The sequence below is a fragment of the Mobula hypostoma genome, chromosome 18 (assembly GCF_963921235.1).
Source record: "Mobula hypostoma chromosome 18, sMobHyp1.1, whole genome shotgun sequence".
In the NCBI taxonomy this organism is placed as follows: Eukaryota; Metazoa; Chordata; class Chondrichthyes; order Myliobatiformes; family Myliobatidae; genus Mobula; species Mobula hypostoma.
In genome coordinates this window covers 53,156,573-53,228,235 of record NC_086114.1, presented here as the reverse complement: position 1 = coordinate 53,228,235, position 71,663 = coordinate 53,156,573, and the positions used below count along the sequence as shown (strand labels likewise).

Here is a 71,663-nt window from a genome sequence, read left to right as displayed (position 1 = left end):
AGCCAGAGTGGGTCGGCAGGCGGAGATCCCCGGGGGGTGTCTGAAGAATGTTTGAAGGCAGTTGCCCGGTAACGCTGACTGACCGTCTGAGAGCTGGCAGACTCCACAGACGCAGGTTCGATCCTGACCTCGGGCGCTGAAAGTGTAGGTTTTGTACGTTTCCGTCTGATCAGGTGGGTTATTGTTATTTGTATTGGCTTATTATTGTCACATGTACCGAGTTACAGTGAAAAGCTTGTCTTGCATACTGTTCATACAGATCAAATCAGCACACGGTTCATTGAGGTAGAACAAGGTAATACAAAAACGAAGTAGAATGAAGTGTAACAGTTACAGAGAAAGTGCGGTACGGACTTCCCGCCTGTGCTGCAGTTTCCTCCCACGTCTCTCAGACACGCGGGATGATGTTAATTGTGCGATTTAAATTGTCCCTAACGAGTTGGTGAGCGGTACAATCTGGGGGAGCTGGTGGGAATAAAATGATTGAGAATCAAATGGGAGGAAGATGTATGTTTGATGGTTATTGCGGACTCGGGGGAGCTGTCTCGCGTCTATTGGCTCTCCTAAAGGAAGTACCCAACATGTACACATCGATCGGGAAAATATATTGAATACAGGAGAACGTGCGGGTGGACTGGCACCGTTCATACCATCACCTTCGTCCGCACTGTCCGCTGTATCCTGAAATATATTTGCACTCGCGGCGTTACCTGGGCTCCGGAGCCGTATCTCACTCGCTTCCCCTTTGCTTCTTGGGCCAGGGCGATTTCCAGCATCCTCCGGCTCAGTAGGCTCCCGATAGTCTTAGTGTCTTCGGGAGAGGTGAGAGGGAGTAGCGCCGGAGTATCGTCATATCCATCTGGATAATCTGACAGGCTCTTCTTTCCCATAAAGTGTCCTGCGACCCAACAATAGAGATCGTCACAGCGGAGTCATCTGGGCTGTGCGCCCTCGTACATCTGGTGCGTTGTCAAATGCATCGTCTCAAAGCAGCCACCCAGTAGAGTCACAGAGACTGAAACAAGCCCTTCGGCCCGTCATCAACTCCCATCTTTATGCTAGTCGTACCTTAACCCTGCGTTCTCCGACATTGCATTTACAAAGGACGCCGTCGCAGCGTCCATCATCGAGGACCCCCACCACCCAGGCCAATGTCTCTTGTCGCCGCTCCCATCAAGAAGCAGGTACATGAGCCTCAGGTCCAACAACACCAGGTTCAGGAAAAGTTATTACCCTCAACCATAAGGCTCTTGGGCCGGGGGGAATAATATGTTCTCGATATCTATTATTTATTTATTATTATTTTTTCTGTTTTTGTATTTGCATAGTTCATTTGCCGTTTACACACTTGAATCACATTGCAGCCTTCAGTTAACCCAAGGAATTCCACGCGATCACAAGGCGAACGTGCGAACTCCACCCAGAGAGCACCGGAGGTCAGGATCGGACCCGGATCTCTGGAGGTGCGAGGCAATTGCTCTTTCCGCTGCACCTCCGTGGTGAGAGGTCAGTTTCCCTGGCGGAACCTTGTTCACCACATGCGGCCCATTTACAGGTTTGGAGGATGAGGTACCACAGGTTTGACTGCTTCCTCTCCTCATATCGACTACACTGCCATCTACTGGCCAGCAACATTCGTACACAGACTCCTTACACTCACCTGGGCTGTGGAAACGGATAACAGGTAGAGGAATGAAGAGAAGAGATGGTACAATTCCAGAGAACGAGGGCGGGACCAGGCCATTCCCTTAGCTGTGCGAAGTAGCATTGGTAGTAAAATTAAAAACTATTCTTGTATTATTTCACGGATAAAATGTTTAACTACTGGTATATTTAACTCAATATTTATCACCTGGTATACTTAAAGCATAGATTGAAAAGTTCTTCATTAGTAAGAGCGTCGAAGGATACGGGAATGGAGTTGAGAGGAATAATAAATCAGATACCATCGGATGGCGGAGAAGACTCGATAGGAGAAATGGCCTAATTCTGCCCCAGTGTCTTAATCTCTTACGGTTTTAAATCACGATTTACGAAAAGTTTGGATAAGTAGATGGATGGGAGGGGATGGAGGGCCATGCTCCAGCTCGGGTCAATGGAACTAGGCAGAATAACAGATTGGCATGGACTAGATGGGCCGAAGGGTCTGCTCCTTTGCTGTTGTGCTCTGTGACTCTATGGCACTTTAAGAAGCTCAAACTGATAACGTACAAACATGGTTAATTTTAAATGATCTACCTTCCCCTTCCCCAGTTTGGATAGGTACTGATTCCGAGTCTCTATTCCCGATTCCATCGAAAGTTTGGAGACCCAAAAGACCGCGGATGCTGGAATTTGGAGCAACACACAAGGTGCATGACACAACATTCATCAAAGCGTCTCGACCTCAAACGTTCACTGTCGATTTGTCGCCATAGATGCTGCCCGACCCGCTGAGTTCCTCCAGCATCTTGAGCATTGCTCCTAAACATCACCCAACCCTTCCTCCGAATGTAAATGTGAGCCCAACCGGAGATAAGACCGCTTCCCCGAGACCCACACTCACTGCACTGGACATGCCGTCCCCTTACCTGTGGCCCACAGATTTCCTCTGGGATTGAATTTAATCTTCGAAACATTGTTGGCTTCTGTAAGATCTAGACTGACCGCGGAGGACACGGACAAGTACGAAAACACAACCAGGTAAGCGAGGAAGCCGAGGTAACCCATCTCGCGGCTGCAGAGAGCTGTCATTCTTGCCTCACACTCTGTCTCTCTCGTTCCCTTTCCTTTTCTCTCCCTGTGGGCAAAGCGTCTCGTGGTTTCCCGGGTTCTGTCTCGCTGCTTCATTGCTCTGTTCTTTTTATACTTTCCCGGGGACGATGGGCGGCGCCCAATCGAATCCTCAGCACGGATGACTAATGCACTGAGGACCAGCTCTGGTCCGTGTTGGGACATCAGGGAGGGAACAAGTGAAATGTGTAGCGAGAGATGGTCGGGCTAATGAGGCAGGAGGGGAGTCTAGTGATCCCTAGGTGAAAATGTGAGCCTCGAGGCGCCAGTTAGACTAGAGACTCCTCTTCGTTTTATTTACTTTCAAATTCTCAACTCGGTTATCTGCGATCGCCCACTCTCGGAGAAGATGCGTTTGTGCCGGTGCGGGATGGAGCAAGAGCCGGCAACGTCTGCCTTCACGCCAGCTCAGAGACCCATTCGCCCCTCCAGCAGAGAGCTCAGGGCAGAAGAAAGTAATCCAGAATCACCTTGCGTTTGAGACCCTCTATCTCTCTACCACGTCTAAATATAGCGCGGCATCGTGCCAGAAGCGCTGCCCTGGGAGTAAATTATACACAATTACGTCCATTTTTCATCGAGAACAGAACTGTTTGTGTCAGTAGTTCCGATACAGCACTCACTATCCATACCTTCCGATCACGCTGACCTCTGCACATTATTTCAAAATGCGTCTGTGTGGGCAAGTGAATCCTTAATATCACTTAAAAAGCCTCCACGATGCCATATTTTATTTGTTTTATACACCAACCGAGGATGCAGTTGCCCAGATAATTTACATTCTCAATTTCCCGGTGACTCGCGTGAAATCCTCGTGAAACTGTCCCATTTATATTAACTGAGAAAGGAAACGCGGGGCGGGGTGGGGTGATGTTGTTCAGATTAACCATAGTTTACGCTAGATACAACTCACAGATCCCCGTGAAAGTTATATAGTTCGATTATATCTCTCTATCGTTTCCGTACCAGATCTGAGGTGTTTAACATTTCCTTAAAATGTTAAATAGGTTAAAAATAAACGTGACGTCCTTGATAATATTAACTTTTCAATTGTTCTATGATACGGCACAAGAGAGGTTGATAGGTTCATTGATTTGTGTTTGCAATCCTATTTCCCTCTCCGTTTTCAATTTTAACTTTCGAAGTGCTGTTTAAAATCTAATACCTTTGAAGTCTCAAATCGACCCAAAGCTACCTGCAGCCAATGAAATGGTTCCAACATTAGACACAGGTCGTCAATCAAAATGAGCTTTCGTTGCCCATTTCCTGTTTGCCTTTGAGAGGGGTCGGGGGAGAGCCTCCTCCTTTAACCGCAGACGTCCATCTGGTGAAGGTGTTCCCACTGTGCTGTTGGGACGGGAGTTAGTGTACTTAGATCCAGCGAAAATCGGGACGGGAAATATATTTACACATCATGGAATGACTTCGTTAAGCTAGAAAGGCTATGAGAGAAGATCCACGAGCATATTACCCGGAGAGACTGTTTAGACTGGGACAGTTTTCCCCGGAGCCACGGAGGCTGAGGAGTGACCTTATTGACCTTACAGAGGTTGCTGATGTGGGTCATGTGGGGTACTGCGGTCACTCGAGCAGAGTACGATATTCTCCAAAGGGCTTGTCTATCGGTGCGTCCTCACGTTTACAGTGGCATAGTATACTGGGGGCCTTCACTGCTGTAGCCTTCCTCTGCCGTTGTGATGTGTCATCATCTCACGCTGCTCTACAGTTGAGGTCTTGGTTGGATCACTATTTGTCCAGAACCTCTCTCTTGATTTTACCGCGATGGCTGACCCTACCAGGAGCTAAGCGCCAGATGGCTAAACTCCAGACGGTATCGCTCTCGGGATGTCAGGAACTCAGAAGCCTCTCCTCCACCGTCTCCTCTAAGCTGCGCGGGTGCGCGGCCGCGCAGTAACTGAAATGCTCCCGCGCACATAGCCTTCGTTGCTGTGCAGCTGGAATTTTTTTTACTGTAATGTACCACGACAGGTTGATAGCTTCTTGGTTAGAAAAGGTGTCAAAGGTTATGGGACGAAGGCAGGAGAATGGGGATAATAAACCAGCCATGGTGGAACCGAGGAACAGACTTATTTGGCCGAATGGCCTAATTCTTCCCCTATGATTTATGGTCTCATAAGATCATTCATTCATTCATTATGTGTCGTGTCATATGACGTGGGCGATCATGGTCCTGATCATGGTTGTTCTTGGCTAATATTTCTTCCGACATGGTTTGTCTTTGCCATCTTCTGGGCAGTGGTCTTTACAAGAGGGGTGACCCTAGCCATTATCAAAACACTTCAGAGATTGTCTGCTTGACTTGTGCTATGCACCAGCTGCTCATATCACCAACCACCAGCTCTCATGACTTCATGTGACCCTGATGAGTTGGGGTGCTAAGCAGGTGTTATAAGTTGCCCAATGGTGACCTGCAGGCTAGCGGAGGGAAGGAGCACCTTACTGTTAGTGAGTAAGAGAATGTCCTACCACCCGAAGTTTATTATCAGATGGAGGGACTTTCCACAAGGCAATGGCCATTGAATTAAGGATTGAGACTGAGGTGAGAATGACCAGGAAGAAGGCACAGAAGTTCACTTCACCAAGGAATGAGGAATAAATGTGTAAAGTCTGCATTCAGTCCCCATTGGAGAAAACCTGCTGATGGAATGTTAGTGAAAACATTTGTGATCTTTAGGCCTGGTTGGAGGACCTTTGCTTCATGGTGCCTTGTTGCTACTTGTTGCAGTAGTCTTTGTGGTATGGATTTGGCTTTTTCCTGGGCCAGCTGAGGTTGCTAGCTGAACTGAGACTCGGAGCTTCCCCGGAGCAGAGATGGAACTGTCTGTCGTTCTTTGGTGCTTGTCTCTTCTTGTTCTTGTCATAAGGTGGGGTGGCTGGAGCGGACCTAAGTGCAAGACACAGACACTGAAGTACTAGGGATAGGACTAGGATACAGGGCGATGGCAAGGGCATGGACAGGAAAACCAGGAACCTGAAACAGGACTGAACAAGAGAGCTAGGAGCCGGGGCTTGGACTCTGAGTCAGAGACTGGACAAGGACCCAGTACCTGGGTCTTGCCTCTGGCTTGGACCCCAGAACTAGGCAAGGACGAGCCTTGGCAGGCAGGCAGGACGAGGCTGGAGTCTTCAGGCTAGAAGCTAGAGGCTAGAGACTTGGTTTGGCTTGGCAAGAGGCTTGAGGCTAGAGATTTGACTTGGCTTGGCAAGAGGCTAGGCAGGAGGCTGGAGTCTTCAGGCTTGAGGTTAGGCAGGAGGCTGGAGCCTTCTGGCTTGAGGCTTAGGCAGGAGGCTGGAGCCTTCGGGCTTGAAGCTAGGCAGGAGGCTGGAGCCTTCGGGCTTGAGAATAGGCAGGAGGCTGGAGTCTTCGGGCTTGAGGCTAGGCAGGAGGCAGGAGACTTGAGGCGATGCGAGGCTGGAGGCTGAAGGCAGGAGACTTGAGGCGAGGCTTGGCAAGCTCCTCCTAGGCAGGGCCCTGTACACCTGGGCAGTGCGCGGATCTCCTGGCCAGGGCGCGGTACTCCTGGCCAGGGCGTGGATCACCACCTGACAGACGCAAGGGACAGGAAGGGACAGAACCAACCCCAGGTAACGGCAAGACGGCCTGGCTTACCTGGGCGGAGGGAAGGGACAGGGTGGCTCCAGGACAAGACTTCAGGCGAGACGAGGCGAGAGTTACTGGCAAGACAAGGCAAGGCTTCTGGCAAAGCAAGGCGAGACGAGAACTTGAGGCAAGGTGAGAGTTACCGGCAAGACAAGGCAGGGCTTCAGGCAAGGAAACAGAAGGCAGAGCAAGGGATACAAGGAGTAAGGACAAGAACAATTCAGCAGCCATACCCGGGTCTCTGAAGGTATTTATGCAGCCAGCCCCAACGAGCATCAGCTGTCTCAATTAGAGCTAAACAAGAACAGAAACAGGGTGGACAGGAAAACCTGGAGCAAGGGTCGATGGACCAGTCCATGAACTGGAATATGGACTTCACGGACCAGACCGTGGCAGTTCTCTCCTCTGTGGGGTAAGCCAGGCTGTTTTGCCGTTGCCCTGCGGGGATCTGTCTTGTCCTGGCCTCCGTAGGGTAAATCAGGCTGTTTTTGCCATTGCCCTGCGGGGGGTATCTGTCTTCTCTTGTCCTTGCCTCTGTTGAGTAAGTCCGGCTGTTCAGCTGTTACCTGACAGAGAGACCTGTCCCAGCTTGGTATGAAGATGAAGTTGAGTCCCGGCTTGTCTTTGGATAAGTCCTTGCTCTATGTCTATGCTCTGTCCTGTCTCATGTTAGTGTCATGTTAAAGATAAGTCCCAGCTTGTCGAAGGATAAGTCTCAGCACTATGTTGATGTTCGGTTCCCAGTCTGTGTCTGATTTCCAAGAACCCAAGCCTCGACAATCCCACAGCCAAGCTCCAAGGTCCCTAGCCCCAATGATCCCGCAGCCAAGCTCCAAGAACCCTAGTCCCGACGATCCCGCAGCCAAGCTCCAAGAATCCAAGCCTGGAGGGTCCCAAGCCAAGCTCCAAGAACCCAAGCCTCGAGGGTCCCAAGCCAAGCTCCAAGAACCCAAGCCTCGAGGGTCCCAAACCAAGCTCCAAGAACCCAAGACTCGAGGGTCCCTAGGCAAGCTCCAAGAACCCAAGCCAAACTCCAAGAACCCAAGCCTTGAGGGTCCCAAGCCAAGCTCCAAGAACCCAAGCCTCGAGGGTCCCAAACCAAGTTCCAAGAACCCAAGCCTCGAGGATCCCAAGCCAAGCTCAAGACCGAAGACCCCAGCCTGCAGCCAAGCTCAAGACCCAAGACCCCAGCCTTCAGCCAAGCTCAAGACCCCAGCCTGCAGCCACGTTCAAGACCCAAGACCCCAGCCTGCAGCCAAGTTCAAGACCCAAGACCCCAGCCTTCAGCCAAGCCCAAGACCCCAGCCTTCAGCCAAGCTCAAGACCCCAGACTGCAGCCAAGTTCAAGACCCCAACACTCCCACTGAGACAAAACAGGACTTTTCAGAAGGAATAAGCAGGGTGGAATACCAGAAATAAATTGAAAAACACAGCAAGTTGAGGTTAGGATGAACTGTACGATTGTTTCAACAAGGTAAAAGGGTGACGTGTAGATCAACCCCTGAAATATAAAGTTCCCAGGGGTACTGACAAAATTGATGGTGAAGAGGATATTTCTCCTGGTGGGGTTATTTTAAGCTTGATGTGAGGGCACAATTACAGAATAATGGGTTGCCCAATGGAAATAGAGATCAACTTGTCTCAGAAGGTCACAATTCTCTTGAATTCTTTACCCCAAAGAGCTGTGAAGGCAAAGTCATTAAATAAACTCAAAAACCAGATATGAACAGATATATCAGCTTCAAAGCCAAGAAGAGATACAGGGGCCAAGCAGGATGATGGTGTCGAGGACAGGATGAGATCAGTCATCATCTTACTGAGTGTGTGGCAGAATGAAGGGGGTAGTGGCCTTCTTCTGTTTCTGATATCAGTTCTGGAAGTGGTGAGGGAAGGGCTGGAGCTGGGTGACTCTGCAGGGAATTAACTTTTGAACTTCTATAGACACAGAGTGGAGAGTATTCTGACTGGTTGCATCATGGCCTGGTATGGAAACACCATTGCCCATAAGCAGAAAAGCAGTGGATGCAGCCCAATCCATCACAGGAAATGCCCTCCCAACCACTGAGCACAGTTGCAGCTGGCAATTCCACAGGAAAGCAGCATCCATCGTCCCAGACCCTCATGATCCACACTGTGCTCTCTTCCTGTTGCTGCCATTGGGAAGGAGCCTTAGGACCCACACCACCAGGTTCAGGGACAGTTACTACTGTTCAACCATCGGGCTCCTGAACCAGCATAGACAACTTCGCTCACCTCAACTCTGAACTGATTTCACAAACTATGGACTTATTTTCAATGACTCTACAACTCATGTTCTCAATATTATTTATTTATGTGTTTGTTCGTTTATTTGTTTGTCTTGTATTTGCACAGTTTGTTATCTTCTGCACTTTGGTTATTTGTCTGTCTTTCTTTGCGCATAGTTTTTCAATGATTAACACTATTGTTTTTCTTTGTATCCAATGTGAATGCCTGCAACAAAATGAATCTTGGTTGTGGGGTAGTACGTTGTGGCATGTACGTACTTCGATAATAAATTTACTTTAAACTTTGCTATCTGAAAGACTGAAGTGATTGATGATGCCAGTCAGCACTGGGTAATACAATAGATGGGTGATGTCCCAACAGGGGACGGCTTGTGGAAGGATGTAGGTTGGAGGCTGGTGGGAACATGAAAGAAAGAATTAGGTATGGAATTAAGAGACAGCAGAGCTGGTGTCAGGTGTTATAGATAAGAATGAACTACAAGTGAGTGGAGAGATATTTTCTTTGGTGCACAAGAGGATGATTAGATTAGATTACTAGATTAGATGGGATTGTTTGTACCCTTAGCATGAGACTAAACTCTGGATGACAGAGAGAAATACCACATACTACTGTAACCCTCTCACCAGGGCCCATACACACTTGGCTCGTTAGCCAACTCTGCTAAAAGCTCTGTGGCTCAGCAGTGAGAAGGCCACCTCTGACAAACTATGTACGGGTCGGGGTTTGGTACGATTTGGGGTTCAACCAAGGAGGAATGTCATGGTGGTTCAATAAATGGAACCACGTTTTGAGAAAATGCTGTGTAAAAAAAAAAAAAAGAAATTAAGATGGTCCATTATAGTTACAACAGTGCAATGTGCACACAAACATTGGAGATCATACTGGAGTAGTCAGGGTGTATTTCTTACTAAAGCCCTCGAAGACCTTCTCGAAAGAACTGGCTCTCACAAGAGGATTGGCCTTTTTTGCTTGGAGCCATTCACCTGCACAAAGCACTTCCTGCAACAGGGACTCTCCTTCCAATGGCATTCAGTGGCATCTTCCCCTGTGCCCCTCCTGCAGCTCACGCCAAAGACCCCGAACCAGACTATTGTCCTTCAGAAAACTCTTCCCCACGGCTCTCTAGAACCAGGATCCTGAATGGCTGACACACATTCCGAAGTTAGGCAACATGGTTTGTTTTCTTTAGCCAAAGCCATAACACTCTTTCCAGCATGGCACACTGCTTTTAAATGGCTAATATAAAGTACCTCACTGCATTGCAGTAGAAATCTTTACTGGGGCATTACAATTCTGTAATCAAATATGTAGTTTATTGTGAGATCCTTTCCTGTCACACCTGTATTCTGTTGTCGAAGTTCTTGTAACATTTTTCTTACCTAGAGATTATGCTAAGAGTATAATAGCAATGTCTACTTGTATGACATTCGAAATGTAATGTTGGAAATTTGTTATTCAGCGTTTCCACCACTTAGAGGTAAATTGCCTCTACTGTCTGCTGCAAAAAAATGTGACTAAATGTGAGAACAGAGATTGCAGATATTCCCTATTGATTCCCTATTGATCTTGGGAGTGACAAATGCAATTCACTTTTAATTCAGAAAGTCTGTGCTTATGCAATTCCAAAGGTATAATGACAAAAATCTACTTTGACACCCTAGTGCTATGCTGAGGCACCGTGACACTGTCAGAGGTGCTGCCTTTCAGCTAAAATGCTTATCAATGGTAACTGAACGTGGAAGAACCCACAACACTATTTGAAAATGAGCAGGAAGATTTTCCTCTGTGTCCACTCTCCATTGGATGCTGGGAAATTCAGGTGTTCTGTGATTATGAACATCAAGCCACAGATGCAAATTCTTTGTTTTAATCTTCCAGTTTATGAATGAATTATGTGGAACACAAATGAGTTGCAACTTAATTCCAGTTGCTCATAACTAATATAACTTATTTACATTGTTATCCTGTTCCCAGTAAATATGATCTTGGTAAGGTATGTACTCAATTGTTGGGGTCTTATATGGAACAGGTGCAGGCGGACAATCTCCGATAATGGCTAGGGTCACCCATCTTGTAAAGACACTGCCCAGAAGAAGGCAATGGCGAACCACTTCTGGAGAAAAGTTTGCCAAGAACAGTCATGATCATGGGGCAATGATCGCCCTTGTCATCTGACATGGTGCATAATGAATGTAAGATGATGATGCAGGCTATTAAAACCCTTGAACCTGGTCGACTGCTCAATTAGATCCGAACCTCAGTTCCATTCACTAGCTTCTTCCTGCACCAGGGGACATTTGACGTTGTTCAATTAACCAAAAACCTACATGCCTTTGAGATGCCAGATGATATTGGGGCACAGGGTCTCAACCCAACCAGTGACAGGGAGAATGTGGAAGCCAACAGCCCTGGAGGTCAGGATTGAACCCGTCATCTCTGGTGCTGTGCAATAGCACCTCTGCACCGCTGTGTCATTCATTCAGTAAGTGCCGTGTCGTACGACGGAGATAATCATGCTCTTGACCATGACTGTTCTTGGAAATGTTTTCTGTCGAAGTGATTTGCCATTACCTTCTTCTGGAGAGTGTGTTTACAAAATGGCTGACCCCAACCATCAGCAATACTCTTCAGCGATTGTCTGCCTGGCATCAGTGGTCACATAACCAGGATTTGTAACATACAGCTGCTGCTCATACAACCATCCAGCACCTGCTTCTGTGGCTTCACCTGACCCTGATCGAGAGTGTAAGCAGGTGCTACCCCTTGCCCAAGGGTGACCCGCAGGCTGGCAGAGGGAAGGAGCAGCTTATCACCAGTCCTTTGGTAGAGACAGATCTCCACCCCAGCACCCAGTCTCTGTGTCACCTTCTCATTATTTTGAACCTTCAATCTGTGACTTCTTTGTCTTCTGAATTATGGAGACTACAAGCTTATCTGTCCTCATGTTTATAATCTTAGCGTCAATTTGAAATCTGTCTTGCGCTTTTTTCAAGAATAAAACTTTATTTTCAGAATGTGGTGCCCAGAACCAATCTCAATTCAAACTGCATTTTGCACCAAATCTTAACATATCATCCTCTTGTGGTTTAGGAGATTTTTCCAAACAAAATAAAAACAGTATATGCGTGCCAACTCCTCTGTAAATATCAGATGAGAAGGAAAAGACACGAGAGACTGCTGAACAAGGAACAGAATCCTGGAATAACTCCTGATCCAGGGTCTCGAATCGAATCATGGACATACTCCACCTTCTCCACAGACGCTGCTTAACCTACTGAGTGTTTCCAACGTTCAGCTTATGTTTGTATCAAACTCAAAGGAATCTCTCTGGAATTGAGATTTATTCTGAAAACACATGGAGGACAAACACGAGAATATCTGTAGATGCTGGAAATCCAAAGCAAAACACATATAAAAGGCTAGAGGAACACACACAAAAGGCTATAGGTAATCCAAAATTTATCAATGCTCATTTTTAATAAATCCAATGACTTGGCCTCCACAGCCACCTGTGGCAATGAATTCCACACATTCACTAGCCTCTAACTGAAGAAATTCCTCTTTACCTCTGTTCTAAAGGGACATCCTTGTATTCTGAGGCTGCGCCCTCTGGTTCTAGACTCTCCCACTATTGGAAACACGCTCTTTATGTCCACTATCTAGGCCTTTCAATATTCAGTAGGTGGGTAGGTTTTGGTGGAAAGAGAAACCAGTTCAGATGAAGAGTCATGATCCAAAATGTTACCGGTCCTCTTCCTTCCACAGATGCTGCCTAACCCATTGAATTCCTCCAGTATTTTATATTGAATTTGATTTACAGGGTTCCTTAACATTTTTGTAGCCGGGGTTTGTAGTGGGGATAAACTCCCACTTCCTAGTAAATGCTCCCAATGGCGGGCATCTCAAGTAGCCTCTGACAACCAAGTCCAGCTCCTGGCCTTCACGTGTGCTTAGTTACTGAACCTGGCAGAACCGTTTCTACTGACAGGAGAAGGGACAAAGCGGGGTTACTGTTGCCTTAAACCAGTCGCTTTGAGCAGATGGGGCTGATCAGCCAAGGTTGGCAACTCACACATGAGAAAGGAAACTCTGATGTTAAACCTCTGCTGCCTTGCGGCTGAACCCACTCATGGGGACGGCTTTGGGAGTAATCCTGAGGAACAATCTGGGGCTGGATTCCCTAAGTTAGTCCTACATTGAGTTCAACGCTGACTGGCAACTCCTGCAATGCTGCTGGTGCCAAACTCTATCGGTCTCTGCTGTACCTGTGGTCTCATCAGATGCATGGAGATAGGGAGCCTGTTTCAGGGCAGCAACTTGCTGTCCTTGTAGTACTTCCCTGGGCTTACGTATCATGTAGATAGCTGGGATGCAACATCCATGGTCGACCTTGACCAACGGAGACCAAGATTGGGTTGTAGGTATTGCTGTGTTATTCCTGACAATTGATTAGACAAGGAGCATTCATTGGAGTCATGTATCTACCAGTAGTACATAGATTGGCTTGAGATCTTCAGCCCACAATGTCTGTTACAACCGTGATACCAATCAAAACCAATCCCCCTTACCTGCACATTGTCTATATCTCCCACCCTCTGCCTGTTCATACATCCTGTACTTGATCTGGTATTGGGAAATGAACCTGGTCAGGTGTCAGATCTCTCAGTGGGAGAGCATTTTGGAGATGGTGATCACAATTCTATCTCCTTTACCATAGCATTGGAGAGGGATAGGAACAGGCAAGTTTGGAAAGTGTTTAATTGGAGTAAGGGGAAATATGAGTCTATCAGGCAGGAACTTGGAAGCATAAATTGGGAACTGATGTTCTCAAGGAAATGTACCGCAGAAATGTGGCAAATCTTCAGGGGATGTTTGCGTGGAGTTCTGTATAGGTGCGTTCCAATGAGACAGGGAAAGGATGGTAGGGTACAGGAAGCGTGGTGTACAAAGGCTGTTGTAAATCTAGTCAAGAAGAAAAGAAGAGCTTAAAAAAGTTTCAAAAAAATAGGTAATGATAGAGATCTAGAAGATCATAAGGCTAGCAGGAAGGAACTTAAGAATGAAATTGGGAGAGTCAGAAGGGGCCATGAAAAGGCTTTGGCAGAGAGGATTAAGGAAAACCCCAAGGCATTCTACAAGTATGTGAAGAGCAAGAAGATATAACGTGAGAGAATAGGACCAATCAAGTGTGACAGTGGAGACGTGTGTATGGAACTGGAGGAGATAGCAGAGGTACTTAATGAATACTTTGCTTCAGTATTCACTACCGAAAAGGATCTTGGCGATTGTAGGGATGACTTACAGTGGACTGAAAAGCTTGAGCATATAGATATTAAGAAAGAGGATGTGCTGGAACTTTTGGAAAGCATCAAATTGGAGAAATCATCGGGACCAGACGAGATGTAACCCAGGCTACTGTGGGAGGTGGGTGAAGAGATTGCTGAGCCTCTGGCAATGACCTTTGCATCATCAATGAAGACGGGAGAGGTTCTGGAGGATTGGAGGGTTGCAGATGTTGTTACCTTATTCAAGAAAGGGAGTAGTGGTAGCCCAGGAAATTATAGACCAGTGATTCTTACTTCAGTGGTTGGTAAGTTGAAGGAAAAGATCCTGAGAGGCAGGATTTATGAACATTTGGACAGAGATAATATGATTAGGAACAGTCAGCATGGCTTTGTCAAACGCAGGTTGTGCCTTATGAACCTGATTGAATTTTTTGAGAATGTGACTAAACATATTGATGAAGTTAGAGCAGTAGATGTAGTGTATATGGATTTCAGCAAGGCATTTGATAAAATACCCCATGCCAGGCTTATTGAGAAAGTAACAAGGCATAGGATCCCAGGGCACATTACTTCATGGATTCAGAATTGGCTTGCCTACAGAAAACAAAGAGTAGATGGGTCATATTCTGCATGGAGATTGGTGACCAGTCGTGTGCCTCAGTGATCTGTTCTGGGACCCCTCATTTCGTGATTCTTATAAGTGTCCTGGATGAGGAAGTGGAGGGATAGGTTAGCAAATCTGCTGATGACACAAAAGGTGGGGGTGTTGTGGATAGTGTGGAGGGCTGTCAGAGATTACAGCGGGACATCGATAGGATGCAAAACTGGGCTGAGAAGTGGCAGATGGAGCTCAACCCATATAAGTGTGAGGTGGTTCATTTTGGTAGGTCAAATATGATGGAAGAATATAGTATTAATGATAAACCTCCTTGGCAGTGTGTAGGATCAGAGGGATCTTGGGGTCTGAGTCCATAGGACAGTCAAAGCTGCTATGCAGTTTGACTCTGTGTTTAAGAAGGCGTATGGTGTGTTGGCTTCATCAAATGTGGGATTGAGTTTAGGAGCCAAGAGGTAATGTTGCAGCTATATAGGACCCTGGTCAGACCCCACTTGGAGTACTGTACTCAGTTCTAGTAGCCTCACTACAGGAAGGATGTGGAAACCATAGAAAGGGTGCAGAGGAGATTTACAAGGATACAATAGGGTCGTTTTAGAGACTCCTGGATAGGTACATGGAGCTTAGAAAAATAGAGAGCTATCGGTCACACGAGGTAATTTCTAAAGTAATGGCCAGTTCAGCAGAGCATTCTGGGACAAACGACCTGTATTGTGCAGTAGGTTTACTATGTTTCTATCTGTCTAAATGCCTCTTGAACAATGCTATTTATTTGCAAACTACCACTCTCTGTGCAAAGAATGCGCCTTGCAAATCTCCTATAAAATTTCCCCTTTTGTACATTTGACTGTTGATGCACATTTGGTGGCCACTTTATTAGTTACACCTGTACACCTGCTCATTAATGCAAATATCTATTTAGCCAATCCCGTGGCAGCAACTCGATGCATGATAGCATGCAGACATGGTCAAGAAGTTCAGTTGTTGTTCAGACCAAATGTCAGAATGGAGATGAAATGTGATCTCAGTGACTTTGACTGTGAAATATTTTGTTGGTGCCAGACGGGAAGGTTTGAGTATCCGAAAAACTGCAGATATCCTAGGATTTTCATACACAACAGTCTGGAGAGTCTACAGAGGATTGCGCAAAAAGGAAAACAGAAAGATTCCAGTGATAGTCAGTTCTATGGGTGAAAATGCCTTGTTAATGAGAGAGGTCAGTGGAGAATGGCCAGATTGCTTCAAGCTGACAGGAAGGCGACAGTATCTCAAATAACCACAGATTGCAACAGGGACGTGCTGAAGAATATCTCGGAATGCAAAATGTGCCGAGCCTGAAATTGATGAACGACAGCATCAGACCACACACATACACTATTTGGCCACTCTTTTAGATACAGGAGGCACTGTGTGTATAGAATGGCTTGCCGTACGACTCCCATGAGGCAGGTGGTTGTAATGGGCGCTGCAGTAGGTTGTTCTGTGGGATATTCTGGCTGTGCTGATATTCTTCAATCACGCATACACAAAACGAGACGCTGGGAAGAAGTCAAAGCTTATGTGAGCAATACTTCTGCAAATCTGTTGCACTAATTTGATAGTGTTACTGCGATCCACAAACCTGCCTGTCCTGGCCGACCTATTGTCTCAGCTTGCTCCTGCCCCACCGAACTCGTTTCTGCATACCTCGACACTGTTTTATCACCCCTTGTTCAATCCCTTCCGACCTATGTTCGTGACACTTCTCACGCTCTTAAACTTTTCGATGATTTTAAGTTCCCTGGCCCCCACCGCTTTATTTTCACCATGGATGTCCAGTCCTTATATACTTCCATCCCCCATCAGGAAGGTCTCAAAGCTCTACGCTTCTTTTTGGATTCCAGACCTAATCAGTTCCCCTCTACCACCACTCTGCTCCGTCTAGCGGAATTAGTCCTTACTCTTAATAACTTCTCCTTTTGCTCCTCCCATTTCCTCCAAACTAAAGGTGTAGCTATGGGCACCCGTATGGGTCCTAGCTATGCCTGCCTTTTTGTTGGGTTTGTGGAACAATCTATGTTCCGTGCCTATTCTGGTATCTGTCCCCCACTTTTCCTTCGCTACATCGACTGGTTGACTTTATTAACTTTGCCTCCAACTTTCACCCTGCCCTCAAGTTTACCTGGTCAATTTCCGACACCTCCCTCCCCTTTCTAGATCTTTCTGTCTCTGTCTCTGGAGACAGCTTATCCACTGATGTCTACTATAAGCCTTCTGACTCTCACGGCTATCTGGACTATTCCTCTTCTCACCCTGTCTCTTGCAAAAACGCCATCCCCTTCTCGCAATTCCTCCGTCTCCGCCGCATCTGCTCTCAGGATGAGGCTTTTCATTCTAGGACGAGGGAGATGTCTTCATTTTTTAAAGAAAGGGGCTTCCCTTCCTCCACTATCAACTCTGCTCTTAAACGCATCTCCCCCATTTCACGTACATCTGCTCTCACTCCATCCTCCCACCACCCCACTAGGAATAGGGTTCCCCTGGTCCTCACCTACCACCCCACCAGCCTCCGGGTCCAACATATTATTCTCCGTAACTTCCGCCACCTCCAACGGGATCCCACCACTAAGCACATCTTTCCCTCCCCCCCCTCTGCATTCCGCAGGGATCGCTCCCTACACAACTCCCTTGTCCATTCGTCCCCCCCATCCCTCCCCACTGATCTCCCTCCTGGCACTTATCCGTGTAAGCGGAACAAGTGCTACACATGCCCTTACACATCCTCCCTTACCACCATTCAGGGCCCCAAACAGTCCTTCCAGGTGAGGCATTACTTCACCTGTGAGTCGACTGGGGTGATATACTGCGTCCGGTGCTCCCGATGTGGCCTTTTATATATTGGTGAGACCCGACGCAGACTGGGAGACCGCTTTGCTGAACATCTACGCTCTGTCCGCCAGAGAAAGCAGGATCTCCCAGTGGCCACACATTTTAATTCCACATCCCATTCCCATTCTGACATGTCTATCCACGGCCTCCTCTACTGTAAAGATGAAGCCACACTCAGGTTGGAGGAACAACACCTTATATTCCGTCTGGGTAGCCTCCAACCTGATGGCATGAACATCGACTTCTCTAACTTCCGCTAGACCCCACCTCCCCCTCGTACCCCATCTGTTACTCATTTTTATGCACACATTCTTTCTCTCACTCTCCTTTTTCTCCCTCTGTCCCTCTGAATATACCTCTTGCCTATCCTCTGGGTCACCCCCCCCGCCGTCTTTCTTCCCGGACCTCCTGTCCCATGATCCTCTCGTATCCCCTTTTGCCTATCACCTGTCCAGCTCTCGGCTCTATCCCTCCCCCTCCTGTCTTCTCCTATCATTTTGCATCTCCCCCTCCCCCTCCAACTTTCAAATCCCTTACTCACTCTTCCTTCAGTTATTCCTGATGAAGGGTCTCGGCCTGATACGTCGACTGCGCCTCTTCCTATAGATGCTGCTTGGCCTGCTGCGTTCACCAGCAACTTTGATGTGTGTTGCTTGAATTTCCAGCAGCTGCAGAATTCCTGTTGTTAGTGTTACTGCTGTTTGTTTTGTTGTGTAAATTACGTATAATTTATATTCATTTAATTATTTTGGAAGTGATGTTCAATAATTCTGTACTGTACTGTGCTACTGCTGCTGCAAAGAGCTAATTGTCATGGCAATTATATCCTGGGTATGTATGCCCATGAAAATATATTTGAACTTGAACTTTAGTCTATGTACGTATCATGTATAGAAATCACACTGTAATTGGACCAGCACATTATTGAATATTACCGCTAGTGGCGTAGTGGCATCAGCGCTGGACTTCGGGGCGAGAGGTTCCGAGTTCGAATCCAGCCAGCTCCCTTGCACGCTCTCCATCCGTGCTGGGTTGACTGTCAATCTAACAACTCGACCTCGTAAAAAAAAACCTGGAGAGGTATGGGCTCCTCCAGGATTCAGATGCCCAAGACGATGAGCATACCAAAAAAGATCCGTGCAAAAAGCTTGTCATCACGGCTCCCCGACGACTCCACAAGGAGTTAAGGGCCCACGCTCTCGCACACAGACCCACACACACACACACACACACACACACACACACACACACACATTATTGAATATGTACACGTGTACTGTAAGCATCACATTTCATTTTAAAGAAAGCACATCGGGATATAATGTTGCCTTATTTATGAAAAGTTTCACTGTAACCAGAAAGGCAGTGACCCTGTGCTGGAGATAAAGCTGGAAGAAGATATGAATCTGCACTGAGAATTCAGATCTGCGATTTGGTGTTAAGCAGATTCTGTTGGCAAATGCTGAGTCTGCAAAGCAATATAAGGATGGGGCAACAAACAATCAGCCTGAGGAAAGCAGTGGGTCGAGTAGAATTTGTGGTGGGGTGGGAGGGGTGTGATGGATCGGAGCCTTAAATGGGTGTGAGAGTGGAGGGGGAATTGCCAGAGTAAGGAGGAGAGGAGGCAGGGTTCTGAGGTGATTAGTGGACTGATGAGGGGTTGGTGAAGCAGGATGGGTGGATTGAACAATGGAGGGGAAGGGAGGGGGATTTGGGAGTTAGAGGTAGGTGGATGTCAGGGGGGTGAAGTTGGAGAGGGAATGGCAAATCTCACAGCTCGTCCAGAAATGGCCTCCAAATCAACAGCTGTCAAGAGCTAGTTGGCCTGTTTTGTGTGTGTGTGTGTGTGTGTGTGTGTGTGTGTCCATCTGTGTATATGTGAGTGTGCCTCTGTGAAATACATTCTGTGTGTATCTATCTGTAATTTTGTGCATGTGTGCCCCTTTTTGATTTATTAAGTTTGGAGAAAATAGTGCAATATAGAATTATAATGAACATCCAGAACAAAGGCAGATGGTCCATGCAGCTGATCACGGACCACAGAGTGGATGGGAAAGGTAAAAAGGAAAATCTACTTCATCTATTGAGGCTGGAGCAGTGTTTCACAACTGGCATACTTCACGTGGAAGGATCTGGAGTCACCGCAATGAAATTCACAACAACACTGTAATTTTACATTATCAGGACAAAGGACACCATTTCATGGGTGAGGCTATATCAGCAATTCCATTCTCCCAATCTGCAGCTGTGATCTTGTTTCTCAATCCATTTTCATGGGATTAAATTCCAAGTACTAGTTGCTTAAACAATATATTCTTTATTCGCCAAGCATAAACTTGTGGTGACATTAAATGTGCTTTAACAATGCAAAAAAGTCAGAAAAATACAGAATAATCCTTGCTCCCTCTTTAATAGATATGGATAAGTGTACAGAAGCAAAACATAAAATATGTGATGGAAATACACTATTGTTACAACAAAATGTCCACATTCACCATTCGGGTCATCTTGCTCACAACTTCACCAACCATTTTCCTGGATGTTCATCTTTTCTTTGTACTTCTGCCATACCTCTCAATAATCTTCGTTATTAGTCCTGTTTCCTGGAATGAAAAATGGAGTGAACGTGTCATTCTACATACAGACATGGTGCACCCACTGCGGGTGTGGGCAATGTGCAGTGTAACTGCCTTTAGCGTTTTATACAAGTGGCATACAATATTCCCCGAATATACAATAGACCTGTTGCATTGCACCCTTTATATTTCTCACATAAAATAGTTATTTTAATGCAATATATCCAAAACTTTTAAAGGATGCTGCCTGAATTGGAGAGCATGTCTTTTGAAGACAGGTTGAGTGAGTGAGGGATTTTCTGTTTGGAGTCTGACGGGGTCCTGAATTACCCCAATGAACTGTGCTTGATTACCCCTATGAACTGTGCTCGATTACCCCTATGAACTGTGCTCGATTACCCCTATGAACTGTGCTCGATTACCCCTATGAACTGTGCTCGATTACCCCTAAGAATTGTGCTTATAAAAAGAGAGAGAGAGAGTTATTTAACACCAACATGTCGTTTTGAAAAGAGAGAGAGAAAGAAAGAGAGAGAGAGAAGAAGACTAACTATTGGACTGTCACTTTAAGGCATGAGAAAGAACTGGCTAACTTTTGGATTTCTGCTGAGTTAGAGATGGCACTGAGCAGCTCGAAAGTTGCTATGGTGACCGAAGGCAGCGTTATTTAATGGACAATCGACATTATGATTTTTCGGCAGTGTGTTGATACTTCTCAAGGACCTTTGCCTGCTTGCATTTCTTACACAGAGAAAGGAAGGAGGAGTTATTTGAGAGACAGTTGGTGCTCAGCACGGGAAGATAAAATAGAAGGTCAGATGATATAGACCTCGGACACATGTTCGGACACTGAATGAGCTTTGTTGTGCCCGCAGAAAAAGTGGGTTTTTACAGGATCGATCAGGCAGATCGATCAGTGGCTCTTGCAGTGAAAAGAAAAGGCAGTGACCGGTGGGGAGTTGTCCATGTGTCCAACCTTGCCTGGGTGATAGCTGTACCACAGAAGACTGGTCCTCTTTGTTCAAGTCACAGTCGGTGACTTTTAAAGGATTTTGGAGGACAATTTTGGAGGACAACGAGAAGATCGATGGGGTCAGCTCACCTGAAGACTCAAATCTCTCCCTCTCTCTCTCTCTCTCTCTCCATCACGACTCAACTCAATACCACGAACTGAACTGAACTTTACTCACCATTTTAAGACTGTATCTTTTTACCTCTAGACTTGAAGGAGCTTAATTTTCATATACATTCCATACTTACTTTGATATAATCATTGCTAACCTGTTTGATTTATCTACATTTGTATTACTGTATTGAGTAGTTACTGATAAATATTATTAGTTAATAGCAATACTGGACTCCAAAGTGTTTTTTATTTCTGCTGGTTCTTCATTCCCATCACGGGGTACATGACAAAATTGGGGGCTAGTCCGGGATATGAACAAATTGTCGAGAGGCTTGTTTGAATTGATTGGGGGAAAGTTCCCTTTTGATTTGGTTGTGTGGAAAAACAGCAGAAATTGATGTTGCGGAATTTCTGGGATCACCAAACCCCATGGCCTTGACGAAAGCTAGAAAGTATGAGTTGCGTGACATTGTTAAGAAATTAAAGCTTACAATGGTAAAGAAGGGTATGACGAAGATAGAAACTCAAAGGAAGATAGTTGAATATTATGTTTCGACAAAACAATTTACTGAGAATGTATTGAAAATATTCGCAGAAGGTAACCTTACTGAGGCTGAGATTCAGCTTCAGCTGGAGAAATACAGGCTGGAGACTGAGGATAGGAAAAGACAGCATGAGTTGCAACTGAAACGGCTTGAGGCCGAAGAGGCAGAAAAACAGAGAGAAGAGACACAAAGACAGAGACAGTTGATAAGGGAGATGTGGCAGCTGAGAGGTTGAATGTCGGACCCTGATGATTTTTACAGCTCGGAAGGGCTTGTTTTGTGTGATGAATTTAAAAGTTGTGTTCCTGATGATATAAGGGCATACCTAGGTGCAGAGGATGCCGCTATCTTGTGGGGGTCTGCTAAGAAAGCAGACAAAGAGATTTTGACCCACGAGCTTGAGTTTACTCCAGATGAGAGTTTGCCAGAGAATAGCTGGGAGGTTCGGGGTGACCTATGAATTTGAAACTGGGATAACTGATGACAGTCCAGAAGAGGCAGCTGTCCTGATTGCCTGTGTTCAGGTTGTTGAAGTACCTTTGAATTCACGGAGTTCTGAACCTTGTGTGAAGCTCAGTTAAAGTCTGAGGTGTCTGACTTGGTTGAAAAGGAATGCAGTTTTTTTTGTGTCAGATGATCTTGGTCAGTGAATAAGGGGTTAACCTTGGTACCAGTGGAATGTGAGGATTCTCAGTCTCCTGTATTAGACAGTGTTTTAAAAGTTAGTGATGAGGTGAAAATTGGCAAGGTAAGTTTTGCTGAAAGTAATGGGAAAAGTGCTGTTCCTGGACTTTTGGATAAAGTACTGGAACAGGTTGGATTGGTTGCATTACCTTTGACCCTACTTGCAGGACAAAGGCCTGCTGAGGAAAGATGTGCTACTCTGTTGAATTTTGTTTGGACATTTGGACACCTGCAAGGTCATCATCATGTAATTCAGTGTGATGTTATGGAAGCAAGTCGAAATGAAGGTCGTAATCAGATGGAGGGTTGTTTGGTCTCTTCCATAATTTATACAAGGTTCTTATAAGCCTGGTGATGGTGCTAAGTCTAGTAAACAATGGAGGAATGTTGACACCTCTCTAAGATAAGGTTGATACAGCTGTTCAACTGATGAGCAAAGCTGTTGTTAGGGAACCACACAGAAAGACAGATGTTCATTTCATATGCGCAGATAATCAAGGTATGTTTAAGCAGCCTGTGGAGGCCTATGATAGCAAGACCAGAGGTTTAAATTATGATGATGTACCACAGACTTTTCTACCTTCCAGATTTCAGCAGGAATTAGAGGGTAGTAAAGCTGAGGAGAGCAAGGAGAAAAGGAAAGGTTTGTCCTTATTGAGGAAGGAATTTATAGAGGAACAGAAGTGAGATTCTGAAATGATGGCTTTAAAGGAGCTAGCTCTCACAGGAGAGGAGGTTCAGAGAGAGTCAGTGGGACATTACCTTAAAGACGTGATGTTAATGAGGAAGTGGAGACCAGCCACTGTGCTTGCAAGTCACGTGGTGTTTCCGAAAGTGTACCGGGCTGAAATGTTAAACATGGCTCACAGTATGCCTTTAGGTGGACGTCGAGGAAGACAGCGAACAGGATTATGAAGGAAATTTACTGGCCTAGTTTAAGGAATGATGTTGTGAATTTTAATAGGACATGCCATACCTGTCAAGTTGAGGGGAAATCTAATCAGGTTATTCAAATAACACCACTTAAACCGATACCTGCTTTTGGTGAATCTTTTTCTAGGGTCATAGTGCATTGTGTAGGCCCATTGCCAAAGACTGCAGCTGATTGTCAGTATGCGTTAACAATTGTGTGTGCTGTGTCTCGGTTCCCTGAAGCTGTGCCTCTCAGAAACATCCAGGCCAAGTCTGTGGTGAAGTTATTCAGTAAGTTTTTCACACTGGTAGGTCTGCCCAAAGAAATTCAATTTGACCAGGGCAGTAACTTTATTTCAAGAACATTCCAGGGGATAGTTAGAGAATTGGAAGCTAGGCACATGGTGTCAACTGCATATCACACGGTGTCCAAGGGAGCCTTGGAATGGGTCAACTCAACTCTTAAGAGTATGATTGAAGCATATTGTGTGAAAAATGGGAAAAATTGGGATGAGGGGGTTCCTCTCCTCTTATTTATTGTTGGAGATTCGATTCAGAAGCCATTGGAGGGTAGTTTGTTGGAACCTGTGTTCAGTTACAGGTCAAAGGGACCTTTGACATAACTCAGAGAACTATGGTCTGATTTGAAAACATGTGTCAGTGTGCTTAATTATGTTTTGAAAGTCTGGAAGGGATTTAATAAGATTTGTGTCCTTGCAAAGGGAAGTTTACAGAATGGTCGAATTAAGATAAAACACTTGTTTGCCAGAATTGCAGCGGGGAGAATTGTTATGGAACAAAAGGGAGTCGTGGAATCTGATAATGGTGTGGAAAAACATGATTACCCACTGCATCTAGTCTTACCAAGATATCAGAATTCCAGTGTTTTGAAAAATATTACTGTTAAGGTCCATCAGTTGGACCCGAACATACAATAGACCTGTTGCATTGCACACCTTACTTTTCTCACATAAAATAGTTATTTTAATGCAATATATCCAAAACTTTTAAAGGATGCATGAATTGGAGAGCATGTCTTTTGAAGATAGGTTGAGTGAGGGAGGGATTTTCTGTTTGGAGCAAAGGAGAATGAGAAGTGACTTGACAGAGGTGTGAAAGATTAGAAGAGGTATAAATAAAGTGGATAGACAGAAACTTTTCCCAACGCAGACATGGCTAATACGATGGGGTGTCATTTTAAGGTGATTGGAGTGAGGCATAGCTGGGATGACAGAGATACGTTCTTTACACAAACAGTGGTGAGTGCGTGGAATGCCCTGCCAGGGGCGGTGGTAAAGACAGATACACGAGGGCATTTAAGAAGTTCTTAGACGGCCATGTGGATAACAGAAAAGTGGAGGGTTATGTAGGAGGGAAGGGTTAGATTGATCTTGGAGTAGGTTAAAAGGTTGGCCAAAGGGCCTGTACTGTGATGTAATGTTCTATGTTTGACTCCAATTTTAAATGCACTTCACCTATCATTTAGGCCAGGCAGCATCTCTAGGAAGAGGTACCATCGACGTTTCAGGCTGAGACCCTTCGTCAGGACTAACTGAAAGAAGAGTCAGTAAGAGATTTCTTACTCTCTTACCAGCTCTTCTTTCAGTTAGTCCTGATGAAGGGTCTTGGCCCGAAATGTCGACGGTACCTCTTCCTAGAGATGCTGCCTGGCCTGCTGCATTCACCAGCAACTTTGATGTGCATTGCTTGAATTTCCAGCATCTGCAGAATTCCTCGTGTTCACCTATCATTTAACTTTCTTTTGTGCCCGTGACACGGATTGACTAAGTTTCTCATTGCACCTGTGCATACATGTATCACGCCAAAGGAGGAGGGTTGAGAATGTGGCCAGTAACTCCATCCATAAAAAAACCCATAGCTAAAGAAAAAACCAACAGAAGCACCAAAGACCTCATTCAGGGAAGAGGAAGGATCTTGGAAGATGGGCTACACATGGGGACAGCTTGAGGGACTGGCCAGGATAGTGCACTCTGGTGGGCTGCCGTCAGCAGTCTGTGTACCAGTAGGGGAGATGTACTGGACATGAACTTGAGCCTGTGACAATTAACCGGACTTTGGACATTGACTTTGACCTCAAGCGCTGAAACAGACCGGCCCCTGACAGGAAATACATGTGGTCTATTTAATGGATATTTCTAACACATGGCACAAAATCAGAATTAAATGTATTATCACTGATTCAGATGACGAGAAATTTAGTTGGTCTTTTCAGCAACCCATTTGGTTGTCTGTTGTTTCCACACACAATCACTAAGGGCCTCTGTAATGTGGAATCCAGTGAAAGGGCAGGTTCGTCCACGTCTGGGCTTTTTCGCTCTGGGCTGGAAGGCTTCGAGCTTGCGAATCGGGCGGATGCCAATCGCCGAGTACCTCTGAGGTAGCCGGAGTGGGTCGGCAGGCCGAGATCCCCGTCGAGGGACGTCTGAAGAATGTTTGAAGGCAGGTGCTCGGTAAAACTGACTGACCATCTGAGAGCTGGCAGATTCGACAGACGCAGGGTCAATCCTGACCTCGGGCGCTGAAAGTGTAGGTTTTGTACGTTTCCGTCTGATCAGGTGGGTTATTGTTATTTGTATTGGCTTATTATTGTCACATGTACCGAGTTACAGTGAAAAGCTTGTCTTGCATACTGTTCATACAGATCAAATCAGCACACGGTTCATTGAGGTAGAACAAGGTAATACAAAAACGAAGTAGAATGAAGTGTAACAGTTACAGAGAAAGTGCGGTACGGACTTCCCGCCTGTGCTGCAGTTTCCTCCCACGTCTCTCAGACACGCGGGATGATGTTAATTGTGCGATTTAAATTGACCCTAACGAGTTGGTGAGCGGTACAATCTGGGGGAGCTGGTGGGAATAAAATGATTGAGAATCAAACGGGAGGAAGATGTATGTTTGATGGTTATTGCGGACTCGAGGGAGCTGTCTCGCGTCTATTGTCTCTCCTAAAGGAAGTACCCAACATGTACACATCGATCGGGAAAATATATTGAATACAGGAGAACGTGCGGGTGGATTGGCACCGTTCATACCACCACCTTCGTCCGCACTGTCCGCTGTATCCTGAAATATATTTGCACTCGCGGCGTTACCTGGGCTCCGGAGCCGTATCTCACTCGCTTCCCCTTTGCTTCTTGGGCCAGGGCGATTTCCAGCATCCTCCGGCTCAGCAGGCTCCCGATAGTCTTAGTGTCTTCGGGAGAGGTGAGAGGGAGTAGCGCCGGAGTATCGTCATATCCATCTGGATAATCTGACAGGCTCTTCTTTCCCATAAAGTGTCCTGCGACCCAACAATAGAGATCGTCACAGCGGAGTCATCTGGGCTGTGCCCCCGCGAACATCTGGTGTGTTGTCAAATGCATCGTCTCAAAGCAGCCACCCAGTAGAGTCACAGAGACTGAAACAAGCCCTTCGGCCCATCATCAACTCCCATCTTTATGCTAGTCGTACCTTAACCCTGCGTTCTCCGACATTGCATTTACAAAGGACGCCGTCGCAGCGTCCATCATCGAGGACCCCCACCACCCAGGCCAATGTCTCTTGTCGCTGCTCCCATCAAGAAGCAGGTACATGAGCCTCAGGTCCAACAACACCAGGTTCAGGAAAAGTTATTACCCTCAACCATAAGGCTCTTGGGCCGGGGGGAATAATATGTTCTCGATATCTATTATTTATTTATTATTATTTTTTCTGTTTTTGTATTTGCATAGTTCATTTGTCGTTTACACACTTGAATCACATTGCAGCCTTCAGTTAACCCAAGGAATTCCACGCGATCACAAGGCGAACGTGCGAACTCCACCCAGAGAGCACCGGAGGTCAGGATCGGACCCGGATCTCTGGAGGTGCGAGGCAATTGCTCTTTCCGCTGCACCTCCGTGGTGAGAGGTCAGTTTCCCTGGCGGAACCTTGTTCACCACATGCGGCCCATTTACAGGTTTGGAGGATGAGGTACCACAGGTTTGACTGCTTCCTCTCCTCATAACACCTACACTGCCATCTACTGGCCAGCAACATTCGTACACAGACTCCTTACACTCACCTGGGCGGTGGAAACGGATAACAGGTAGAGGAATGAAGAGAAGAGATGGTACAATTCCAGAGAACGAGGGCGGGACCAGGCCATTCCCTTAGCTGTGCGAAGTAGCAATGATAGTAAAATTAAAAGAGCTTCCAAACTATTCTTGTTTTATTTCACGGATAAAATGTTTGACTACTGGTATATTTAACTCAATATTTATCATCTGGTATACTTAAAGCAGAGATTGGAAAGCTCCTCATTAGTAAGAGCGTCGAAGGATACGGGAATGGGGTTGAGAGGAATAATAAATCAGATACCACCTGATGGTGGAGAAGACTCCACAGGGGAAATGGCCTAATTCTGCCCCCGTGTCTTACTGTCTTACGGTTTTAAATCATAATTTGGGAGACGTTTGGATAAGTAGATGGATGGGAGGGGATGGAGGGCCATGCTCCAGCTCGGGTCAATGGAACTAGGCAGAATAACAGATTGGCATGGACTAGATGGGCCGAAGGGTCTGCTCCTTTGCTGTTGTGCTCTGTGACTCTATGGCACTTTAAGGAGCTCAAACAGCTAACGTACAAACATGGTTAATTGTAAATGCTCTACCTTCCCCTTCCCCAGTTTGGATAGGCACTGATTCCCGACACCATCGAAGGTGTGGAGATCCAAAAGACCGCGGATGCTGGAATTTGGAGCAACACACAAGGTGCATGACACAACATTCATCAAGGCGTCGCGACCTCAAACGTTCACTGTCGATTTCTCGCTATAGATGCTGCCCGACTCGCTGAGTTCCTCCAGCATCTTGAGCATTGCCTAATCCTTCCTCCGACTGTAAATGTGAGCCCAACCGGAGATAAGACCCCCTTCCCCGAGACCCACACTCACTGCCCTGGACACGCCGTTACCTTACCTGTGGCCCACAGATTTCCTCTCGGATTGACTTTGATCTTGGAAACATTGTTGGCTTCTGTAAGATCTAGACTGACCGCGGAGGACACGGACAAGTACGAAAACACAACCAGGTAAGCGAGGAAGCCGAGGTAACCCATCTCGCGGCTGCAGAGAGCTGTCATTCTTGCCTCACACTCTGTCTCTCTCGTTTTCTTTCCTTTTCTCTCCCTGTGGGCAAAGCGTCTCGCGGTTTCCCGGGTTCTGTCTCGTTGCTTCATTGCTCTGTTCTTTTTATACTTTCCCGGGGACGATGGGCGGCGCCCAGTCGAATCCTCAGCACGGATGACTAATGCACTGAGGACCAGCTCTGGTCGGTGTTGGGACATCAGAGAGGGAACAAGTGAAATATGTAGCGAGAGATGGTCGGGCTAATGAGGCAGGAGGGGAGTCTAGTGATCCCTAGGTGAAAATGTGAGTCTCGAGGCGCGGTTAGACTAGAGACTCCTCTTCGCTTTATTTACTTTCAAATTCTCAACTTCTCGGTTATCTGCGATCGCCCAACTCTCGGAGGAGATGCGTTTGTGCCGGTGCGGGATGGAGCAAGAGCCGGCAACGTCTGCCTTCACGCCAGCTCAGAGACCCATTCGCCCCTCCAGCAGAGAGCTCAGGGCAGAAGAAAGTAATCCAGAATCACCTTGCGTTTGAGACCCTCTATCTCTCTACCACGTCTAAATATAGCGCGGCATCGTGCCAGAAGCGCTGCCCTGGGAGTAAATTATACACAATTACGTCCATTTTTCATCGAGAACAGAACTGTTTGTGTCAGTAGTTCCGATACAGCACTTAGTATCCATACCTTCCGATCACGCTGACCTCTGCACATTATTTCAAAATGCGACTGTGTGGGCAAGTGAATCCTTAATATCACTTTAAAAGCCTCCACGATGCCTATTTTATTTGTTTTATATATCAACCGAGGATGTAGTTCCCCAGATAATTTACATTCTCAATTTCCCGGTGACTCGGGTGAAATCCTTGTGAAACTGTTCCATTTATATCAACTGAGAAAGTAAACGCGGGTCGGGGTGGGGTGATGTTGTTCAGATTAACCATAGTTTACGCTAGATACAACTCACAGATCCCAGTGAAAGTTATATGGTTCGATTATATCTTTCTATCGTTTCCGTACCGGATCTGAGGTGTTTAACATTTCCTTAAACTGTTAAATAGGTTAAAAATAAACGTGACGTCCTTGATAATATTAACTTTTCAATTGTTCTATGATACGGCACAAGAGAGGTTGATAGGTTCATTGATTTGTGTTTGCAATCCTATTTCCCTCTCCGTTTTCAATTTTAACTTTCGTAGTGCTGTTTAAAATCTAATACCTTTGAAGTCTCAAATCGACCCAAAGCTACCTGCAGCCAATGAAATGGTTCCAACATTAGACACAGGTCGTCAATCAAAATGAGCTTTCGTTGCCCATTTCCTGTTTGCCTTTGAGAGGGGTCGGGGGGAGAGCCTCCTCCTTGAACCGCAAACGTCCATCTGGTGAACTTGTTCCCACAGTGCTGTTGGGACGGGAGTTAGAGTACTTAGATCCTGCGAAAATCGGGACGGGAAATATATTTACACATCATGGAAGGGCATCGTTAAGCCAGAAAGGCTATGAGAGAAGATCCACGAGCACGTTACCCGGAGACACAGTTTTGGCTGAGACAGTTTTCCCCGGAGCCACGGAGGCGGAGGAGTGACCTTATTGACCTTACAGAGGTTGCTGATGTGGGTCATGTAGGGTACTGCGATCACTCGAGCCGAGTACGATATTCTCCAAAGGGCTTGTCTATCGGTGCGTCCTCACGTTTACAGTGGCATAGTATACTGGGGGCCTTCACTGCTGTAGCCTTCCTCTGCCGTTGTGACGTGTCATCATCTCACGCTGCTCTACCACTGAGGTCTTGGTTGGATCACTATTTGTCCAGAACCTCTCTCTTGATTTTACCGCGATGGGTGACCCTACCAGGAGCTAAGCGCCAGATGGCTAAACTCCAGACGGTATCGCTCTCGGGATGTCAGGAACTCAGAAGCCTCTCCTCCACCGTCTCCTCTAAGCTGCGCGGGTGCGCGGCCGCGCAGTAACTGAAATGCTCCCGCGCACATAGCCTTCGTTGCTGTGCAGCTGGAATTTTTTTTACTGGAATGTGCCACGACAGGTTGATAGCTTCTTGGTTAGAAAAGATGTCAAACGTTATGGGACGAAGGCAGCAGAATGGGGATAATAAACCAGCCATGGTTTAACCGAGGAACAGACTCATTTGGCCGAATGGCCTAATTCTTCCCCTATGATTTATGGTCTCATAAGATCATTCATTCATTATGTGTCGTGTCATATGACGTGGGCGATCATGGTCCTGATCATGGTTGTTCTTGGCTAATTTTTCTTCCGACGTTGTTTGTCTTTGCCATCTTCTGGGCGGTGGTCTTTACAAGAGGGGTGACCCCGGCCATTATCAAAACACTTCAGAGATTGTCTGCTTGACTTGTGCTATGCACCAGCTACTCATATCACCAACCACCAGCTCTCATGACTTCATGTGACCCTGATGAGTGGGGGTGCTAAGCAGGTGTTATACGTTGCCCAAGGGTGACCTGCAGGCTAGCGGAGGGAAGGAACGCCTTACTGTTAGTGAGTAAGAGAATGTCCTACCACCTGAAGTTTATTATCAGATGGAGGGACTTTCCACAAGGCAATGGCCATTGAATTAAGGATTGAGACTGAGGTGAGAATGACCAGGAAGAAGGCACAGAAGCTCACTTCACCAAGGAATGAGGAATAAATGTGTAAAGTCTGCATTCAGTCCCCATTGGAGAAAACCTGCTGATGGAATGTTAGTGAAAACATTTGTGATCCTTAGGCCTGGTTGGAGGACCTCTGCTTCATGGAACCTTGTTGCTACTTGTTGCAGTAGTCTTTGTGGTATGGATTTGGCTGTTTCCTGGGCCAGCTGAGGTTGCTAGCTGAACTGAGACTCGGAGCTTCCCTGGAGCAGAGATGGAACTGTCTGTCGTTCTTTGGTGTTTGTCTCTTCTTGTTCTTGTCATATGGTGGGGTGGTTGGAGCGGACCCAAGTGCAAGACACAGACACTGAAGTAGGATACAGGGTGATGGCAAGGGCATGGACAGGAAAACCAGGAACCTGAAACAGGACTGAACAGGAGAGCTAGGAGCTGGGGCTTGGACTCCAAGCCAGAGACTGGACAAGGACCCAGTACCTGGGTCTTACCTCTGGCTCGGACCCCAGAACTAGGCAAGGACGAGGCTTGGCAGGCAGGCAGGACGTGGCTGGAGTCTTCAGGCTAGAAGCTAGAGGCTAGAGACTTGGCTTGGCTTGGCTTGGCAAGAGGCTCGAGGCTAGAGACTTGACTTGGTTTGGCAAGAGGCTAGGCACGAGGCTGGAGTCTTCGGACTTGAGGCTAGGCAGGAGGCTGGAGTCTTCGGGCTTGAGGCTAAGCAAGAGGCCAGAGCCTTCGGGCTTGAGGCTAGGCAGGAGGCTGGAGTCTTCGGGCTTGAGGCTAGGCAGGAGGCTGGAGCCTTCGGGCTTGAGGCCGGGCAGGAGGCTGGAGCCTTTGGGCTTGAGGCCGGGCAGGAGGCTGGAGCCTTCAGGCTTGACGCTTGAGGCTGGAGGCAGGAGCCTTCAGGCTTGAAGCTTGAGGCTGGAGGCTGGAGCCTTCAGGCTTGAAGCTTGAGGCTGGAGTCTTCGGGCTTGAGGCTAGGCAGGAGGCTGGAGCATTTGGGCTTGGGGCTTAGGCAGGAGGCTGGAGCCTTCGGGCATGAGGCTGTGCAAGAGGATGGCGCCTTCAGGATTGAGGCTTGAGGCTTGAGGATGGAGCCTTATGGCTTGAGGCTTGAGACTTGAGACGAGGCGAGGCTGGAGGCAGGAGGCAGGAGACTTGAGGCAAGGCTTGGAATCTCCTCCTAGGCAGGGTGCGGTTCACCTGGGCAGGGCGCGGATCACCTGGGCAGGGTGCAGTACTCCTGGGGGGGAGTGGATCACCACCTGACAGAGGCAAGGGACAGGAAGGGACAGAACCAACCCCAGGTAACGGCAAGTCGGCCTGGCTTACCTGGGTGGAGGGAAGGGACAGGAAGGGAGCTAGGTACAGGGTGGCTCCAGGACAAGACTGCAGGCGAGACGAGGCGAGAGTTACCGGCAAGACAAGGCAAGGCTTCTGGCAAAGCAAGGTGAGACGAGAACTTCAGGTGAGGCGAGAGTTACCGGCAAGACAAGGCAGGGCTTCAGGCGAGGAAACAGAAGGCAGAGCAAGGGATACAAGGAGTAAGGACAAGAACAATCCAGCAGCCACACCCGGGTCTCTGAAGGTATTTATGCAGCCAGCCCCAACGAGCATCGGCTGCCTCAATTAGAGCTAAACAAGAACAGAAACAGGGTAGACAGGAAAACCTGGAGCAAGGGTCGATAGACCGGTCCATGAACTGGAATATGGACTTCATGGACCAGACCGTGGCAGTTCTCTCCTCTGTGGGGTAAGCCAGGCTGTTTTGCTGTTGCCCTGCGGGGATCTGTCTTGTCTTGTCCTGGCCTCTGTAGGGTAAATCAGGCCGTTTTGCCATTGCCCTGCGGGGGGGGGGGTATCTGTCTTCTCTTGTCCTTGCCTCTGTTGGGTAAGTCCGGCTGTTCTGCCATTACCTGACAGAGAGACCTGTCCCAGCTTGGTGTGGAGATGAAGTTGAGTCCTGGCTTGTCTTTGGATAAGTCCTTGCTCTATGTCTATGCTCTGTCCTGTCTCATGTTAGTGTCATGTTAAAGATGAGTCCCAGCTTGTCGAAGGATAAGTCTCGGCACTATGTTGATGTTCGGTTCCCAGTCTGTGTCTTGAGATCCAAGAACCCAAGCCTCGACAATCCCGCAGTCAAGCTCCAAGAACCCTAGCCCCGATGATCCCACAGCCAAGCTCCAAGAATCCAAGCCTGGAGGGTCCCAAGCCAAGCTCCAAGAACCCAAGCCTCAAGGATCCCAAGCCAAGCTCAAGAATCAAGACCCCTGCCTGCAGCCACGTTCAAGACCCAAGACCCCAGCCTGCAGCCAAGTTCAAGACCCAAGACCCCAGCCTGCAGCCAAGCTCAAGACCCAAGACCCCAGCCTGCAGCCAAGCTTAGGCCTCTAGTCCCCAGCCATGTCCTGTCCTGAAGCTATGTCATGCCCTTGCCTGGTTCTGGGGTCCGAGCCTGAGGCAAGACCCAGGTTCTGGGTCCTTGTCCAGTCTCGGGCTCGGAGTCCAAGCCTTGTCTCCTAGTCCATGGTTTCTAGTCCTGGTCCCGCTTTCCCCAGCCCAAGTCTGCATTCTTGTCCCCGCTCTTTGCCTGATTCCTGTCACGTCCCTACTCTAGTCAAGTCCTGTTCCTTATACTTCAGTGTTTGTGTCTCGCAATTAGGTCCGTTCCCAGCACTCCCACTGTGACAAAACAGGACCTTTCAGAAGGAATAAGCTGGGTGGAATACTAGAAATAAATTGAAAAACGCAGCAAGTTGAGGTTAGGATGAACTGTACGATTGTTTCAACAAGGAAAAATGGTGAAGTGTAGATCAACCCCTGAAACATATAAAGTTCCCAGGAGTACTGACAAAATTGATGGTGAAGGGGATATTTCTCCTGGTGGGTCTATTTTAAACTTGATGTGAGGGCACAATTTCAGAATAATGGGTTGCCCAATGAAAATAGAGATCAACTTGTTTCAGAAGGTCACAATTCTCTTGAATTCTTTACCCGAAAGAGCCGTGAAGGCAAAGTCATTAAATAAACTCAAAAACCGGATATGAACAGATATATCAGCTTCAAAGCCAAGAAGAGATACAGGGGCCAAGCAGGATGATGGTGTCGAGGACAGGATGAGATCAGTCATCATCTTACTGAGTGTGTGGCAGGATGAAGGGGGTGGTGGCCTTCTTCTGTTTCTGACATCAGTTCTGGAAGTGGTGAGGGAGGGGCTGGAACTGGGTGACTCTGCAGGGAATTAACTTCTGACCTTCTACAGAAGCGGACAGGAGAGTATTCTGACTGGTTGCACCATGGCCTGGTATGGAAACACCATTGCCCATAAGCAGAAAAGCAGTGGATGCAGCCCAATCCATCACAGGAAATGCCCTCCCAACCACTGAGCACAGTTGCAGCTGGCAATTCCACAGGAAAGCAGCATCCATCATCCAAGACCCCCATGATCCACGCTGTGCTCTCTTCCTCTTGCTGCCATTGGGAAGGAGCCTTAGGACCCACACCACCAGGTTCAGGGACAGTTACTACTGTTCAACCATCGGGCTCCTGAACCAGCATAGACAACTTCGCTCACCTCAACTCTGAACTGATTTCACAAACTATGGACTTATTTTCAATGACTCTACAACTCATGTTCTCAATATTATTTATTTATGTGTTTGTTCGTTTATTTGTTTGTCTTGTATTTGCACAGTTTGTTTTCTTCTGCACTTTGGTTATTTGTCTGTCTTTCTTTGTGCATAGTTTTTCATTAATTAACCCTATTGTTTTTCTTTGTATCCAGTGTGAATGCCTGCAACAAAATGAATCTTGGTTGTGGGGTAGTATGTTGTGGCACGTACATACTTCGATAATAAATTTACTTTAAACTTTGCTATCTGAAAGACTGAAGTGATTGATGATGCCAGTCAGCACTGGGTAATACAATAGATGGGTGATGTCCCAACAGGGGACGGCTTGTGGAAGGATGTAGGTTGGAGGCGGGAGGGAACATGAAAGCAGGAATTAGGTATGGAATTAAGAGACAGCAGAGCTGGTGTCAGGTGTTATAGATAAGAATGAACTACAACTGAGTGGAGAGATATTTTCTTTGGTGCACAAGAGGATGATTAGATCAGATTACTAGATTAGATGGGATTGTTTGTACCCTTAGCATGAGACTAAACTCTGGATGACAAAGAGAAATATCACATAATCCTGTAACCCTCTCACCAGGGCCCATACACACTTGGCTTGTTAGCCAACTCTGCTAAAAGCTCTGTGGCTCAGCAGTGAGAAGGCCACCTTTGACAAACTATGTACGGGTCTGGGTTTGGTGTGATTTGGGTTTCAATCAAGGAGGAACGTCATGATGGTTCAATAAATGGAACCACGTTTTGAGAAAATGCTGTGTAAAAAAAGAAATTAAGATGGTCCATTATAGTTACAACAGTGCAATGTGCACACAAACATTGGAGATCATACTGGAGTAGTCAGGGTGTATTTCTTACTCAAGTGCTGGACCCACAGTCTGCCTGAAGGAACCTGCCACATTCTGAACTCCCCTCGAAGACCTTCTCGAAAGAACTGGCTCTCACAAGATGATTGGCCTTTTTTGCTTGGAGCCATTCACCTGCACAAAGCACTTCTTGCAACAGGGACTCTCCTTCCAATGGCATTCAGTGGCATCTTCCCCTGTGCCCCTCCCGCAGCTCACGCCAAAGACCCCGAACCAGACTATTGTCCTTCAGAAAACTCTTCCCCACGGCTCTCTAGAACCAGGATCCTGAATGGCTGACACACATTCCGAAGTTAGACAACATGGTTTGTTTTCTTTAGCCAAAGCCATAACACTCTTTCCAGCATGGCACACTGCTTTTAAACGGCTAATATAAAGTACCTCACTGCATTACAGCAGAAATCTTTACTGGGGCATTACAATTCTGTAATCAAATATGTAGTTTATTGTGAGATCCTTTCCTGTCACACCTGTATTCTGTTGTTGAAGTTCTTGTAACATTTGTCATACCTAGAGATTATGCTAAGAGTATAATAGCAATGTCTACTTGTATGACATTTGAAATGTAATGTTGGAAATTTGTGATTCAGCCTTTCCACCACTTAGAGGTAAATTGCCTCTACTGTCTGCTGCAAAAAAAAGTGACTAAATGTGAGAACAAAGATTGCAGATATTCCCTATTGATTCCCTATTGATATTGGGAGTGACAAATGCAATTCACTTTTAATTCAGAAAGTCTGTGCTTATGCAATTCCAAAGGTATAATGACAAAAATCTACTTTGACACCCTAGTGCTATGCTGAGGCACCGTGACACTGTCAGAGGTGCTGCCTTTCAGCTAAAATGCTTATCAATGGTAACTGAACGTGGAAGAACCCACAACAGTATTTGAAAATGAGCAGGAAGATTTTCCTCAGTGTCCACTCTCCATTGGATGCTGGGAAATTCAGGTGTTCTGTGATTATGAACATCAAACCACAGATGCAAATTCTTTGTTTTAATCTTCCAGTTTATGAATGAATTATGTGGAACACAAATGAGTTGCAACCTAAATCCAGTTGCTCATAACTAATATAACTTATTTACATTGTTATCCTGTGCCCAGTGAATATAATCCTGGTAAGGTATGTACTCAATTGTTGGGGTCTTATATGGAACAGGTGCAGGCGGACAATCTCCGATAATGGCTAGGGTCACCCGTCTTGTAAAGACACTGCCCAGAAGAAGGCAATGGCGAACCACTTCTGGAGAAAAGTTTGCCAAGAACAATCATGATCATGGGGCAATGATCGCCCTTGTCATCTGACACGGAGCATGATGAATGTAAGATGATGATGCAGGCTATTAAAACCCTTGAACCTGGTCGACTGCTCAATTAGATCCGAACCTCAGTTCCATTCACTAGCTTCTTCCTGCACCAGGGGACATTTGACATTGTTCAATTAACCAAAAACCTACATGCCCTTGAGATGCCGGATGATATTGGGGCACAGGGTCTCAACGCACACTGTGACAGGGAGAATGTGGAAGCTAACAGCCCTGGAGGTCAGGATTGAACACGTCATCTCTGGTGCTGTGCTAAAGGAACATCCTTGTATTCTGAGGCTGCGCTCTCTGGTTCTAGACTCCCCCACTATTGGAAACACGCTCTTTATGTCCACTATCTAGGCCTTTCAATATTCAGTAGGTGGGTAGGTTTTGGTAGAAAGAGAAACCAGTTCAGATGAAGAGTCATGATCCAAAATGTTACCGGTCCTCTTCCTTCCACAGATGCTGCCTAACCTATTGAATTCCTCCAGCATCTTGTTGGTTCCTCCATATTCCAGCATCTGCAGTCTCTTGTGCCTTTATCCAATAAATACTTTGGGATTTGTATTGACATTTGAATTTTCAGACTTTGGTTCCACATAAAAGACTGGGCACTTCACATGTTTCTATAACAGATGTCCACGTCTTTGAATACTACCACCTGCATCTTTCTTCAAGTGTTCAAGGAGGTAGAAAGTTGCATGAGTCAGATTTGTTCCTTCAACTCATATTTCAAGAACCAACTGATGCAGCTCAGCTCTTTCCCTTCATTCCCATTCACTGCATTCAGCAGTCCCAATATCCCATAACGTACAAGCACTCAAGGAAGAGAGAAATATCTACTGCTCTTTAATGTTGTATTTTATATTGAGTTTGATTTACAGGGTTCCTTAACATTTTTGTAGCCGGAGTTTGTAGTAGGGATAAACTCCCACTTCCTAGTAAATGCTCCCAATGGCGGACATCTCAAGTAACCTCTGACAACCAAGTCCAGCTCCTGGCCTTCACGTGTGCTTAGTTACTGAGCCTGGCAGAACCGTTTCTACTGACAGGAGAAGGGGCAAAGCAGGGTTACTGGTGCCTTAAACCAGTCGCTTTGAGCAGATGGGGCTTATCAGCCAAGACTGGCAACTCACACATGAGAAAGGAAACTCTGATGTTAAACCTCTGCTGCCTTGCGGCTGTACCCACTCATGGGGACGGCTTTGGGACTAATCCCTGAGGAGCAATCTGGGGCTGGATTCCCTAAGGCAGTCCTACATTGAGTTCAATGCTGACTGGCAACTCCTGCAATGCTGCTGGTGCCAAACTGTATCGGTCTCTGCTGTACCTGTGGTCTCATCAGATGCATGGAGATGGGGAGCCTGTTTCAGGGCAGCAGCTTGCTGTCCTTGTAGTACTTCCCTGGGCTTACGTATCATGTAGATAGCTGGGATGCAACATCCATGGTTGACCTTGACCAACGGAGACCAAGATTGGGTTGTAGGTATTGCTGTGTTATTCCTGACAATTGATTAGACAAGGAGCATTCATTGGAGTCACGTATCTACCAGTAGTACATAGATTGGCTTGAGATCTTCAGCCCACAATGTCTGTTACAACCGTGATACCAATCAAAACCAATCCCCCTTACCTGCACATTGTCTATATCTCCCACCCTCTGCCTGTTCATACATCCTGTACTTGATCTGGTATTGGGAAATGAACCTGGTCAGGTGTCAGATCTCTCAGTGGGAGAGCATTTTGGAGATGGTGATCACAATTCTATCTCCTTTACCATAGCATTAGAGAGGAATAGGAACAGGCAAGTTTGGAAAGTGTTTAATTGGAGTAAGGGGAAATATGAGCCTATCAGGCAGGAACTTGGAAGCATAAATTGGGAACTGATGTTCTCAAGGAAATGTACCGCAGAAATGTGGCAAATCTTCAGGGGATGTTTGCGTGGAGTTCTGTATAGGTGCATTCCAATGAGACAGGGAAAGGATGGTAGGGTACAGGAAGCGTGGTGTACAAAGGCTGTTGTAAATCTAGTCAAGAAGAAAAGAAGAGCTTAAAAAAGGTTCAAAAAATAGGTAATGATAGAGATCTAGAAGATCATAAGGCTAGCAGGAAGGAACTTAAGAATGAAATTGGGAGAGTCAGAAGGGGCCATGAAAAGGCTTTGGCAGAGAGGATTAAGGAAAACCCCAAGGTATTCTACAAGTATGTGAAGAGCAAGAAGATATGACGTGAGAGAATAGGACCAATCAAGTGTGACAGTGGAGACGTGTGTATGGAACTGGAGGAGATAGCAGAGGTACTTAATGAATACTTTGCTTCAGTATTCACTACCGAAAAGGATCTTGGCGATTTTAGGGATGACTTACAGTGGACTGAAAAGCTTGAGCATATAGATATTAAGAAAGAGGATGTGCTGGAACTTTTGGAAAGCATCAAATTGGAGAAATCATCGGGACCAGATGAGATATAACCCAGGCTACTGTGGGAGGTGGGTGAGGAGATTGCTGAGCCTCTGGCAATGACCTTTGCATCATCAATGAAGACGGGAGAGGTTCTGGAGGATTGAAGGGTTGCAGATGTTGTTCCCTTAATCAAGAAAGGGAGTAGTGGTAGCCCAGGAAATTATAGACCAGTGATTCTTACTTCAGTGGTTGGTAAGTTGAAGAAAAAGATCCTGAGAGGCAGGATTTATGAACATTTGGACAGAGATAATATGATTAGGAACAGTCAGCATGGCTTTGTCAAACACAGGTTATGCCTTATGAACCTGATTGAATTTTTTGAGAATGTGACTAAACATATTGATGAAGTTAGAGCAGTAGATGTAGTGTATATGAATTTCAGCAAGGCATTTGATAAAGTACCCCATGCCAGGCTTATTGAGAAAGTAACAAGGCATAGGATCCCAGGGGACATTACTTCATGGATTCAGAATTGGCTTGCCCACTGAAAACAAAGAGTAGATGGGTCATATTCTGCATGGAGATTGGTGACCAGTGGTGTGCCTCAGTGATCTGTTCTGGGACCCCTCATTTCATGATTCTTATAAGTGACCTGGATGAGGAAGTGGAGGGATAGGTTAGCAAATCTGCTGATGCCACGAAGGGTGGGGGTGTTGTGGATAGTGTGGAGGGCTGTCAGAGATTACAGCGGGACATCAATAGGATGCAAAACTGGGCTGAGAAGTGGCAGATGGAGCTCAACCCATATAAGTGTGAGGTGGTTCATTTTGGTAGGTCAAATATGATGGAAGAATATAGTATTAATGATAAACCTCCTTGGCAGTGTGGAGGATCAGCGGGATCTTGGGGTCTGAGTCCATAGGGCACTCAAAGCTGCTATGCAGGTTGACTCTGTGTTTAAGAAGGCGTATGGTTTATTGGCCTTCATCAAATGTGGGATTGAGTTTAGGAGCCAAGAGGTAATGTTGCAGCTATATAGGACCCTGGTCAGACCCCACATGGAGTACTGTACTCAGTTCTAGTAGCCTCACTACAGGAAGGATGTGGAAACCATAGAAAGGGTGCAGGGGAGATTTACAAGGATACAATAGGGTCGTTTTAGAGACTCCTGGATAGGTACATGGAGCTTAGAAAAATAGAGAGCTATAGGTAACACGAGGTAATTTCTAAAGTAATGCCCAGTTCAGCAGAGCATTCTGGGACAAACGACTTGTATTGTGCAGTAGGTTTACTATGTTTCTATCTGTCTAAATGCCTCTTGAACAATGCTATTTATCTGCAAACTACCACTCTCTGTGCAAAGAATGCATCTTGCAAATCTCCTATAAAATTTCCCCTTTTGTACATTTGACTGTTGATGCACATTTGGTGGCCACTTTATTAGTTACACCTGTACACCTGCTCATTAATGCAAATATCTATTTAGCCAATCCCGTGGCAGCAACTCGATGCATGAAAGCATGCAGACATGGTCAAGAAGTTCAGTTGTTGTTCAGACCAAATGTCAGAATGGAGATGAAATGTGATCTCAGTGACTTGGACTGTGAAATATTTTGTTGGTGCCAGACGGGAAGGTTTGAGTATCCGAAAAACTGCAGATATCCTCGGATTTTCATACACAACAGTCTGGAGAGTCTACAGAGGATTGCGCAAAAAGGAAAACAGAAAGATTCCAGTGATAGTCAGTTCTATGGGTGAAAATGCCTTGTTAATGAGAGAGGTCAGTGGAGAATGGCCAGATTGCTTCAAGCTGACAGGAAGGCGACAGTATCTCAAATAACCACAGATTGCAACAGGGACGTGCTGAAGAATATCTCGGAATGCAAAATGTGCCGAGCCTGAAATTGATGAACGACAGCATCAGACCACACACATACACTATTTGGCCACTCTTTTAGATACAGGAGGCACTGTGTGTATAGAATGGCTTGCCGTACGACTCCCATGAGGCAGGTGGTTGTAATGGGCGCTGCAGTAGGTTGTTCTGTGGGATATTCTGGCTGTGCTGATATTCTTCAATCACGCATACACAAAATGAGAAGCTGGGAAGAAGCCAAAGCTTATGTGAGCAATACTTCTGCAAATCTGTTGCACTAATTTGATAGTGTTACTGCTGTTTGTTTTGTTGTGTAAATTACGTATAATTTATATTAATTTACTTATTTTGGAATTGCTGTTGAATAATTCTGTACTGTACTGTGCTACTGCTGCTGCAAAGAGCTAATTGTCATGGCAATTATATCCTGGGTATGTATGCCCATGAAAATATATTTGAACTTGAACTTTAGTCTATGTACGTATCATGTATAGAAATCACACTGTAATTGGACCAGCACATTATTGAATATTACCGCTAGTGGCGTAGTGGCATCAGTGCTGGACTTTGGGGCGAGAGGTACCGAGTTCGAATCCGGCCAGCTCCCTTGCACGCTCTCCATCCGTGCTGGGTTGACTATCAATCTAACAACTTGACCTCGTAAAAAAAAACCTGGAGAGGTATGGGCTCCACCAGGATTCAGATGCCCAAGACGATGAGCATACCAAAAAAGATCCGTGCAAAAAGCTTGTCATCACAGCTCCCCGACGACTCCACCAGGAGTTAAGGGCCCATGCTCTCGCACACAGACCGACACACACACACACATTATTGAATATGTACACGTGTACTGTAAGCATCACATTTCATTTTAAAGAAAGCACATCGGGATATAATGTTGCCTTATTTATGAAAAGTTTCCCTGTAACCAGAAAGGCAGTGACCCTGTGCTGGAGATAAAGCTGGAAGAAGATATGAATCTGCACTGAGAATTCAGATCTGCGATTTGGTGTTAAGCAGATTCTGTTGGCAAATGCTGAGTCTGCAAAGCAATATAAGGATGGACCAATAAACAATCAGCCTGAGGAAAGCAGTGGGTCGAGTAGAATTTGTGGAGGGGTGGGAGGGGTGGGATGGATCAGAGCCTTAAATGGGTGTGAGAGTGGAGGGGGAATTGCCAGAGTAAGGAGGAGAGGAGGCAGGGTTCTGAGGTGATTAGTGGACTGATGAGGGGTTGGGGAAGCAGGATGGGTGGATTGAACAATGGAGGGGAAGGGAGGGGGATTTGGGAGTTAGAGGTAGGTGGATGTCAGGGGGGTGAAGTTGGAGAGGGAATGACAAATCTCACAGCTCGTCCAGAAATGGCCTCCAAATCAACAGCTGTCAAGAGCTAGTTGGCCTGTTTTGTGTGTGTGTGTGTGTGCCCATCTGTGTATATGTGAGTGTGCCTCTGTGAAATACATTCTGTGTGTATCCATCTGTAATTGTGTGCATGTGTGCCCCTTTTTGATTTATTAAGTTTGGAGAAAATAGTGCAATATAGAATTATAATGAACATCCAGAACAAAGGCAGATGGTCCATGCAGCTGATCACGGACCACAGAGTGGACGGGAAAGGTAAAAAGGAAAATCTACTTCATCTATTGAGGCTGGAGCAGTGTTTCACAACTGGCATACTTTACGTGGAAGGATCTGGAGTCACCGCAATGAAATTCACAACAACACTGTAATTTTACATTATCAGGACAAAGGACACCATTTCATGGGTGAGGCTATGTCAGCAATTCCATTCTCCCAATCTGCAGCTGTGATCTTGTTTCTCAATCCATTTTCATGGGATTAAATTCCAAATACTAGTTGCTAAAACAATATATTCTTTATTCGCCAAGAATAAACTTGTGGTTACATTAAATGTGCTTTAACAATGCAAATAAGTCAGAAAAATACAGAATAATCCTTGCTCCCTCTTTAATAGATATGGATAAGTGTACAGAAGCAAAACATAAAATATGTGATGGAAATACACTATTGTTACAACAAAATGTCCACATTCACCATTCGAGTCATCTTGCTCACAACTTCACCAACCATTTTCCTGGATGTTCATCTTTTCTTTGTACTTCTGCCATACCTCTCGATAATCTTCGTTATTAGTCCTGTTTCCTGGAATGAAAAATGGAGTGAACGTGTCATTCTACATACAGACATGGTGCATCCACTGCGGGTGTGGGCAATGTGCAGTGTGACTGCCTTTAGCGTTTTATACAAGTGGCATACAATATTCCCCGAATATACAATAGACCTGTTGCATTGCACCCTTTATATTTCTCACATAAAATAGTTATTTTAATGCAATATATCCAAAACTTTTAAAGGATGCTGCCTGGATTGGAGAGCATGTCTTTTGAAGATAGGTTGAGTGAGTGAGGGATTTTCTGTTTGGAGTCTGACGGGGTTCTGAATTACCCCAATGAACTCTGCTCGATTACCCCTACGAATTGTGCTTATGAAAAGAGAGAGAGAGTTATTTAACACTGACATGTCTTTTTGAAAAGAGAGAGAGAAAGAAAGAGAGAGAGAGAAGAAGACTAACTATTGGACTGTCACTTTAAGGCACGAGAAAGAACTGGCTAACTTTTGGATTTCTGCTGAGTTAGAGATGGCACTGAGCAGCTCGAAAGTTGCTCTGGTGACCAAAGGCAGCGTTATTTAATGGACAATCGACGTTATGATTTTTCGGCAGTGTGTTGATACTTCTCAAGGACATTTGCCTGCTTGCATTTCTTACACAGAGAAAGGAAGGAGGAGTTATTTGAGAGACAGTTGGTGCTCAGCACAGGAAGATAAAATAGAAGGTCAGATGATATAGACCTCGGACACATGTTCGGACACTGAATGAGCTTTGTTGTGCCCGCAGAAAAAGTGGGTTTTTACAGGATCGATCAGGCAGATCGATCAGTGGCTCTTGCAGTGAAAAGAAAAGGCAGTGACCGGTGGGGAGTTGTCCATGTGTCCAACCTTGCCTGGGTGATAGCTGTACCACAGAAGACTGGTCCTCTTTGTTCAAGTCACAGTCGGTGACTTTTAAAGGATTTTGGAGGACAATTTTGGAGGACAACGAGAAGATCGATGGGGTCAGCTCACCTGAAGACTCAAATCTCTCCCTCTCTCTCTCTCTCTCTCCATCACGACTCAACTCAATACCACGAACTGAACTGAACTTTACTCACCATTTTAAGACTGTATCTTTTTACCCCTAGACTTGAAGGAGCTTAATTTTCATATACATTCCATACTTACTTTGATATAATCATTGCTAACCTGTTTGATTTATCTACATTTGTATTACTGTATTGCGTAGTTACTGATAAATATTATTAGTTAATAGCAATACTGGACTCCAAAGTGTTTTCTATTTCTGCTGGTTCTTCATTCCCATCACGGGGTACATGACAAAATTGGGGGCTAGTCCGGGATATGAACAATTTGGTCGAGAGGCTTGTTTGAATTGATTGGGGGAAAGTTCCCTTTTGATTTGGTTGTGTGGAAAAACAGCAGAAATGGATGTTGCGGAATTTCTGGGATCACCAAACCCCATGGCCTTGACGAAAGCTAGAAAGTATGAGTTGTGTGACATTGTTAAGGAATTAAAGCTTACAATGGTAAAGAAGGGTATGACGAAGATAGAAACTCAAAAGAAGATAGTTGAATATTCTGTTTTGACGAAACAATTTACTGAGGATGTATTGAAAATGTTCACAGAAGGTAACCTTACTGAGGCTGAGATTCAGCTTCAGCTGGAGAAATACAGGCTGGAGACTGAGGATAGGAAAAGACAGCATGAGTTGCAACTGAAACGGCTTGAGGCCGAAGAGGCAGAAAAACAGAGAGAAGAGACACAAAGACAGAGACAGTTGATAAGGGAGATGTGGCAGCTGAGAGGATCAATGTCGGACCCTGATGATTTTTACAGCTCGGAAGGGCTTGTTTTGTGTGATGAATTTAAAAGTTGTGTTCCTGATGATATAAGGGCATACCTAGGTGCAGAGGATGCTGCTATCTTGTGGGGGTCTGCTAAGAAAGCAGACAAAGAGATTTTGACCCACGAGCTTGAGTTTACTCCAGATGAGAGTTTGCCAGAGAATAGCTGGGAGGTTCGGGCCTATGATAGCAAGACCAGAGGTTTAAATTATGATGATGTACCACAGACTTTTCTACCTTCCAGATTTCAGCAGGAATTAGAGGGTAGTAAAGCTGAGGAGAGCAAGGAGAAAAGGAAAGGTTTGTCCTTATTGAGGAAGGAATTTATAGAGGAACAGAAGTGAGATTCTGAAATGATGGCTTTAAAGGAGCTAGCTCTCACAGGAGAGGAGGTTCAGAGAGAGTCAGTGGGACATTACCTTAAAGATGTGATGTTAATGAGGAAGTGGAGACCAGCCACTGTGCTTGCAAGTCACGTGGTGTTTCCGAAAGTGTACCGGGCTGAAATGTTAAACATGGCTCACAGTATGCCTTTAGGTGGACGTCGAGGAAGACAGTGAACAGGATTATGAAGGAAATTTACTGGCCTAGTTTAAGGAATGATGTTGTGAATTTTAATAGGACATGCCATACCTGTCAAGTTGAGGGGAAATCTAATCAGGTTATTCAAGTAACACCACTTAAACCGATACCTGCTTTTGGTGAATCTTTTTCTAGGGTCATAGTGCATTGTGTGGGCCCATTGCCAAAGACTGCAGCTGATTGTCAGTATCTGTTAACAATTGTGTGTGCTGTGTCTCGGTTCCCTGAAGCTGTGCCTCTCAGAAACATCCAGGCCAAGTCTGTGGTGAAGTTATTCAGTAAGTTTTTCACACTGGTAGGTCTGCCCAAAGAAATTCAATTTGACCAGGGCAGTAACTTTATTTCAAGAACATTCCAGGGGATAGTTAGAGAATTGGAAGCTAGGCACATGGTGTCATCTGCATATCACACGGAGTCCAAGGGAGCCTTGGAATGGGTCAACTCAACTCTTAAGACTATGATTGAAGCATATTGTGTGAAAAATGGGAAAAATTGAGATGAGGGGGTTCCTCTCCTCTTATTTATTGTTGGAGATTCGATTCAGAACCCGTTGGAGGGTAGTTTGTTGGAACCTGTGTTCAGTTACAGGTCAAAGGGACCTTTGACATAACTCAGAGAACTAAGGTCTGATTTGAAAACATGTGTCAGTGTGCTTAATTATGTTTTGAAAGTCTGGAAGGGATTTAATAAGATTTGTGTCCTTGCAAAGGGAAGTTTACAGAATGGTCGAATTAAGATAAAACACTTGTTTGCTAGAATTGCAGCGGGGAGAATTGTTATGGAACAAAAGGGAGTCGTGGAATCTGATAATGGTGTGAAAAAACATGATTACCCACTGAATCTAGTCTTACCAAGATATCAGGATTCCAGTGTTTTGAAAAATATTACTGATAAGGTCCATCAGTTGGACCCGAACATACAATAGACCTGTTGCATTGCACACCTTACTTTTCTCACATAAAATAGTTATTTTAATGCAATATATCCAAAACTTTTAAAGGATGCTGCCTGAATTGGAGAGCATGTCTTTTGAAGATAGGTTGAGTGAGTGAGGGATTTTCTGTTTGGAGCAAAGGAGAATGAGAAGTGACTTGACAGAGGTGTGAAAGATTAGAAGAGGTATAAATAAAGTGGATAGACAGAAACTTTTCCCAACGCAGACATGGCTAATACGATGGGGTGTCATTTTAAGGTGATTGGAGTGAGGCATAGCTGGGATGACAGAGATACGTTCTTTACACAAACAGTGGTGAGTGCGTGGAATGCCCTGCCAGGGGCGGTGGTAAAGACAGATACAAGAGGGCATTTAAGAAGTTCTTAGACGGCCATGTGGATAACAGAAAAGTGGAGGGTTATGTAGGAGGGAAGGGTTAGATTGATCTTGGAGTAGGTTAAAAGGTTGGCCAAAGGGCCTGTACTGTGATGTAATGTTCTATGTTTGACTCCAATTTAAAATGCACTTCACCTATCATTTAGGCCAGGCAGCATCTCTAGGAAGAGGTACCGTCGACGTTTCAGGCCGAGACCCTTTGTCAGGACTAACTGAAAGAAGAGCCAGTAAGAGATTTCTTACTCTCTTACTAGCTCTTCTTTCAGTTAGTCCTGATGAAGGGTCTTGGCCCGAAATGTCGACTGTACCTCTTCCTAGAGATGCTGCCTGGCCTGCTGCGTTCACCAGCAACTTTGATGTGTGTTGCTTGAATTTCCAGCATCTGCAGAATTCCTCGTGTTCACCTATCATTTAACTTCCTTTTGTGCCCGTGACACGGATTGACTAAGTTTCTCATTGCACCTGTGCATACGTGTATCACGCCAAAGGAGGAGGGTTGAGAATGTGGCCAGTAACTCCATCCATAAAAAAACCCATAGCTACTGAAAAAACGAACAGAAGCACCAAAGACCTCATTCAGGGAAGAGGAAGGATCTTGGAAGATGGGCTACACATGGGGACAGCTTGAGGGACTGGCCAGGATAGTGCACTCTGGTGGGCTGCCGTCAGCAGTCTGTGTACCAGTACGGGAGATGTACTGGACATGAACTTGAGCCTGTGACAATTAACCGGACTTTGGACATTGACTTTGACCTCAAGCGCTGAAACAGACCGGCCCCTGACAGGAAATACATGTGGTCTATTTAATGGATATTTCTAACACATGGCACAAAATCAGAATTAAATGTATTATCACTGATTCAGATGACGAGAAATTTAGTTGGTCTTTTCAGCAACCCATTTGGTTGTCTGTTGTTTCCACACACAATCACTAAGGGCCTCTGTAATGTGGAATCCAGTGAAAGGGCAGGTTCGTCCACGTCTGGGCTTTTTCGCTCTGGGCTGGAAGGCTTCGAGCTTGCGAATCGGGCGGATGCCAATCGCCGAGTACCTCTGAGGTAGCCGGAGTGGGTCGGCAGGCCGAGATCCCCGTCGAGGGACGTCTGAAGAATGTTTGAAGGCAGGTGCTCGGTAAAACTGACTGACCATCTGAGAGCTGGCAGATTCCACAGACGCAGGGTCAATCCTGACCTCGGGCGCTGAAAGTGTAGATTTTGTACGTTTCCGTCTGATCAGGGGGGTTATTGGTATTTGTATTGGCTTAATTGTCACGTGTACCGAGTTACAGTGAAAAGCTTGTCTTGCATACTGTTCATACAGATCAATCAGCACACGGTTTATTGAGGTAGAACAAGGTAAAGCAAAAACGAAGTAGAATGAAGTGTAACAGTTACAGAGAAAGTGCGGTACGGACTTCCCGCCTGTGCTGCAGTTTCCTCCCACGTCTCTCAGACACGCGGGATGATGTTAATTGTGCGATTTAAATTGACCCTAACGAGTTGGTGAGCGGTAGAATCCGGAAGAGCTGGTGGGAATAAAAGATTGAGAATCAAACGGGAGGAAGATGTATGTTTGATGGTTATTGCGGACTTGAGGGAACTGTCTCGCGTCTATTGTCTCTCCTAAAGGAAGTACCCAACATGTACACATCGATCGGGAAAATATATTGAATACAGGAGAACGTGCGGGTGGATTGGCACCGTTCATACCATCACCTTCGTCCGCACTGTCCGCTGTATCCTGAAATATATTTGCACTTGCGGCGTTACCTGGGCTCCGGAGCCGTATCTCACTCGCTTCCCCTTTGCTTCTTGGGCCAGGGCGATTTCCAGCATCCTCCGGCTCAGCAGGCTCCCGATAGTCTTAGTGTCTTCGGGAGAGGTGAGAGGGAGTAGCGCCGGAGTATCGTCATATCCATCTGGATAATCTGACAGGCTCTTCTTTCCCATAAAGTGTCCTGCGACCCAACAATAGAGATCGTCACAGCGGAGTCATCTGGGCTGTGCCCCCGCGAACATCTGGTGTGTTGTCAAATGCATCGTCTCAAAGCAGCCACCCAGTAGAGTCACAGAGACTGAAACAAGCCCTTCGGCCCATCATCAACTCCCACCTTTATGCTAGTCGTACCTTAACCCTGCGTTCTCCGACATTGCATTTACAAAGGACGCCGTCGCAGCGTCCATCATCGAGGACCCCCACCACCCAGGCCAATGTCTCTTGTCGCTGCTCCCATCAAGAAGCAGGTACATGAGCCTCAGGTCCCACAACACCAGGTTCAGGAAAAGTTATTACCCTCAACCATAAGGCTCTTGGGCCGGGGGGAATAATATGTTCTCGATATCTATTATTTATTTATTATTATTTTTTCTGTTTTTGTATTTGCATAGTTCATTTGTCGTTTACACACTTGAATCACATTGCAGCCTTCAGTTAACCCAAGGAATTCCACGCGATCACAAGGCGAACGTGCGAACTCCACCCAGAGAGCACCGGAGGTCAGGATCGGACCCGGATCTCTGGAGGTGCGAGGCAGTTGCTCTTTCCGCTGCACCTCCGTGGTTAGGAGTCAGTTTCCCTGGCGGAACCTTGTTCACCACATGCGGCCCATTTACAGGTTTGGAGGATGAGGTACCACAGGTTTGACTGCTTCCTCTCCTCATATCGACTACACTGCCATCTACTGGCCAGCAACATTCGTACACAGACTCCTTACACTCACCTGGGCGGTGGAAACGGATAACAGGTAGAGGAATGAAGAGAAGAGATGGTACAATTCCAGAGAACGAGGGCGGGACCAGGCCATTCCCTTAGCTGTGCGAAGTAGCAATGATAGTAAATTAAAAGAGCTTCCAAACTATTCTTGTTTTATTTCACGGATAAAATGTTTGACTACTGGTATATTTAACTCAATATTTATCATCTGGTATACTTAAAGCAGAGATTGGAAAGTTCCTCATTAGTAACAGCGTCGAAGGATACGGGAATGGGGTTGAGAGGAATAATAAGTCAGATACCACCTGATGGTGGAGAAGACTCCACAGGGGAAATGGCCTAATTCTGCCCCCGTGTCTTACTGGCTTACGGTTTTAAATCATGATTTAGGAGACGTTTGGATAAGTAGATGGATGGGAGGGGATGGAGGGCTATGCTCCAGCTCGGGTCAATGGAACTAGGCAGAATAACAGATTGGCATGGACTAGATGGGCCGAAGGGTCTGCTCCTTTGCTGTTGTGCTCTGTGACTCTATGGCACTTTAAGGAGCTCAAACAGCTAACGTACAAACATGGTTAATTGTAAATGCTCTACCTTCCCCTTCCCCAGTTTGGATAGGCACTGATTCCCGACACCATCGAAGGTGTGGAGATCCAAAAGACCGCGGATGCTGGAATTTGGAGCAACACACAAGGTGCATGACACAACATTCATCAAGGCGTCGCGACCTCAAACGTCCACTGTCGATTTCTCGCTATAGATGCTGCCCGACTCGCTGAGTTCCTCCAGCATCTTGAGCATTGCCTAATCCTTCCTCCGACTGTAAATGTGAGCCCAACCGGAGATAAGACCCCCTTCCCCGAGACCCACACTCACTGCCCTGGACACGCCGTTACCTTACCTGTGGCCCACAGATTTCCTCTCGGATTGACTTTGATCTTGGAAACATTGTTGGCTTCTGTAAGATCTAGACTGACCGCGGAGGACACGGACAAGTACGAAAACACAACCAGGTAAGCGAGGAAGCCGAGGTAACCCATCTCGCGGCTGCAGAGAGCTGTCATTCTTGCCTCACACTCTGTCTCTCTCGTTCCCTTTCCTTTTCTCTCCCTGTGGGCAAAGCGTCTCGCGGTTTCCCGGGTTCTGTCTCGCTGCTTCATTGCTCTGTTCTTTTTATACTTTCCCGGGGACGATGGGCGGCGCCCAGTCGAATCCTCAGCACGGATGACTAATGCACTGAGGACCAGCTCTGGTCGGTGTTGGGACATCAGGGAGGGAACAAGTGAAATGTGTAGCGAGAGATGGTCGGGCTAATGAGGCAGGAGGGGAGTCTAGTGATCCCTAGGTGAAAATGTGAGTCTCGAGGCGCGGTTAGACTAGAGACTCCTCTTCGCTTTATTTACTTTCAAATTCTCAACTTCTCGGTTATCTGCGATCGCCCAACTCTCGGAGGAGATGCGTTTGTGCCGGTGCGGGATGGAGCAAGAGCCGGCAACGTCTGCCTTCACGCCAGCTCAGAGACCCATTCGCCCCTCCAGCAGAGAGCTCAGGGCAGAAGAAAGTAATCCAGAATCACCTTGCGTTTGAGACCCTCTATCTCTCTACCACGTCTAAATATAGCGCGGCATCGTGCCAGAAGCGCTGCCCTGGGAGTAAATTATACACAATTACGTCCATTTTTCATCGAGAACAGAACTGTTTCTGTCAGTAGTTCCGATACAGCACTTAGTATCCATACCTTCCGATCACGCTGACCTCTGCACATTATTTCAAAATGCGTCTGTGTGGGCAAGTGAATCCTTAATATCACTTTAAAAGCCTCCACGATGCCTATTTTATTTGTTTTATACATCAACCGAGGATGTAGTTCCCCAGATAATTTACATTCTCAATTTCCCGGTGACTCGGGTGAAATCCCTGTGAAATTGCCCCATTTATATCAACTGAGAAAGTAAACGCGGGGCGGGGTGGGGTGATATTGTTCAGATTGACCATAGTTTACGCTAGATTCAACTCACAGATCCCAGTGAAAGTTATATGGTTCGATTATATCTTTCTATCGTTTCCGTACCGGATCTGAGGTGTTTAACATTTCCTTAAACTGTTAAATAGGTTAAAAATAAACGTGACGTCCTTGATAATATTAACTTTTCAATTGTTCTATGATACGGCACAAGAGAGGTTGATAGGTTCAATGATTTGTGTTTGCAATCCTATTTCCCTCTCCGTTTTCAATTTTAACTTTCGAAGTGCTGTTTAAAATCTAATACCTTTGAAGTCTCAAATCGACCCAAAGCTACCTGCAGCCAATGAAATGGTTCCAACATTAGACACAGGTCGTCAATCAAAATGAGCTTTCGTTGCCCATTTCCTGTTTGCCTTTGAGAGGGGTCGTGGGGAGAGCCTCCTCCTTGAACCGCAAACGTCCATCTGGTGAACTTATTCCCACAGTGCTGTTGGGACGGGAGTTAGAGTACTTAGATCCTGCGAAAATCGGGACGGGAAATATATTTACACATCATGGAAGGGCATCGTTAAGCCAGAAAGGCTATGAGAGAAGATCCACGAGCACGTTACCCGGAGACACAGTTTTGGCTGAGACAGTTTTCCCCGGAGCCACGGAGGCGGAGGAGTGACCTTATTGACCTTACAGAGGTTGCTGATGTGGGTCATGTAGGGTACTGCGATCACTCGAGCAGAGTACGATATTCTCCAAAGGGCTTGTCTATCGGTGCGTCCTCACGTTTATAGTGGCATAGTATACTGGGGGCCTTCACTGCTGTAGCCTTCCTCTGCCGTTGTGATGTGTCATAATCTCACGCTGCTCTACCACTGAGGTCTTGGTTGGATCACTATTTGTCCAGAACCTCTCTCTTGATTTTACCGCGATGGGTGACCCTACCAGGAGCTAAGGGCCAGATGGCTAAACTCCAGACGGTATCGCTCTCGGGATGTCAGGAACTCAGAAGCCTCTCCTCCACCGTCTCCTCTAAGCTGCGCGGGTGCGCGGCCGCGCAGTAACTGAAATGCTCCCGCGCACATAGCCTTTGGTGCTGTGCAGCTGGAATTTTTTTTACTGTAATGTGCCACGACAGGTTGATAGTTTCTTGGTTAGAAAAGATGTCAAAGGTTATTGGACGAAGGCCCCAGAATGGGGATAATAAACCAGCCATGGTTTAACCGAAGAACAGACTCATTTGGCCGAATGGCCTAATTCTTCCCCTATGATTTATGGTCTCATAAGATCATTCATTCATTATGTGTCGTGTCATATGACGTGGGCGATCATGGTTGTTCTTGGCTAATTTTTCTTCCGACGTTGTTTGTCTTTGCCATCTTCTGGCCAGTGGTCTTTACAAGAGGGGTGACCCCAGCCATTATCAAAACACTTCAGAGATTGTCTGCTTGACTTGTGCTATGCACCAGCTGCTCATATCACCAACCACCAGCTCTCATGACTTCATGTGACCCTGATGAGTGGGGGTGCTAAGCAGGTGTTATACGTTGCCCAATGGTGACCTGCAGGCTAGCGGAGGGAAGGAACGCCTTACTGTTAGTGAGTAAGAGAATGTCCTACCACCTGAAGTTTATTATCAGATGAAGGGAGTTTCCACAAGGCAATGGCCATTGAATTAAGGATTGAGACTGAGGTGAGAATGACCAGGAAGAAGGCACAGAAGCTCACTTCACCAAGGAATGAGGAATAAATGTGTAAAGTCTGCATTCAGTCCCCATTGGAGAAAACCTGCTGATGGAATGTTAGTGAAAACATTTGTGATCCTTAGGCCTGGTTGGAGGACCTCTGCTTCATGGAACCTTGTTGCTACTTGTTGCAGTAGTCTTTGTGGTATGGATTTGGCTTTTTCCTGGGGCATCTGAGGTTGCTAGCTGAACTGAGACTCGGAGCTTCCCTGGAGCAGAGATGGAACTGTCTGTCGTTCTTTGGTGTTTGTCTCTTCTTGTTCTTGTCATAAGGTGGGGTGGCTGGAGCGGACCCAAGTGCAAGACACAGACACTGAAGTAGGATACAGGGTGATGGCAAGGGCATGGACAGGAAAACCAGGAACCTGAAACAGGACTGAACAGGAGAGCTAGGAGCTGGGGCTTGGACTCCGAGCCAGAGACTGGACAAGGACCCAGTACCTGGGTCTTACCTCTGGCTCGGACCCCAGAACCAGGCAAGGATGAGGCTTGGCAGGCAGGCAGGACGAGGCTGGAGTCTTCAGGCGAGAAGCTAGAGGCTAGAGACTTGGCTTGACAAGAGGCTCGAGGCTAGAGACTTGACTTGGTTTGGCAAGAGGCTAGGCATGAGGCTGGAGTCTTCGGGCTTGAGGCTAGGCAGGAGGCTGGAGTCTTCGGGCTTGAGGCTAGGCAGGAGGCCGGAGCCTTCGGGCTTGAGGCGAGGCAGGAGGCCGGAGTCTTCGGGCTTGAGGCTAGGCAGGAGGCCGGAGTCTTCGGGCTTGAGGCCAGGCAGGAGGCCGGAGCCTTCGGGCTTGAGGCCGGGCAGGAGGCCGGAGCCTTCGGGCTTGAGGCCGGGCAGGAGGCCGGAGCCTTCGGGCTTGAGGCCGGGCAGGAGGCTGGAGCCTTCGGGCTTGAGGCTTGAGGCTGGAGGCTGGAGCCCTCAGGCTTGAAGCTTGAGGCTGGACTCTTCGGGCTTGAGGCTTAGGCAGGAGGCTGGAACCTTTGGGCTTGAGGCTGTGCAAGAGGATGGCGCCTTCAGGATTGAGGCTTGAGGCTTGAGTATGGAGCCTTCAGGCTTGAGGCTTGAGGCTTGAGACTTGAGATGAGGCGAGGCTGGAGGCAGGAGGCAGGAGACTTGAGGCGAGGTGAGGCTGGAGGCTGGAGGCACGAGACTTGAGGCGAGGCTTGGAATCTCCTCCTAGGCAGGGTGCGGTTCACCTGGGCAGGGCGCTGTACTCCTGGGCAGGGCGCGGATCACCTGGGCAGGGCCAGTACTCCTGGGGGGGAGTGGATCACCACCTGACAGAGGCAAGGGACAGGAAGGGACAGAACCAACCCCAGGTAACGGCAAGACGGCCTGGCTTGCCTGGGTGGAGGGAAGGGACAGGAAGGGAGCTAGGTACAGGGTGGCTCCAGGACAAGACTGTAGGCGAGACGAGGCGAGAGTTACCGGCAAGACAAGGCAAGGCTTCTGGCAAAGCAAGGCGAGACGAGAACTTCAGGTGAGGCGAGAGTTACCGGCAAGACAAGGCAGGGCTTCAGGCGAGGAAACAGAAGGCAGAGCAAGGGATACAAGGAGTAAGGACAAGAACAATCCAGCAGCCACACCCGGGTCTCTGAAGGTATTTATGCAGCCAGCCCCAACGAGCATCAGCTACCTCAATTAGAGCTCAACAAGAACAGAAACAGGGTAAACAGTAAAACCTGGAGCAAGGGTCGATGGACCGGTCCATGAACTGGAATATGGACTTCACGGACCAGACCGTGGCAGTTCTCTCCTCTGTGGGGTAAGCCAGGCTGTTTTGCTGTTGCCCTGCGGGGATCTGTCTTGTCTTGTCCTGGCCTCTGTGGGGTAAATCAGGCCGTTTTGCCATTGCCCTGCGGGGGGGTATCTGTCTTCTCTTGTCCTTACCTCTGTTGGGTAAGTCCGGCTGTTCTGCCATTACCTGACAGAGAGACCTGTCCCAGCTTGGTGTGGAGATGAAGTTGAGTCTCGGCTTGTCTTTGGATAAGTCCTTGCTCTATGTCTATGCTCTATCCTGTCTCATGTTAGTGTCATGTTAAAGATGAGTCCCAGCTTGTTGAAGGATAAGTCTCGGCCCTATGTTGATGTTCGGTTCCCAGTCTGTGTCTTGAGATCCAAGAACCCAAGCCTCGACAATCCCGCAGCCAAGCTCCAAGAACCCTAGCCCCGATGATCCCACAGCCAAGCTCCAAGAATCCAAGCCTGGAGGGTCCCAAGCCAAGCTACAAGAACCCAAGCCTCAAGGATCCCAAGCCAAGCTCAAGAACCAAGACCCCAGCCTGCAGCCACGTTCAAGACCCAAGACCCCAGCCTTCAGCCAAGCTCAAGACCCCAGCCTGCAGCCAAGTTCAAGACCCAAGACCCCAGCGTGCAGCCAAGCTCAAGACCCAAGACCCCAGCCTGCAGCCAAGCTCAGGCCTCTAGTCCCCAGCCATGTCCTGTCCTGAAGCTATGTCATGCCCTTGCCTGGTTCTGGGGTCCGAGCCTGAGGCAAGACCCAGGTTCTGGGTCCTTGTCCAGTCTCGGGCTCGGAGTCCAAGCCTTGTCTCCTAGTCCATGGTTTCTAGTCCTGGTCCTGCTTTCCCTAGCCCAAGTCTGCATTCTTGTCCCCGCTCTTTGCCTGATTCCTGTCACGTCCCTACTCTAGTCAAGTCCTATTCCTTATACTTCAGTGTTTGTGTCTCGCAATTAGGTCTGTTCCCAGCACTCCCACTGTGACAAAACAGGACCTTTCAGAAGGAATAAGCTGGGTGGAATACGAGAAATAAATTGAAAAACACAGCAAGTTGAGGTTAGGATGAACTGTACGATTGTTTCAACAAGGAAAAATGGTGAAGTGTAGATCAACCCCTGAAACATATAAAGTTCCCAGGAGTACTGACAAAATTGATGGTGTAGGGGATATTTCTCCTGGTGGGTCTATTTTAAACTTGATGTGAGGGCACAATTTCAGAATAATGGGTTGCCCAATGGAAATAGAGATCAACTTGTCTCAGAAGGTCACAATTCTCTTGAATTCTTTACCCGAAAGAGCTGTGAAGGCAAAGTCATTGAATAAACTCGAAAACCAGGTATGAACGGATATATCAGCTTCAAAGCCAAGAAGAGATACAGGGGCCAAGCAGGATGAGATCAGTCATCATCTTACTGAGTGTGTGGCAGGATGAAGGGGGTGGTGGCCTTCTTCTGTTTCTGACATCAGTTCTGGAAGTGGTGAGGGAGGGGCTGGAGCTGGGTGACTCTGCAGGGAATTAACTTTTGAATTTCTATGGACACAGAGTGGAGAGTATTCTGACTGGTTGCATCATGGCCTGGTATGGAAACACCATTGGCCATAAGCAGAAAAGCAGTGGATGCAGCCCAATCCATCACAGGAAATGCCCTCCCCACCACTGAGCACAGTTGCAGCTGGCAATTCCACAGGAAAGCAGCATCCATCATCCAAGACCCCCATGATCCACGCTGTGCTCTCTTCCTCTTGCTGCCATTGGGAAGGAGCCTTAGGACCCACACCACCAGGTTCAGGGACAGTTACTACTGTTCAACCATCGGGCTCCTGAACCAGCACAGACAACTTCGCTCACCTCAACTCTGAACTGATTTCACAAACTATGGACTTATTTTCAATGACTCTACAACTTACGTTCTCAATATTATTTATTTATGTGTTTGTTCGTTTGTTTGTTTATCTTGTATTTGCACAGTTTGTTTTCTTCTGCACTTTGGTTATTTGTCTGTCTTTCTTTGTGCATAGTTTTTCATTAATTAACCCAGTTGTGTTTCTTTGTATCCAATGTGAATGCCTGCAACAAAATGAATCTTGGTTGTGGGGTAGTATGTTGTGGCACGTACGTACTTCGATAATAAATTTACTTTAAACTTTGCTATCTGAAAGACTGAAGTGATTGATGATGCCAGTCAGCACTGGGTAATACAATAGATGGGTGATGTCCCAACAGGGATGGCTTGTGGAAAGTTGTAGGTTGGAGGCGGGAGGGAACATGAAAGAAAGAATTAGGTATGGAATTAAGAGACAGCAGAGCTGGTGTCAGGTGTTATAGATAAGAATGAACTACAACTGAGTGGAGAGATATTTTCTTTGGTGCACAAGAGGATGATGGGATTATTTGTACCCTTAGCATGAGACTAAACTCTGGATGAGAGAGAGAAATACCACATAATGCTCTAACCCTCTCACCAGGGCCCATGCACACTTGGCTTGTTAGCCAACTCTGCTAAAAGCTCTGTGGCTCAGCAGTGAGAAGGCCACCTCTGACAAACTATGTACGGGTCTGGGTTTGGTGTGATTTGGGGTTCAATCAAGGAGGAACGTCATGATGGTTCAATAAATGGAACCACGTTTTGAGAAAATGCTGTGTAAAAAAAAGAAATTAGGATGGTCCATTATAGTTAAAACAGTGCAATGTGCACACAAACATTGGAGATCATACTGGAGTAGTCAGGGTGTATTTCTTACTCAAGCGCTGGACCCATGGTCTGCCTGAAGGAAGCTGCCACATTCTGAACTCCCCTCGAAGAGCATCTCGAAAGAATTGGCTCTCACAAGAAGATTGGCCCTTTTTGCTTGGAGCCATTCACCTGCACAAAGCACTGCCTGCAACAGGGTCTCTCCTTCCAATGGCATTCAGTGGCATCTTCCCCTGTGCCCCTCTCCGCAGCTCACGCCAAAGACCCCGAACCAGACTATTGTCCTTCAGAAAACTCTTCTCCATGGCTCTCTAGAACCAGGGACCTGAATGGCTGACACACATTCCTAAGTTAGACAACATGGCTTATTTTCTTTAGCCAAAGCCATAACACTCTTTCCAGCATGGCACACTGCTTTTAAACAGCTAATATAAAGTACCTCACTGCATTACAGCAGAAATCTTTACTGGGGCATTACAATTCTGTAATCAAATATGTAGTTTATTGTGAGATCCTTTCCTGTCACACCTGTATTCTGTTGTCGAAGTTCTTGTAACATTTGTCATACCTAGAGATTATGCTAAGAGTATAATAGCAATGTCTACTTGTATGACATTCGAAATGTAATGTTGGAAATTTGTGATTCAGCCTTTCCACCACTTAGAGGTAAATTGCCTCTTCTGCCTGCTGCAAAAAAAAGGGACTAAATATGAGAACAGAGATTGCAGATATTCCCTATTGATTCCCTATTGATCTTGGGAGTGACAAATGCAATTCACTTTTAATTCAGAAAGTCTGTGCTTATGCAATTCCAAAGGTATAATGACAAAAATCTAGTTTGACACCCTAGTGCTATGCTGAGGCACCGTGACACTGTCAGAGGTGCTGCCTTTCAGCTAAAATGCTTATCAATGGTAACTGAACGTGGAAGAACCCATAACACTATTTGAAAATGAGCAGGAAGATTTTCCTCAGTGTCCACTCTCCATTGGATGCTGGGAAATTCAGGTGTTCTGTGATTATGAACATCAAGCAACAGATGCAAATTCTTTGTTTTAATCCTTCAGCTTATGAATGAATTATGTGGAACACAAATGAGTTGCAACTTAATTCCAGTTGCTCATAACTAATATAACTTATTTACCTAGGTATTCTGTGCCCAGTGAATATGATCCTGGTAAGGTATGTACTCAATTGTTGGGGTCTTATATGGAACAGGTGCAGGCGGACAATCTCTGATAATGGCTAGGGTCACCCGTCTTGTAAAGACACTGCCCAGAAGAAGGCAATGGCGAATCACTTCTGGAGAAAAGTTTGCCAAGAACAATCATGATCATGGGGCAATGATCGCCCTTGTCATCTGACACGGTGCATGATGAATGTAAGATGATGATGCAGGCTATTAAAACCCTTGAACCTGGTCGACTGCTCAATTAGATCCGAACCTCAGTTCCATTCACTAGCTTCTTCCTGCACCAGGGGACATTTGACATTGTTCAATTAACCAAAAACCTACATGCCCTTGAGATGCCGGATGATATTGGGGCACAGGGTCTCAACGCACACTGTGACAGGGAGAATGTGGAAGCTAACAGCCCTGGAGGTCAGGATTGAACCCGTCATCTCTGGTGCTGTGCGATAGCACCTCTGCACTGCTGTGTCATTCATTCAGTAAGTGCCGTGTCGTACGACGGAGATAATCATGCTCTTGACCATGACTGTTGTTCAAAATTTTTTCTATAGAAGTGATTTGTAATTACCTTCTTCTGGAGAGTGTGTTTACAAAATGGCTGACCCCAACCATCAGCAATATTCTTCAGTGATTGTCTGCCTGGCATCAGTGGTCACATAACCAGGATTTGTAACATACAGCAGCTGCTCATACAACCATCCAGCACCTGCTTCTGTGGCTTCACCTGACCCTGATCGAGAGTGTAAGCAGCTGCTACCCCTTGCCCAAGGGTGACCCGCAGGCTGGCAGAGGGAAGGAGCAGCTTTTCACCCGTCCTTTGGTAGAGACAGATCTCCACCCCAGCACCCAGTCTCTGTGTCACCTTCTCATTATTTTCAACCTCGAATCTGTGACTTCTTTGTCTTCTGAATTATGGAGACTACAAGCTTATCTGTCCTCATGTTTATAATCTTAGCATCAATTTGAAATCTGTCTTACACCTGTTTCAAGAATAATACTTTTTTTCAGAATGTGGTGCCCAGAACCAATCTCAATTCAAACTGCATTTTGCACCAAATCTTAACATATCATCCTCTTGTGGTTTAGGAGATTTTTCCAAACAAAATAAAAACAGTATATGCGTGCCAACTCCTCTGTAAATATCAGATGAGAAGGAAAAGACACGAGAGACTGCTGAACAAGGAACAGAATCCTGGAATAACTCCTGATCCAGGGTCTCGAATCGAATCATGGACATACTCCACCTTCTCCACAGACGCTGCTTAACCTACTGAGTGTTTCCAACGTTCAGCTTATGTTTGTATCAGACTCACAGGGATCTCTCTAGAATTGTGAGATTTATTCTGAAAACACATGGAGGACAAACACGAGAATATCTGTAGATGCTGGAAATCCAAAGCAAAACACATATAAAAGGCTAGAGGAACACACACAAAAGGCTATAGGTAATCCAAAATTTATTAATGCTCATTTTTAATATATCCAATGACTTGGCCTCCACAGCCACCTGTGGCAATGAATTCCACACATTCACTAGCCTCTAACTGAAGAAATTCCTCTTTACCTCTGTTCTAAAGGGACATCCTTGTATGCTGAGGCTGCGCCCTCTGGTTCTAGACTCTCCCACTATTGGAAACACGCTCTTTATGTCCACTATCTAGGCCTTTCAATATTCAGTAGGTGGGTAGGTTTTGGTGGAAAGAGAAACCAGTTCAGATGAAGAGTCATGATCCAAAATGTTACTGGTCCTCTTCCTTCCACAGATGCTGCCTAACCCATTGAATTCCTCCAGCATCTTGTTGGTTCCTCCATATTCCAGCATCTGCAGTCTCTTGTGCCTTTATCCAATAAATACTTTGGGACAATAACAACGTTCTCTCTACTTTTTTGAGCCAACCTTTGCTCTGAGCAAGAACTTTTTACACAGCCTGAAAACTGTGCAACACTTTAATAAGACATTATAAAAGAAAATTCCAGCTGCTAACCAACAAAGGCTACATATGCAGGCACATTTTTGTTACACCCACTCATCTTAGATGAAACAGTAGTTAATAACCCTTCCTGAGAACGGGGGAAGCTCAGAGATGGTTGTACTCAAAGATGAAGCCACCTGCCCTGGACATCAGAGATGCTAAGTGATGCCAAGTCCACCACATTGACTCACTCAGTATGACCTGTTGCATGAGGGACATCATTTCTCCACTTGTTATCCCAGGATTTGTATTGACATTTGAATTTTCAAACGTTGGTTCCACATGAAAGACTGGGCACTTCACATGTTTCTATAACAGATGTCCACGTCTTTGAATACTACCACCTGCATCTTTCTTCAAGTGTTCAAGGAGGTAGAAAGTTGCATGAGTCAGATTTGTTCCTTCAACTCATATTTCAAGAACCAACTGATGCAGCTCAGCTCTTTCCCTTCATTCCCATTCACTGCTTTCAGCAGTCCCAATATCCCATAACGTACAAGCACTGAAGGAAGAGAGAAATATCTACTGCTCTTTAATGTTGTATTTTATATTGAGTTTGATTTACAGGGTTCCTTAACATCTTTGTAGCCCGGGTTGGTAGTGGGGATAAACTCCCACTTCCTAGTAAATGCTCCCAATGGCGGGCATTTCAAGTAGCCTCTGACAACCAAGTCCAGCTCCTGGCCTTCACGTGTGCTTAGTTACTGAGTCTGGCAGAATTGTTACTACTGACAGGAGAAGGGTCAAAGCGGGGTTACTGTTGCCTTAAACCAGTCGCTTTGAGCAGATGGGGCTTATCAGCCAAGGCTGGCAACTCACACATGAGAAAGGAAACTCTGATGTTAAACCTCTGCTGCCTTGTGGCTGTACCCACTCATGGGGAAGGCTTTGGGAGTAATCCTGAGGAACAATCTGGGGCTGGATTCCCTAAGGCAGTCCTACATTGAGTTCAATGCTGACTGGCACTCCTGCAATGCTGCTGGTGCCAAACTGTATCGGTCTCTGCTGTACCTGTGGTCTCATCAGATGCATGGAGAGGGGGAGCCTGTTTCAGGGCAGCAGCTTGCTGTCCTTGTAGTACTTCCCTGGGCTTACGTATCATGTAGATAGCTGGGATGCAACATCCATGATCGACCTTGACCAACGGAGACCAAGATTGGGTTGTAGGTATTGCTGTGTTATTCCTGACAATTGATTAGACAAGGAGCATTCATTGGAGTCATGTATCTACCAGTAGTACATAGATTGGCTTGAGATCTTCAGCCCACAATGTCTGTTACAACCGTGATGCCAATCAAAACCAATCCCCCTTACCTGCACATTATCTATATCTCCCACCCTCTGCCTGTTCATACATCCTGTACTTGATCTGGTATTGGGAAATGAACATGGTCAGGTGTCAGATCTCTCAGTGGGAGAGCATTTTGGAGATGGTGATCACAATTCTATCTCCTTTACCATAGCATTGGAGAGGGATAGGAACAGGCAAGTTTGGAAAGTGTTTAATTGGAGTAAGGGGAAATATGAGTCTATCAGGCAGGAACTTGGAAGCATAAATTGGGAACTGATGTTCTCAAGGAAATGTACCGCAGAAATGTGGCAAATCTTCAGGGGATGTTTGCGTGGAGTTCTGTATGGGTGCGTTCCAATGAGACAGGGAAAGGGTGGTAGGGTACAGGAAGCGTGGTGTACAAAGGCTGTTGTAAATCTAGTCAAGAAGAAAAGAAGAGCTTAAAAAAGGTTCAAAAAATAGGTAATGATAGAGATCTAGAAGATCATAAGGCTAGCAGGAAGGAACTTAAGAATGAAATTGGGAGAGTCAGAAGGGGCCATGAAAAGGCTTTGGCAGAGAGGATTAAGGAAAACCCCAAGGCATTCTACAAGTATGTGAAGAGCAAGAAGATATGACGTGAGAGAATAGGACCAATCAAGTATGTCAGTTGGGACGTGTGTATGGAACTGGAGGAGATAGCAGAGGTACTTAATGAATACTTTGCTTCAGTATTCACTACCGAAAAGGATCTTGGCGATTTTAGGGATGACTTACAGTGGACTGAAAAGCTTGAGCATATAGATATTAAGAAAGAGGATGTGCTGGAACTTTTGGAAAGCATCAAATTCGAGAAATCATCGGGACCAGACGAGATGTAACCCAGGCTACTGTGGGAGGTGGGTGAGGAGATTGCTGAGCCTCTGGCAATGACCTTTGCATCATCAATGGAGACGGGAGAGGTTCTGGAGGATTGAAGGGTTGCAGATGTTGTTCCCTTATTCAAGAAAGGGAGTAGTGGTGGCCCAGGAAATTATAGACCAGCGATTCTTACTTCAGTGGTTGGTAAGTTGAAGGAAAAGATCCTGAGAGGCAGGATTTATGAACATTTGGACAGAGATAATATGATTAGGAACAGTCAGCATGGCTTTGTCAAACGCAGGTTGTGCCTTAAGAACCTGATTGAATTTTTTGAGAATGTGACTAAACATATTGATGAAGTTAGAGCAGTAGATGTAGTGTATATGAATTTCAGCAAGGCATTTGATAAAGTACCCCATGCCAGGCTTATTGAGAAAGTAACAAGGCATAGGATCCCAGGGGACATTACTTCATGGATTCAGAATTGGCTTGCCTACAGAAAACAAAGAGTAAATGGGTCATATTCTGCATGGAGATTGGTGACCAGTCGTGTGCCTCAGTGATCTGTTCTGGGACCCCTCATTTCGTGATTCTTATAAGTGTCCTGGATGAGGAAGTGGAGGGATAGGTTAGCAAATCTGCTGATGACACAAAGGGTGGGGGTGTTGTGGATAGTGTGGAGGGCTGTCAGAGATTACAGCGGGACATCAATAGCATGCAAAACTGGGCTGAGAAGTGGCAGATGGAGCTCAACCCATATAAGTGTGAGGTGGTTCATTTTGGTAGGTCAAATATGATGGAAGAATATAGTATTAATGATAAACCTCCTTGGCAGTGTGGAGGATCAGCGGGATCTTGGGGTCTGAGTCCATAGGGCACTCAAAGCTGCTATGCAGGTTGACTCTGTGTTTAAGAAGGCGTACGGTTTATTGGCCTTCATCAAATGTGGGATTGAGTTTAGGAGCCAAGAGGTAATGTTGCAGCTATATAGGACCCTGGTCAGACCCCACTTGGAGTACTGTACTCAGTTCTAGTAGCCTCACTACAGGAAGGATGTGGAAACCATAGAAAGGGTGCAGGGGAGATTTACAAGGATACAATAGGGTCGTTTTAGAGACTCCTGGATAGGTACATGGAGCTTAGAAAAATAGAGAGCTATAGGTAACACGAGGTAATTTCTAAAGTAATGACCAGTTGAGCAGAGCATTCTGGGACAAACGGCCTGTATTGTGCAGTAGGTTTGCTATGTTTCTATCTGTCTAAATGCCTCTTGAACAATGCTTTTTATCTGCAAACTACCACTCTCTGTGCAAAGAATGCATCTTGCAAATCTCCTATAAAATTTCCCCTTTTGTACATTTGACTGTTGATGCACATTTGGTGGCCACTTTATTAGTTACACCTGTACACCTGCTCATTAATGCAAATATCTATTTAGCCAATCCCGTGGCAGCAACTCGATGCATGATAACATGCAGACATGGTCAAGAAGTTCAGTTGTTGTTCAGACCAAATGTCAGAATTGAGATGAAATGTGATCTCAGTGACTTTGACTGTGAAATATTTTGTTGGTGCCAGACGGGAAGGTTTGAGTATCCGAAAAACTGCAGATATCCTAGGATTTTCATACACAACAGTCTGGAGAGTCTACAGAGGATTGCGCAAAAAGGAAAACAGAAAGATTCCAGTGATAGTCAGTTCTATGGGTGAAAATGCCTTGTTAATGAGAGAGGTCAGTGGAGAATGGCCAGATTGCTTCAAGCTGATTAGAAGGCGACAGTATCTCAAATAACCACACATTGCAATAGTGACATGCTGAAGAATATCTCGGAATGCAAAATGTGCCGAGCCTGAAATTGATGAACGACAGCATCAGACCACACACATACACTATTTGGCCACTCTTTTAGATACAGGAGGCACTGTGTGTATAGAATGGCTTGCCGTACGACTCCCATGAGGCAGGTGGTTGTAATGGGCGCTGCAGTTGGTTGTTCTGTGGGATATTCTGGCTGTGCTGATATTCTTCAATCACGCATACACAAAATGAGAAGTTGGGAAGAAGTCAAAGCTTATGTGAGCAATACTTCTGCAAATCTGTTGCACTAATTTGATAGTGTTACTGCTGTTTGTTTTGTTGTGTAAATTACGTATAATTTATATTAATTTACTTATTTTGGAAGTGATGTTCAATAATTCTGTACTGTACTGTGCTACTGCTGCTGCAAAGAGCTAATTGTCATGGCAATTATATCCTGGGTATGTATGCTCATGAAAATATATTTGAACTTGAACTTTGGTCTATGTACGTATCATGTATAGAAATCACACTGTAATTGGACCAGCACATTATTGAATATTACCGCTGGTGGTGTAGTGGCATCAGCGCTGGACTTCGGGGCGAGAGGTCTCGAGTTCGAATCCGGCCAGCTCCCTTGCACGCTCTCCATCCGTGCTGGGTTGACTGTCAATCTAACAACTCGACCTTGTAAAAAAAACACCTGGAGAGGTATGGGCTCCTCCAGGATTCAGATGCCCAAGACGATGAGCATACCAAAAAAGATCCGTGCAAAAAGCTTGTCATCACGGCTCCCCGACGACTCCACCAGGAGTTAAGGGCCCACGCTCTCGCACACAGACCGACACACACACACACATTATTGAATATGTACACATGTACTGTAAGCATCACATTTCATTTTAAAGAAAGCACATCGGGATATAATGTTGCCTTATTTATGAAAAGTTTCCCTGTAACCAGAAAGGCAGTGACCCTGTGCTGGAGATAAAGCTGGAAGAAGATAAGAATCTGCACTGAGAATTCAGATCTGCGATTTGGTGTTAAGCAGATTCTGTTGGCAAATGCTGAGTCTGCAAAGCAGTATAAGGATGGACCAACAAACAATCAGCCTGAGGAAAGCAGTGGGTCGAGTAGAATTTGTGGAGGGGTGGGAGGGGTGGGATGGATCAGAGCCTTAAATGGGTGTGAGAGTGGAGGGGGAATTGCCAGAGTAAGGAGGAGAGGAGGCAGGGTTCTGAGGTGATTAGTGGACTGATGAGGGGTTGGTGAAGCAGGATGGGTGGATTGAACAATGGAGGGGAAGGGAGGGGGATTTGGGAGTTTGAGGTAGGTGGATGTCAGGGGGGTGAAGTTGGAGAGGGAATGGCAAATCTCACAGCTCGTCCAGAAATGGCCTCCAAATCAACAGCTGTCAAGAGCTAGTTGGCCTGTTGTGTGTGTGTGTGTGTGTGTGTCTATCTGTGTATATGTGAGTGTGCCTCTGTGAAATACATTCTGTGTGTATCTATCTGTAATTTTGTGCATGTGTGCCCCTTTTTGATTTATTAAGTTTGGAGAAAATAGTGCAATATAGAATTATAATGAACATCCAGAACAAAGGCAGATGGTCCATGCAGCTGATCACGGACCACAGAGTGGACGGGAAAGGTAAAAAGGAAAATCTACTTCATCTATTGAGGCTGGAGCAGTGTTTCACAACTGGCATACTTCACGTGGAAGGATCTGGAGTCACCACAATGAAATTCACAACACTGTAATTTTACATTATCAGGACAAAGGACACCATTTCATGGGTGAGGCTATATCAGCAATTCCATTCTCCCAATCTGCAGCTGTGATCCTGTTTCTAAATCCATTTTCATGGGATTAAATTCCAAGTACTAGTTGCTTAAACAATATATTCTTTATTCGCCAAGCATAAACTTGTGGTGACATTAAATGTGCTTTAACAATGCAAAAAAGTCAGAAAAATATAGAATAATCCTTGCTCCCTCTTTAATAGATATGGATAAGTGTACAGAAGCAAAACATAAAATATGTGATGGAAATACACTATTGTTACAACAAAATGTCCACATTCACCATTTGGGTCATCTTGCTCACAACTTCACCAACCATTTTCCTGGATGTTCATCATTTCTTTGTACTTTTGCCATACCTCTCAATAATCTTCGTTATTAGTCCTGTTTCCTGGAATGAAAAATGGAGTGAACGTATCATTCTACATACAGACATGGTGCATCCACTGCGGGTGTGGGCAATGTGCAGTGTAACTGCCTTTAGCGTTTTATACAAGTGGCATACAATATTCCCCGAATATACAATAGAACTGTTGCATTGCACACTTTACATTTCTCACATAAAATAGTTATTTTAATGCAATATATCCAAAACTTTTAAAGGATGCTGCCTGGATTGGAGAGCATGTCTTTTGAAGATAGGTTGCGTGAGTGAGGGATTTTCTGTTTGGAGTCTGACGGGGTCCTGAACTACCCCAATGAACTGTGCTTGATTACCCCTATGAACTGTGCTCGATTACCCCTATGAACTGTGCTCGATTACCCCTACGAATTGTGCTTTTGAAAAGAGAGAGAGAGAGAGTTATTTAACACCGACATGTCGTTTTGAAAAGAGAGAGAGAAAGAAATAGAGAGAGAGAAGAAGACTAACTGTTGGTCTGTCAGTTTAAGGCACGAGAAAGAACTGGCTAACTTTTGGATTTCTGCTGAGTTAGAGATGGCACTGAGCAGCTCGAAAGTTGCTATGGTGACCAAAGGCAGCGTTATTTAATGGACAATCGACGTTATGATTTTTCGGCAGCGTGTTGATACTTCTCAAGGACATTTGCCTGCTTGCATTTCTTACACAGAGAAAGGAAGGAGGAGTTATTTGAGAGACAGTTGGTGCTCAGCACGGGAAGATAAAATAGAAGGTCAGATGATATAGACCTCAGACACATGTTCGGACACTGAATGAGCTTTGTTGTGCCCGCAGAAAAAGTGGGTTTTTACAGGATCGATCAGGCAGATCGATCAGTGGCTCTTGCAGTGAAAAGAAAAGGCAGTGACCGGTGGGGAGTTGTCCCTGTGTCCAACCTTGCCTGGGTGATAGCTGTACCACAGAAGACTGGTCCTCTTTGTTCAAGTCACAGTCGGTGACTTTTAAAGGATTTCAGAGGATGATTTTGGAGGACGAGAAGATCGATGGGGTCAGCTCACCTGAAGACTCAAATCTCTTCCTCTCTCTCTCTCTGTCCATCATGACTCAACTCAATACCACGAACTGAATTGAACTTTACTCATCATTTTAAGACTGTATCTTTTTACCCCTAGACTTGAAGGAGCTTGATTTTCATATACATTCCACACTTACTTTGATATAATCATTGCTAACCTGTTTGATTTATCTACATTTGTATTACTGTATTGCATAGTTACTAATAAATATTATTAGTTAATAGCAATACTGGACTCCAAAGTGTTTTCTATTTCTGCTGGTTCTTTATTCCCATCACGGGGTACATGACAAAATTGGGGGCTAGTCCGGGATATGAACAAATTGTCGAGAGGCTTGTTTGAATTGATTGGGGGAAATTTCCCTTTTGATTTGGTTGTGTGGAAAAACAGCAGAAATGGATGTTGCGGAATTTCTGGGATCACCAAACCCCATGGCCTTGACGAAAGCTAGAAAATATGAGTTGCGTGACATTGTTAAGGAATTAAAGCTTACAATGGTAAAGAAGGGTATGACGAAGATAGAAACTCAAAGGAAGATAGTTGAATATTATGTTTTGACAAAACAATTTACTGAGAATGTATTGAAAATGTTCGCAGAAGGTAACCTTACTGAGGCTGGAGATTCAGCTTCAGCTGGAGAAATACAGGCTGGAGACTGAGGATAGGAAAAGACAGCATGAGTTGCAACTGAAACGGCTTGAGGCCGAAGAGGCAGAAAAACAGAGAGAAGAGACACAAAGACAGAGACAGTTGATAAGGAAGATGTGGCAGCTGAGAGGTTCAATGTCGGACCCTGATGATTTTTACAGCTCGGAAGGGCTTGTTTTGTGTGATGAATTTAAAAGTTGTGTTCCTGATGATATAAGGGCATACCTAGGTGCAGAGGATGCCGCTATCTTGTGGGGGTCTGCTAAGAAAGCAGACAAAGAGATTTTGACCCACGAGCTTGAGTTTACTCCAGATGAGAGTTTGCCAGAGAATAGCTGGGAGGTTCGGGGTGACCTATGAATTTGAAACTGGGACAACTGATGACAGTCCAGAAGAGGCAGCTATCCTGATTGCCTGTGTTCAGGTTGTTGAAGTACCTTTGAATTCATGGAGTTCTGAACCTTAGTTGGGCCCAGGATAGAAGTAAAGTGGTTAGAAGGGAAACAAAGAGGAACTGTTGGCGAGGACAGGATCATCATTAAATCACAATGAAAACCGGGGAGGTACTTTCGAAGTACCCCCGGTGAGTCACTGCAGTGCATTTTGTCGATAATTCACACTGCAGCACTGGCACAGCTGTAACAGGGTGAGTGAGTGTTTAAGATGATGAAGAGTATACCAGGCAAACAAGCAGCTTTATCCTGAGCTCTTGCTCTTTGTGGTCTTTAATCAATGACTTGGATGAGGAAGTTAGTAAGCTTGCAGATGGCACAAAGGTGGGTGATGTTGCTGTAGGCTGCAAAGGGACATTGATAGGATGCAGAGCTGGGCTGAGAAGTGGCAGATGTAGTTCAACCCAAAGAAATGTGAAGTGATACACTTTGGAAGGTCGAACTTGAGGGCAGAGTACAGGGTTAGGATTCTTAGCAGTAGAGGCAAATACATTAGAGGCTTTTAAGAGACGTTTGAATAGGCAGATGGAAGTAAGGAAGACAGGATATGGACCATTGTGTGGGAAGGAAGGATTAGTGTTCGGATGTTCTTGATTTGCTTATTAGCTTTCATTGTGCCCGACGCCGGCCCCCTAGGCCTGAGTCGACGTAGTAGTAGTAGTAATTAGCTGATTCGGCACAACATTGTGGGCCGAATACCCAGTTCCCATGCTGTATTGTTCTATGTGGAGGGACAGAGGGATCTTGATGTCCACTTCCATCGATCCCTCAGATTTGCTGTGCAAGTTGATAGGGCGGTTAAGAAGGCGTATAATGTGTCGGCCTTCATTGGCTGGGAGATTGATTTCAAGAGCCACGAGGTAATGTTGCAGATCTATAAAACTCTGGTTAGACCACACTTGGAGCATTGTGTTCATGTATGGTCATCTCATTATAGGAAGGGTGTGGAAGCTTTAGTGAGAGTGCAGATTTATCAGGATGCTGCCCAAATTAGACAGCATGTCTTATAAGGTTGAGCAAGCTAAGACTTTTTATTTTTTTTATTTTAGATTATGAAGACACACAGTCCTCTTTTATTGTCATTTAGTAATGCATGCATTAAGAAATGATACAATATTTCCTCCGGTGTGATATCACAAAACACAGGACAGACCAAGACTGAAAAAACTGACAAAACCACATAATTATAACATATAGTTACAACAGTGCAACAATACCATAACTTGATGAAGAAGTCCATGAGCACAGTAAAAGTTCAAAGTCTCTCAAATGTCCCACATCTCACGCAGTCGGGAGAAGGAAGAACTCTCCCTGCCACGCCGACCACAGTCCGACTCTGAGTCATCCAAAAACTTCGAGCTCTGATCAGCTCTCCGACACCGAGTACTGAGCGCCATCTCTGTCTAAATGATTCAACCTCAATCTCGGTTGCCAACAGCAGGCAAGGCCGGGGATTTTGAGGCCTACCCTCCGAAAGATTCCCGACCGTGCAATAACGACAGCAGCGAACGAGCATTTCAGAAATTTCTCCAGATGCTTCTCTGTGCTTTCACGTCCATCTCCATCAAATCAGAATTGTCCACGGCTCCTATTTAATGGATACAATATCATTTTGCACCGGAGGGCTGCGCACGCGTGACGCGCTGCTCGCTCTCTCTCCTTCACTTCACTTTGGAGCGAAGGAAAATGAGAGATGGTGAGATAGAGATATATGAGATAATAAGAGACATAGATACAGTGGACAAGCAGAGACTTTGTCTCAGGGCAGCTATGACTAATATGAGAGGGAATAATCTTAAGGTGATTGGAGGAAAGTATGGGGGCTGTCAGAGGTAGGTTTCTTACACAGGGAGTGCACTGCCAGGGGTGGTGGTAGAGGCAGATACATTAGGTTGAATGGACAGAGTCAGACTGGCAATGTTGAGGCTTTAGCTCTTCGAGGCTTCAGTCAGAGAAAGCAAAGGAAAGAAAAGCTCAAGGTTAAGTTATTTTCCCTTCTTCCCTTCTTTAAGTTTGCTCAGCTAGGACAGTAGAGATGCCAGGCAGGACAATGGAATGCTCCTATTGCGGGATGTGGGAAGGCAGGGGGACCTCCAATGTCCCTGACGACTACAACTGTGAGAAGGGCATCCAGCTACAGCTTCTAACAATCTGCACTGAGTTGGATCTGGAACTGGTTGAACTCTGGGTCACTCGGGAGGCTGGAGGGGCGATAGATAGGACACTTAGAGAGGTAGTTTCACCCAAGGTGCAGGGCACAGGAAACTGGGAAACAGTCAGAAAGGAGAAAGGGATTAAGCGGCCAGTACACAGTACCCCTGTGGCTATCCCCCTCAACAACAGGTATATCACTTTGGATACTGTTGGGGGGGGGGGCGGGTGGTGCTGTTGACCTAACAGA

At 46.0% G+C, this 71,663-nt stretch overlaps 3 protein-coding genes across 3 annotated transcripts in view; all 3 read right to left on the bottom strand.

The window, feature by feature from the left end:
* LOC134358123 (neuromedin-B-like) overlaps nucleotides 1-2,733 on the bottom strand; it is a 7,832-nt gene extending 5,099 nt beyond the window's left edge. The window contains exons 1-2 of the mRNA XM_063070113.1: nucleotides 2,571-2,733; nucleotides 711-898 (exon numbers count right to left, since the gene is read on the bottom strand). Coding sequence (XP_062926183.1) covers nucleotides 711-898; nucleotides 2,571-2,733 — 351 coding nt within the window. The remainder of the gene's footprint in view (nucleotides 1-710; nucleotides 899-2,570) is intronic.
* Nucleotides 2,734-19,974: 17,241 nt separating this feature from the next.
* Nucleotides 19,975-28,395, bottom strand: LOC134358122 (neuromedin-B-like). The gene is made up of 3 exons (XM_063070112.1): nucleotides 28,233-28,395; nucleotides 26,388-26,575; nucleotides 19,975-20,034 (listed from the first exon to the last, which is right to left on the bottom strand). The coding sequence occupies exons 1-3, from the start codon at nucleotides 28,393-28,395 to the stop codon at nucleotides 19,975-19,977; spliced, it is 411 nt and encodes a 136-aa protein (XP_062926182.1).
* Nucleotides 28,396-43,193: 14,798 nt separating this feature from the next.
* LOC134358121 (neuromedin-B-like) lies at nucleotides 43,194-50,759 on the bottom strand. The gene is made up of 3 exons (XM_063070111.1): nucleotides 50,597-50,759; nucleotides 48,753-48,940; nucleotides 43,194-43,253 (listed from the first exon to the last, which is right to left on the bottom strand). The coding sequence occupies exons 1-3, from the start codon at nucleotides 50,757-50,759 to the stop codon at nucleotides 43,194-43,196; spliced, it is 411 nt and encodes a 136-aa protein (XP_062926181.1).
* Nucleotides 50,760-71,663: the final 20,904 nt, after the last annotated feature.

Excerpts from the sequence above, each read along its gene's own strand:
- LOC134358122 (XM_063070112.1), bottom strand. The coding sequence starts at position 28,395 with ATGACAGCTCTCTGCAGCCGCGAGATGGGTTACCTCGGCTTCCTCGCT. Across the intron at positions 26,576-28,232 it reads AGGAAATCTGTGGGCCACAG|GACACTTTATGGGAAAGAAG; the intron begins GTAAGGTAACGG and ends GTTGGGTCGCAG. Across the intron at positions 20,035-26,387 it reads GATACGGCTCCGGAGCCCAG|GAAACAGGACTAATAACGAA; the intron begins GTAACGCCGCGA and ends TTTTCATTCCAG.
- LOC134358121 (XM_063070111.1), bottom strand. The coding sequence starts at position 50,759 with ATGACAGCTCTCTGCAGCCGCGAGATGGGTTACCTCGGCTTCCTCGCT. Across the intron at positions 48,941-50,596 it reads AGGAAATCTGTGGGCCACAG|GACACTTTATGGGAAAGAAG; the intron begins GTAAGGTAACGG and ends GTTGGGTCGCAG. Across the intron at positions 43,254-48,752 it reads GATACGGCTCCGGAGCCCAG|GAAACAGGACTAATAACGAA; the intron begins GTAACGCCGCAA and ends TTTTCATTCCAG.